This window comes from Echiichthys vipera (assembly GCF_963691815.1).
Source record: "Echiichthys vipera genome assembly, chromosome: X".
NCBI classification, from domain to species: Eukaryota; Metazoa; Chordata; class Actinopteri; order Perciformes; family Trachinidae; genus Echiichthys; species Echiichthys vipera.
This window is the reverse complement of record NC_139825.1, coordinates 38232606-38293762: the sequence shown is the minus strand read 5'-3', so window position 1 is coordinate 38293762 and position 61157 is coordinate 38232606. Positions and strand designations below refer to the sequence as shown.

General features: G+C 41.8%; 3 protein-coding genes across 3 annotated transcripts; all 3 read right to left on the bottom strand.

Annotated features, from left to right (window-relative positions):
• Positions 1-3538: 3538 nt before the first annotated feature.
• Positions 3539-5071, bottom strand: LOC310965716 (G-protein coupled receptor 22-like; the record flags this gene model as incomplete). Its single annotated transcript, XM_083939458.1, has 1 exon — positions 3539-5071. The coding sequence occupies one exon, from the start codon at positions 5069-5071 to the stop codon at positions 3539-3541; it is 1533 nt and encodes a 510-aa protein (XP_083795584.1).
• A 21877-nt stretch (positions 5072-26948) lies between these two features.
• On the bottom strand, positions 26949-37870 carry cidec (cell death inducing DFFA like effector c; the record flags this gene model as incomplete). The annotated part of the gene is made up of 6 exons (XM_083939625.1): positions 37828-37870; positions 35218-35286; positions 34986-35139; positions 33074-33223; positions 32155-32339; positions 26949-27129 (listed from the first exon to the last, which is right to left on the bottom strand). The coding sequence occupies exons 2-6, from the start codon at positions 35268-35270 to the stop codon at positions 26949-26951; spliced, it is 723 nt and encodes a 240-aa protein (XP_083795751.1). The 5' UTR covers positions 35271-35286; positions 37828-37870.
• A 12107-nt stretch (positions 37871-49977) lies between these two features.
• uqcrc1 (ubiquinol-cytochrome c reductase core protein 1) lies at positions 49978-60394 on the bottom strand. The gene is made up of 13 exons (XM_083939752.1): positions 60264-60394; positions 58610-58750; positions 57923-58009; positions 54805-54934; positions 53377-53575; positions 52971-53050; positions 52763-52878; positions 52350-52493; positions 51213-51373; positions 50997-51082; positions 50828-50916; positions 50602-50677; positions 49978-50510 (listed from the first exon to the last, which is right to left on the bottom strand). Exons 1-13 carry the CDS (start codon positions 60324-60326, stop codon positions 50446-50448), a joined length of 1437 nt encoding a protein of 478 aa, XP_083795878.1. The 5' UTR covers positions 60327-60394; the 3' UTR covers positions 49978-50445.
• Positions 60395-61157: the final 763 nt, after the last annotated feature.

The window sequence follows — 61157 nt, the reverse complement described above, 5'->3', positions numbered from 1 at the left end:
ATAGATAAATATTGTGTATTTATGGCAACAATGTGTGCTTGTGTCCAGATGGACTTGTTGCTCTTTAGCTCAGATATATATCACTGTGTCCCTCCTTGTACCGAGGCAGTAATCATGTGAGTTATATGTACAGTGGTGTATATTGTCATCACGCTGTTCCCCCCACAGCAGGTTACCTTGTGCTGTAATTCAAGGTCTTCATTAGGGAAAATGCGGTTATTATTGCTGCTACAATCGCGACCAGATAGATAGATAGATAGATAGATAGCTAGATAGATAGATAGATAGATAGATAGATAGATAGTTAGATAGATAGATAGATAGATAGATAGATAGATAGACAGATAGACAGATAGATAGATAGATAGATAGATAGATAGATAGATAGATAGATAGATAGATAGATAGATAGATAGCTAGATAGATAGATAGATAGATAGATAGATAGATAGATAGATAGATAGATAGTTAGATAGATAGATAGATAGATAGATAGATAGATAGGTAGATAGATAGATAGATAGATAGATAGATAGATAGATAGATAGATAGATAGATAGATAGATAGATAGGGGCTTTCTGGATAGAAATATTGTTTGTATAAATTACATTTTTTATGTTGAAATTTAAAAAGCACAGAGCAGACAGCATACAATAATTCAAAGTCAAGAGCACAGGACAAAGAAAACAAATCCAGATCTCAGTATTTCATATTTATTGATATAATTCAACAGGTCATACATTCACATAGAAACAACACCGTGGGGGAAATCTATACAGATAGCATATTTTTGGTATATATATATATATATATACACACATCTATATATATAGATCTCTCTCTATATATATAGATTTATCTTTTTAATGTGTTTACATTCAAAAATGTATCAGGTGTGTGTGTGTGTGTGTGTGTGTGTGTGTGTGTGTGTGTGTGTGTGTGTGTGTGTGTGTGTGTGTGTGTGTGTGTGTGTGTGTGTGTGTGTGTGTGTGTGTGTGTGTGTGTGTGAGAGAGTGTATGAGCCCCAGTGTGAGTACAGCATCAGAGCAGGAAACACAAGTCTTATTTATAAGCTCACAGTCCGTCAGCAGTGGGCTGTAGTGACAGTTACTCTTGTGATGGCCTGACATTAAAGGTTCAGTCGACCCATGGGATCGCATGTTTGGACGAGCCAGCTGCAACTGAAACACTCCTCTAAATCTAGAAAAAAGTCAGTCTATAATCACTGTAGACCAAGTGCCTTGTACGGTAGAATTCACAAGAAATACATTTACAGCTGGTCAGTATTTACAACGTGGATGGATGCTTTTTCAAAATAGAGCTGCATGCCTTTAGTGTGCCAGTACCCCAAAATGAACCACAGGGACACCTTAAAGTGGAACCACTGCCATTTTCAAAATTCACACAAGTTATTCCTATGATGTGAGACAGTCCAAAAATATTAGTAAACATGAATGACTCTCCCAAATACAAAAACTAGAGAGTTAAAACCCAAATGTTTGACGTCATCAAGTACAAAGTGAGGAGCTGCTTCTTAGACAATCATGAAAGATATTACAGATGACAGAGAGCACCCCAGGGAAATGTTCCCAAACACCCTGAACACACCGTGTTTGGGAACATTTTCTTTTTCAGAATTGACTGCAGAATAAATCTTTTCTGTTTCCTGCTGCTTTTCGGTAAACATAATAATTATTATTAAACTTCCTGCACTGCACTGTAACTTCCATTAAATGTCTTTGAAAATGATACTTAATTGACAATTAGTGCTTTAAATTATATTTTCCTTTTATTACTCAAATATCATTGTATATGTTTTCAAACACTTTTCCTAAAATTTTAATAATTCTACTTGAATGTCTTTTTCAAATGTTTTTAAATGTCATTTTATATGTGTCTTTCCAATGCTTTTAATGTTTTATGTAAATCACTTGAATTACCTTGTTGTTTAATTGTGCTATGCAAATACATTTGCCTTGTCTTTAGGATGCATGTAGCTTTATTAGCACATCACATCCTGAGCCAACCCCAGCTCTACCGGCATCGCCAGATAACGCTTCAATTACAGGGAAAGGTAAGAAAGTAGTCGATCACAGGTGACCACATAACTGATTTTTCACATGAAGAGTAAACTGAAGTGTTACTGACGTTAAAGAGATGCCTCAGTCACTGTCCGCTCGTCCTGAATGTTGTCTGCACTACATTGTGACATATGCAGGTGCAGTGTCCAGTGAATAATATACAATTCTCATGCTATGTTTTTCATAATAAGGTTTCCGACATAAAAGAACAAATCTTACATACTGTTTTAGCCAACTAAACAGCATGTTAGTATGACACTTTGGAGGCAGCTGTTTTCCGTGGAGAAGCTCCAGTCTTTATCCTTGATGACGTCAGAAGTTTGAGATTTACTTCACTGGTTTCTGACTTTGACAGAGAGGAGCTCATGTTCACAAATATCAATTGACAAGGCAAGTTAGACATTTTGGGAAAGAAGCTTGTTCACTTTCTTGCTGAGAGTTAGATGAGAAGTTTGAATGCTTTCTCAGGTCTGTACCCCAAATATGAACTTACAGTAAGCAGCTTAGGTTAGCATAAAGAGTTGAAACGAGGGGGGGGGGGGGGGGGGGTAACTAGTGAGGCTCTGTCCGTGGGTAACATGTCGTATAACATTTTCCACATTTTTTAACCAACCCTTGGTTGTAGCTTCATATTTCTTCATATTTCCCAAAAATGTTAAACTGTATCTTTAATCAATTTGCTAACCTTCTCCAAGCAGTAGGATATGTGCAAAACATCAACTAGACTTTACACAATTTGATACACATTTTGGGAGCAAAAGAGTGCTTTAAGATTTTGAATCTACACTGTAACATTGATTAATGTTTAATTACACTTATACTAAATCAAAACCCTGACAAATTTACACCTCATCATATCATCATTGTGTCTTTGCTTGTGAATAACCATCATGTGCCCCTTTTAATTCAGAATACACATTGTACCATCAGAGCAGGACTAAGACAGAAAGCAATATTAAAGACATTCAATGATTTTTTTTAAGTATTCATTTCTTCCAAATGTATCAACATTTGTTTAAAGCTGCCTTAGAGCATTTGAGTGGGTGGCAGATCAGATCATCTGCAGGCTAAACACATTCTTTGGAGCAGTTAGATAAGCACCACTAAGAGAACGCTCTATCATTCAACTACATATGTAAACAGACTTCACTATTTGACCGAGTGCAAATTATATATACTAGTGAGTTGTTGTGGTTGTATGACTTTCTTCAGCTGCAGAGGCTGTGTGCACCACAGTGATGCCAGCACCCTGCTCTCACTGCTGACTGAATTGACTGTTAGCTGTGTTTAGCATGAGTTTGCTGCTGGTGGTTACATTATGTCAACTCCCAGAGGTGGAAATGTGTTTTGCACATCTCTTAGACTGGCTTCACACACCAATGAGTTTCATTATGGAGCACACCTGTGACTTTATTCTGGTTTTTAATTATAGTAGCCCGGCCCATCAGTGTCAGTCTCACAGGACCTCTGCCAGGCAGCGGTCAGTACCATCGCTTGCTTCCAGCCGTACCTTCCGGCTGGTTTTTCTGTTCTCCACCCAGGAGTTGTGTATGACAGTGCCCCCAGGTGAAGGGTCTACCTGGAGCAGGGACACCACCCTCTTCTTTACCTTAGCACGGAAGGCACGGCGCAGTTTCTGTCGTGTGAAGGCATAGAGCAGAGGGTGGGAGACGGTTGTGCCGTAGGCCAGGGCTAAGAACCAGAGACGTAGGCTGACCAGGGCGTCACTGGGACCTATGCCCAGGATTAGCAGGTTGGTCACAGAGAGGGGAGCCCAACAACCCAGGAAGGTGGTGATAATAATTAGGGACATCTTGAACACCCGCCTCTGTCGCTCACGCCGATCCCGGTGTCGCCGTACTGCCCGTCTCAGGGCAATGATGGCCGACACTGAGGCCTGGACGCCCATGGTGGTGGGCATGGCAGTCGCAGCGCCTGTATCAGAGGTGATGAGTGGGGCGGAAGAGGACAGGGCGGGGGGGGAGGTAGCTGTTGGGGTGGGGGAGGGTGAAGGGATGAGGGGAGGGTGGCTGAGCTGTTTGGTGCCATCTGTGGTGCACTGCTCCCCTCCTACCCCTCCACTGTTATTTATTCTCAGCGCCGCATTCTTTTTTTTCTGCCTCTTGTGGGGCCCTCTGAACCTCTGGCCCTTTTTCATGTGGGAGCCAATGCGGATGTTTAAAGCCCTCAGTATTCTGGAGTAGGTGAACAGCATGACTGCTACTGTCGTGAAGAAGATGGGTACCTGCAGGATAAGATGGTAATACATAGGCAGGCCTGTGTGGAAGCCCTGCCCCCCAACACACAACAGTGTCTGGTTACGCCACGCTGGCACAACAGTGGCGCTAATACCATGTGAGGACAACGACAAGGGTGTCACCTGCCCTATCTCCTCTGCTCCTTCGTCACTGGCCCACTGCACCTCCAAGAATGGGATAAAAAACACAGCTACTGAGGTGACCCAAACAGCAGCCAGGAGCAGAGTTGCTCTATGTGTGGTCAGCAGCCTGTTGGCCGGCCGCACTGAGATGTCATATCGGTCCAAGCTGATAACCAGGATGTTGATGGCTGTAGCTATGCTGGCAAAGGTTACACAGGCCTCGTGGAAGCAGCAGAGCAGGGCCAAGTTCGGTCCTGGGGGCAGCAGCACAACCACCAAAGTGAGGGGCAGACACAGCACACACACTGCCACATCCAGTACATGCAGATTCACAGTCACCATATTGCTCACTGAGTCCACTAAATTAGATTGAGAGCAGTAGAGCACCAGCACTGTTAGGTTGCTGCTGAAACCCAGCACAAGCTCAAGCATGAGGAAGGCAGTGAGAGACACTTGGAAGCCCAGCGAGTATGGCGTGTACCAGGATGCCGGGCTGCTGGGCAAGCCCTCTCCTCCCTGCTCCTGAAGGACTCCCATTCTTTCCAGGCTGGCAACTGACCCCGCCCAGTCAGTGGTGGCGATGCCTGAAGTGTAGCTGTCAGTCTCCATGACGACCTCTCAGCCCTCATACATCGTATCTGTCAAACCGTTGATGAGCTCCCATGATGCACCAGGCTGAGCATCCATAATGCAGGGATGAATAACAGCTGGGCGACAGCCCTGGGGGGACAAGAACACAATCCAAACAGATCAGAAGTGAACTGCAGAGGAAAAAAATCAAAACACATCTTTTCTCTCATAGCATGTCGGACATCTCAACATTTCTTTGGACAGAAAAGTCATAATACAGAGGTCATCTATCTACCTATCTATCCACCTATCTATCCTTCTATCTATCTATCTATCTATCTATCTATCTATCTATCTATCTATCTACCTATCTATCTATAGATTGATGTTATAAATATCATCCTGCACCAGTGTACGGTCTGACAATCGCAGTATTCATCGCGGTACAACTGTCTGTGGCCACCACATGCAAAAACCATTCCCTTTTTGGGAGTTGTTTTGATTTTGCCTGTCCATTGCACCTCTTGTCAGTTTCATACCACCAGAGCAGGTGAAACTGATTCACAATCACTTGTGCTTCCTAAATGGACAAATTCATATCCCAGAGGTTTAACTGACCTGGCGTTAGACAGCGACCATTAAGTGTTCACTTGTTTTTTTTGACCAGTGTACACAAAACAAATGATTCCTTTAAATTAACTTTTTTGTTTAGACATTTAGAAATTGCATGTTCATTCCCATAAATTCATGAGGAACATTTTTTAGTGTTTCTTAGCTTTAAAACTAAGTTCTGCTGTGATTAGAACCAGTACTGATGTAAACAGGCTTTTAACAGCATCCAGTGTTTTGAACTCTGTTTGGGATCAAGGACGATGCCTTTTACACTTTCTTTAGTAACATTATAAATATCATTACATAGAGGATTACTGCCCATATTTCAACATCTGGATCCAAACAGTCAGTCAAGACTAGTGATAGATGATGTTGTTCAGTGCTGCAGCTTGCAGGCCATTAAAGATTTTTGTTTAGATTTTTTGCTATAGCTGCCAGACACAGCCTGAACAACGGCAGTATCTCACTGTTGTATTGACAACCACAAGATTAAGGGCAGTGTGTAACACACCGTAGATTAGAGTGGGTTTCCACTGATTGCACCTGCGGGAAATCAATCGAATGAATAAAACCACAGCTTTATTTCCCCTAAAATCACCCAGAGGTGAAAATCTCAGCATCAAGAGTGTAAAGCATCTGTTGACGATGCTACAAGTCAAAAGTGCAGAAACATCAACCGCTGGACATTTGGTTGAGCGATGGGACTCATTTGCTCCCGGTTTCTGTTGCCATGGCAACCACTCTACAAGGGTCTAGATTAATGAGCTGCCACAGTATTGGAGTGTGTGAAACAGAGCTCTTTGGTGACTCCATGCTAGTGACAGAGATACAGTAGAGTAGTAGAGTTAAAACATCGTTCAACTACAAAACAGAGAGCTTGAAACATGTTATATTCCCATGGAAAAGATAAACGAGACAAACAGATTTACATACTGGTGCCCTGTCTGTTTGTCTGTTGACTCCCATGTGTTGCAGGTCTCCCTGGGCATTTTAAACAAAATGGGGGAGGAAAAGGAAGTCCCCTAAGACCAACAGCCTGTCTATAAAGACTTTATGGAAACAAGCAGAGAGTTTTTAAAACTAATGATGGAGCAATAGGCAGATACAGATTCATGGTTTAGTGTCAAACTGTAACTGATATTTCATGGGGCTGTAAGGAGAAATTCATCCATCATCTTCCCTGTTAGGGGCCGCTCATGGGGAGCTGGAGCCATGAGGGTAGACAGGACGCCAGTCTATTGCAGGGCACATAGGGCAGACAACCACTTACACTCACATTCACACCTATGGACAATTTAAGAGTAATCAATTAACCTAATACGTGTGTCTATGGACTATGGGAGGAAGGCAGAGAACCTGGAGAGAACCAACACAGACACGGGGAGAACATGCAAACTCACACAGAAGGGCCCCAGCACTAACCGGGAACCCTCTTGCAGTGAGGCATCAGTACTAACCACCATACCACCGTGCCCTGTCTGTTTGTCTTTTGACTTCCATATACTACAGGTCTCCTTTCATTTTTCTATGTAAGGAAAAATGAAAGGGGGAATAGTGGGAAAAGTAAAGTGAAAAAACAGCCATTAAAAAATGTAAGGTACTGTATGCATGAGAGCAGCCCAGCAGCAACTATGCTTGACTTGTGTTGAAGTTTACTAGCTGGTCCATTCGTGAGCAGACTGTCTGATTGCCTCGTGGCTAGAATTGGGAGAGAGTGAAGATAAGAGGGCAAGGGGGTGTTTGGAAATTTAGAGGATTCGTAGATTCTCATTTAAAAGCTTGGACATGCATCACCTTGAAATAGGGCATCTGAAATGCCTGCTGGAGAGCTGAGACAGATTACAGAAAATGTGATGGAGGTAAGTAGAAAATTAGGACTGCTGGCAGCACTGGTAAACAAGATGTCCCAGGGTGCAGAGGTGACAGCTCTTTTTTCCACTCTAAACTCTTACATCACTGTAACTGCTGCTGGTTTCCTGGTTGCCTCCCGAACACACTGCTTCTGTCCCAGAAGACTCTACTCATGATTGCCTGAGTGAAAAGCATGATGACTGCAGGGGTTAGATGCTCAGCAAAGGAAAAGTGGACAGTTATGACCTTAAAATTGCAGCGGGAAAGCAATCTGGGCATACAATGGCAGGGCAGCTGATGGAGACTGGAGCTCTGATATGATACACATGAAGTCTTCCTGTGATATAGGAAATAATTTTTCGGCTGTGCTGAATTTGTAAGCTCTATTTTTAAAGGAATTTTTATACAGAACGTTTTGTATAGGTCAATTTTCTTCTTGAAACATGTACATTGGTTGGGAACCATCACCTTATCGTGGTGGAGAGGTTTGTGTTTCCCTGTGAACCTGAGGGCTGAGTTGTCTGGACCCTGGTGCTCCTGTTAGGGTCTCCCACTCTCTGAGTGGTCTCAGATGAGGGGCCAGATTAAGAATGGTTCACAAAGACTATGGAAAAACAAGGTAGAGGAAGAGAGACCCTGCCCAGAGGAAGCCCTGGGCCCACATCTGGAGCCAAGCCCAGATGGAGGACCCGTCTGTGAGCATCTGGTGGCCGGGTTTGCCACGGAGCCCGGCCGGGCACAGCCCAAAAAAGCTATGGGGCTCTTCCCCCACTCCATCCTGGGGGCCCACCACTGGCCGGAGGAAACGCTGGGGTTGCAGTTGCGCTGCTGCATGGGTGGCGGTGAAGGTCAGGGGCCTAGATGGACCAGAGCCAGGCAGCAGAGGCTGGCTCTGGGGATGTGGAATATCACCTCTCTGTGGGGAAAGAAGCCCGAGCTTGTGCGGGAGGTGGAGCGCTACCAGTTAGTTCTGGTAGGGCTTATCTACATACACAGTCTCAGTTCTGGAAACGTACTCCTGAATAGGGGTTGGACCCTATTCTTCTCTGGAGTTGCTCAGGGTGTGACACAAACACCTGCCGGTAGTGTTGGAGTTTACCCCGGTGGACAAGAGGGTCCTCCTTACACCTGCGGGTGGTAGGGGGGAAAACTCTGACTGTTGTTAGTACATACAGCAGTTTGGAGTATTCGGCATTCTTGGAGACCCTGAATGGAGTCCTGCATGGGGCTCCAGTAGGGGACTCCATAGTTCTGCTGGTAGACTTCAACGCCCACATGGGCAATGATGGAAACACCTGGAGAGGCGTGATTGGGAGGAACGGCCTCCCTGATCTAAATCCGAGTGGTTGTCTGTTATTAGACTTCTATGCTAGTCATGGATTGTCAATAACAAACACCATGTTCGAGCACACTAAATTGAAGGTCAATGATCAATTTTGTGATCGTATCATCTGATCTGACGTCACATGTTTTGGACACTCGGGTAAAGAGAGAAGCTGAGCTGTCAACGTATCACCATGTGCTGATGAGTTGGGTCAGAGGATGGGGGAAGTTTCTGGACAGGCCTGGTAAGCCCCTGGAAATGTCTGAAGGTGGCACCCATCTGAGAGACTGCAACTTACACCTCCGGCTGAGTTTTTCTGGCATCCCTGTGGAGGTTGGGGGCATTGAACCGGAGTGGAGGATGGCAAAAGCTTCCATTGCTGAAGCTGCAGCGGTGTGAGGTATGGCCTTAAAGTCTTAGGTGAGACCAGAAATGCTGAAAACTTTGGGTGGGGAGGGGCTGTCTTGGTTGACACGTCCTGGAAAGTGCCAAGGGAGTGGCAGACCAGGGTGGTGGTTCCCCTGTTAAAAAGGGGGGCCAAAGAGTGTGTAATTACAGGGATATCCCAGTCCTCAGCCGCCCTGGTAAAGTCTACTCCTAGGTTCTGGAAAGGAGATTTCATCCTATAGTTGAACCTCAAATTGAAGAGGAACAATGCAGATTCTGTCCTGGAAGGATCCTGGAGGGCGCCTGGGAGTATACTCATCCGGTCTACATGTGCTTTGTGGATCTTGAAATGGCATATGAGCAGGTCCCCCAGAAGATACTGTGGGAGGTTCTGCAGGTGTATGGGGTGAGGGGGTCACTTCTCAGGGCCATCCAATAGATGTACACTTAAAGCGAGAGATGTGTCTGGATCCTCGGCAGTAAGTTGGATTCATTCCTGGTGGTTGTTCGCTTCCACCAGGGCTGCGCTTTGTCACCAATCCTGTTTGTGATTTTCATAGAGGGGATATTGAGGCTTAGTCGTGGTGGGGAGGGGTTGGAGTTTGGTGGACTGGGGATCTCCTCTCTGCTTTTTGCAGACGATGTGGTCCTGATGGCTTCATCAGTCAGTGTCCTGCAGCACTCACTGGGTCGGTTCGCAGCCGAGTGTGAAATGGTTGGGATGAGGATCAGCACCTCAAAATCTGAGGCCATGGCTCTCAGCAGGAAACCGGTGGATTGCTTACTTAGGGAAGTTTGGGGTCCCCTGCTAGAGCTGCTGCCCTGCGTCCCGACCTCAGATAAGCGTTTGAAAATGAGTGAGTATGAGGAAGTGACATTGGTTGTTTGATCTCTGAACATGAAAAGGTTAAGTTGCCCAGGGCATTCATGTGAAGTAGATGTGTGATCCTATACATCCACAAGTTGGCTATTCAGAAAAATCCTGAGTGATCTCATGGTGGGTTAGGTCTTTTAAAGTGCTTATTATTTTCAAATCCAGATAAAACCTTGCCAGAAAGCACCTCTACCACTCCTGGTGACTAGCTTTGAGCAAGAGGTAGGCGAGAGTGAACCCAAGTGCACTTAAGATGGCTTTCTAATTATGTTGCCTAGGAGTGGAAGACACTCACCAGGGAATGCTCAAGCTGACTGTGTGTGGTGTGTGTACATGACTATTTTCTATCTTTGCAGGAGGTGGGTCTTGTTACCTGCGGACAGAGCCAGACTAGCTGCCTCCCCCTCTTTCCAGTGATTATGCTAAGCTAAGTTAACAGGCTGCTGGATCCAGCTTCAAACGAGAGCAATATATTGGGCCTCATTCACCAACCACATCAACTTTTCACAAAGATTCTGACATTCACCAATGTTTTCTTATTTGTTATCAGGTAAGAACAGAATCGATGCACACAATGTCGATGTTATGTTTTTGCAAAATAACTGGTTATTGCCTTGACTTTAATCCTACAGTTGTATAATATTATAAGACTTAAATTACACACAATAACATTTCAATAATTTATAACAAAATAATATTTATTTCCAGTTCTTTTTTTAAATTTCAAATAAAAAACAAATTAACTCTATAGTTCACATCATTTATTTTAAATGGGAACCATGCCATTCATTAATCAGTGATTAGCTTTCTTTACACTACCATGCCAAAAGCAGCTTTTCCGTTGACACTTCGGTCTAAAATGACATTGCGGTGAGGCCCTATCGGGCAGGTTTCCGCTGTTTACTCATGGGCCAAGAGCCAGTGACCCGAGGGGGAGTTGAGATTCTCTGGTCAGGGAGACAGGTGCAGCAGCTCATTTCTCATTATCACTGAAGAGCCTGGAAAAACTCAAGATGGCCACTGGTCAAACAAGGACATTAGGGTCCTGCTCACTCAGGGCCCGTCCAGACGAAGCGAGTTTTCCTGTAACTGCACAACTTTAGTATCATTTTGGCCGACTATCCACATGCAGCCAGCGTTATCGGAGCTTGAAAGCCGTCTTTTTTGTAACCTGGTCCAAGAGTGGGAATATTTGAGAACGCCCCTTCATGGCGTTGTCGTCTGGACGGCGAAAACGCATACTTTGTTAACAATGCCGTCATCACCCCAACTCTGACGACTAAACCTTGCAGCATCACATTACAACAACAGTGCTGCTGTGTGGAGAGAGACACGGACACACAGACTGAACTGTACTCTGAGAGCATATATTTCTCACTTTTCCCTGATGCTCTGAATAAGTCGCTAAATTGGTCTCTAGTAGCTTTTTATAAATAAATTGCCAAGAAGGTTATAAAAAGTAGCGAGACAGTGCCCGTCTGTGAGTGCTTTGGGGCAGGGAAGGGGCTCACAGCAGCACCCGCTACTTAAGGACAGTAATTACAGATTGATTTGTCTCCAAAACACCACAAAAGTCTCCAATAACACCAGAAACAGTCGCTAGACTTCTCTATAGGATGGATGAGGATTTGGGAAGTCGCCAGATTCAGCAGGAAAGTCTCCGGTGTTTGTATTATGATTTTATACAACAGCGACTCTCCCTCTCTTCTTCTCCTTGTTGGTGTATTTCTATGGCAGTTGCAGCGCCACACCCAGGCCTGGCATGTGTATTACAGAGTTTTTAGCCGGATTCATTGGTTTTGTGTGGATGCAGATATTTCTTGAGCCGAGTCCATGTGGACAAAGAACTTTTTAAGAACGACGGAGAAAAAAAAAGGTTGTTTTTGATCGTGTGGACGTACCCTCAATCTCTGGGCTGAGGAATAACAAATCAGCTGTGATAAAAAGGTGTAAACTGCGTTGATAAGGTAGACAAGCATTGAAACATCACATTTATACACATGGTCATGGAGATGAAATTAATACTGAATCGTGTTAAATATCAGCCAAAGTCTTAAAAAAGTAATAAAATATAAAAAGTGTAATATGTTAACATAGTCTGTAAAGTAACGTTAAGGCTCTTAGTCATTCTAACACAACTTCAGTGTGAATTTTCAGAGTTGGTCTCAGCTCTTGTTCTCAGCCCGTCAAACTGCTGGGCTTTCTGCCCAATGGGCCATGTTCCTGACCATCTGCGGTTTGGGTTAATGGAAAAATGTACATATTACCATGTCCAATGTGTAAACACATCCATTTTATTCTGCACAGCACTTGACATTCACTTCACTTCACATCTGGGTCCTAATCCCTAATCCTCCGTTTTTGATTCAGTTGGGAGCAGTGTCTCTGTCTTTTGTTTGATCTCATTTCAGCTCTATTTATATGTAAAGAATCCTTGTGTTTATAATGTTATTTTTTATTTCACATGTACGTGGATGCTTGTTTTGAGGCTTTGGGATTTGGTTTAACATCAATGTTCTTCGGGATAATCAAATTTAACATTAAAGCTTTTCAGCGATTTGGAAGAACTTTTCTGTGTCTAATTGTTTTTCACCACAACATGTGCAACAACCACACATGGAGAAATAATTTATAAGGGGGAATACTAATGTCTAAATTGGTTTCTCCACCTCAATAGTCAGACTTGAATGCAACAACTTAGAACTGGTCCCTGCGGATTGTGGAAAGTATTCTGGGAAATGTAAGAAATCAAGGCAAGTTGAGGAAAAGTGCAATAAAAATTTAAACGACAACACTTGACAGGACATCTAAGCCTCAGCAGGGGGATAATTCACAAACTGGTGTCTACAAGATCTAAGTGATGCGCTACAACCATCTCCCCTTCGGTGTAGAAAGCCAGAAAATATGTGACATGAGACTATATAACATGTATAATTGAACAGCTATCACATCAGGATTCCCCAGGAGCAGCAGAAAGATTAAAAGGCAGTGAAGATAGTCTTGCTATTCCTGTGAGACAAGCTGATGTAACAGGTTGTCAAAATGATATATAGTAAAAAGATGAGAATGCAGAGGAAAGGTGCATGAATAGTAATGGAGCATATTTAATGGAGGAATACTATGGAAAAGTATATTTCTATGAAAGACACTAAAAGTTAGTAAATCAAATCAAGCAACAAGTGTTTTATATTTTACTCTTTTGCTCTTAGCGGCAACCAAAGGCTGCTAACACTGTCCTGTGGGTACTGTAATTATATATATATATATATATATTTTAAAGTCTTTATTTATTGGTTAGCAGATCGACGTATCTCTCTCCCCCTAACACATGGCTGTAAGCATCAAAGGTTTACAGCAGTTTGAAGTAAAGAGAAAAAATTCTTCATTAAAATGCAAAGCTGTGCAGCAAGGTGCCTGAAAATCTAATCGCCCGTCACGTCAACTGTGCCCCGCTGTGGGGAAGCTATGAAGTTTCTGTCATATACTGTTGTTGTGAGTCAGGCATCACCGCAGTGTCAGGACCGAAAAAAGCAAATTATTACATTGGGCCGTTAATAATCATATTTCATTTTCATGTATTTATAATGGCATTGTATTATAGGAAGATTTCACAAACACTACAATAAGAGAGTTATAAAAAATGTGACATCTGTCTGGCATCAAAGAGTCTGATCATTCCTTTAGTGCCAAAAAGACATCTTCGATAACTGGCCATAACATGTGTAGCAGAATTTGTTTTTTATATAAATCTGACCACCACTGTTAGATAATAATTTAATTTCCCTAGACAGTTTGTGTAAGTTAATAATGATCAATCCCTCTGTATTATAGTAGAGAGATATTCTTACAGGACTTTCTTTAGATTACTGCTGTGGTCAGTTTCTCTTCTCTAGTCTCTCTGAGGATTTGTCTTGGCGTCTTCTATCTCTCTCTCTGGCAGGTTGCAGACACAGCTGTAGAGTTAGAGGATAACGCTTACCGTCACTGGGTAACACTTTGCATTTCCTAGCTGGTTTGAATCCTTAATCTGCATGTTTTGGATGTAAGCACATCTCCTCTTGCTGTCTCGGTCCACCTTTCTAGTATAAGAATATGATGTTGCTGTTTGAGCCTTAGAGCGTGATCACACTGTCCTTTTGGCCGCGGCCAAAACCGGTTTTTCAGCTAAAGCCTAGTACCTTTAAGCCATGTGAGTGCACCCGCTCCGCGCTCAACTGCGGCCAGCGGACCGTCCACGGCCCGCTTGAAAGAGGTGGGCTTTAGCGGAGCCGTTTGCACATGTGCGAGCACGAGCATGAGCCCTACGGCAGTAGCGTTATGTCCGCCTGTTCGGACATGTAAATAGAAGGACGGACCATGCGCGGACATTTAACAACAACAACAATGGTGGTGAAAGGTTCACGTTGGTGTGATGCGGAGGTGGAGTGTTTACTGCAGATTTGGTCCGATGAAAATATTCAAAAACAGTCGACAAGACGCACAAAAACTCCGACGTCTGTGGAAAGATTTGTAAACAAAGCCACACACACGCGATCAATGCGTGTGACGTGTTACGGCGTGATGGCGTATGGACAGCAAGAAGTATTGGCCGGCCCTGGCAGTGTGAGTACAAACGGGGCTGGGGCGCGGGGGGGAGAGGGAGGGGGGACAAGTACCCTAAAGTCCGGGTCGTGGTCCGGGAGGACAGTGTGATCACGCTCTTAGAGATGAGGGGGCCTCATGCACTACTTAGTGTGGACGACTCTTCTGTTCTCCTTGATCAAGTTGAAATAAACTCCTTCAGCATAAGACATACAGGACTCTGGTACTTTGTCTTCTTCATTGGCATCACAACAAATTCCTCTCTACCAACCACAAAGCTTGGCACAACGTTGATTTTAACAAGACATTAGGACAAAGCAGAGTACCGATAGAACGGACAGCATTCAAACTAGCAGCCAGCTGGGGGGGCTAACATGAGGACACAGAATCTATACACACCCGTTTTGCAGTAAACACCCATGCTGCATGTGCTCACAATAGTAAAAAGACTCCCTAGTGAGACATCAAGCTGTTATTTGAGCACTCTCTCCAGTCACCCTGCTATAATGGAGACAAATTGTCATGTAAGAGCAAAACACTTGCAGGCCACTGCTCATCCTCAGCACAGTTGGCCAGGGAGAGCCACACACACACACACACACACACACACACACACATACACACACACACACACACACACACACACACACACACACACACACACACACACACACACACACACACACACACACACACACACACACACACACACACACACACACACACACACACACACACACACAATGTACTACAGGACACCTGCTGAGTCTAAGTGGTTGTGGCTGTAGATGAATACAGAAAGTCTCATTTGGAGCAGCGCTGAAGTGAATTACAGGGTTGTAAATGTACAGGAATATTTTCTCTGCCAGCAGATGAAATGTAAAACAAGCATGAATTGAACAGAATTTCCCATTAAATCTAACTTCTAGCTGTTTAACACACCAACTCTTTGAGGCATGACTCTGACCTTCAAATGTGAGGACGAATACTACCACTACCAGATTGGTATCATCATGTAAAGTGTAATCTAACAGAGGTGTAGTCAACACCAATTCCAGTGCTAATATAATTGTAGTGGCAAAATTTCAGTTCTCAGCTCGTCCTTGTGTGTAAGCAGAAGGAAGGTGTCTGACTTTTTCTCAGGTAAGATAACGTTATATGGTTATATAGATTACTGACAGGAAATAACAGTGATAGTGTTTTATTCATCGTTCATCCAGTAGATTCCACTGTGCAGTCGTTTGTCATTTCACAGTTTTATTTTCCCCACTAAGTGAGCAGGACGAGGATGTGTGCTTCCAAAACTACGTACATTGTCTTTTTCTACGTTCTACACCAGCAAGTTAGCAAGTTTACGATAACCAATTAACTATCACTTAAACAAATTAACCTTGATACATGCCAAAATACTTGAACTGTATTTATTAAGCAGAATTAACATTTGTATTTCACAATATGGGGCAAATGTTTTAAAATATCTTCAATTCTTTTGGCTCTTACAATAGTGATTTAGGAGTTAGGATGGATCTATCTTCTAACATCAAACTAATCAATGCATAGTGTAAATGACCCCGACGACGGTTTACGAGTTATATTTGCATATATATGTTGGATATGTTGCTCTATTTTTTATTATTTCCCATTAAAACAGAAGTAAAAAGAAAAGGATGAAAATTGACAGAAAAGGTAACAACAGGGAGATAAAACAGAACAAAGTTTAGCTCCAGTTGAGAGGGCAACAAGGTATTAACTGCATTATTAACTGTCTCTAATTATTTGGAGTTAATTTGTGTATTTGCTGTTGCTAACAGAGCAACCTCTGCTGTTGTAGGAGACGGTTGCCTCTCCAGTAGCTCTCTGATTTTTAGCTCTTTTTAGCTCTTTTACCCTATTTTAACCTCTTTCTTTCTACTTTTTTACTCTTCATGTGAAGAGATTGTGTGTTTTATATATATCCTAGGGATATTTCTAACTTTAAAATGCAACCAAGAGCCAGTTTTCTCAATTACTCAAGAGAGGAACTACTGGCTCTACGCAAAAAGGGACGAGGGGGGATACAACACCCCGTCCCGGTGGAGCTGAGGAGAAGACCCAACGGAGAGTTTGAGGTTCTACAAGCCAGCGATTCTCTCCTTAATCATGGGGAATGTGAACTTGCTGCCGAACAAGATCGATGGGCTGTCTGTGCTGAACAACCAGCTGATCTACCATGAGAGCAGCTTGTTCATCTTTACAGAGACATGGCTAAACCAGCTCGTATGGTGAAGACATAGAGGGGATGACACGTTGTCTGACGGAGTACCTGAACTTCTGTGCAGACGTGCTCTCCCCTGTCAAGACTGTCCGCTGTTACCCTAAATAACAAGCCAGGCGTAACGTGGGAAGTTAAGGCTGTCCTCAACAAGAAGAAGGCTGCCTGTGGTCAGCAGCACTGGAGCCCCTCAGGACATATCCATGAAGGACACTTCCAGACTGGATAAACTGATCAGGCGGGCCGGCGCTGTAGTCGACATGAAACTGGACTCGCTGGTGACGGTGGCAGAGAGGAGGACACTGGACAAACTGCTGGAAATTATGGACAATGCCAGCCATCCCCTGCACACCGTCATCAGCAGCCAGAGGAGCTGCTCCTGGCCAAGTGTAGGACCAACAGGCTCAAGAACACCTTTGTCCATTAGGCCATCACACTCTACAACTCCTCACTCGAGGGAAGGAGGAAATAAAGATGACAGAAAGGAAGGAGTGGGAGCCACTCACTGTGCAATTAATAATCTACTCATACATACCTGGACATTTATCCTCTTTTCTTTGTTCAATAACTTTATCAACCACTTAAGTGCAATAATTTAATCTTACTGCTCATTTCTGTCATATACATTATATTGTATATACGATATTTATCTTATACATTTCCTCTACATGTAACCAATCTGATTTAACTTTCTGTGAATTTTATTTTACCTTTATTCTTACATCTACCTCATATTAATTTGACTAAGAGTTTATTGCTTACTGTTTATCGCTTTTTTATACTTTCTGTATTTATTTAGCTAAGAGTTTATTGGTTATCCTATACTGTATTTTTTATACCATTCTCATGTTTTTTTAAACTGCTGGAAATTCAATTTACTTGTGGGAGTCATCCCAAAGGATCAATAAAGAGAAGTCTAAGTCTCTTAGTCACTAAGTCTATTTCTGAGTCTAAGTCTTACTAACTAATGTATTGTTTTTCTCTCCTGCTTTGCTTCTTTTCTGTTTAGCTGATCCATGTCGTTGGGTCGATTAAGTTACCAGAGAACTCCAGTCCAGGCTTTTATCATATTGACTGGGACGCTACACATAGAATTAAGGCAAAAGTCTTTAACTGGTGCGGCCGGTGGCTGAGTGGTAAGAGCAGTTGCCATTGAAGGCTGAAGGTCCTTGAAGCAGCGGCAGCGGTGCGGCTCCGACCTGCGGCCCTTTGGTGCATGTCTCCGTCTCTCTCACACCCAATCGCCTTTCTGTCCTATTTAATAAAAGGCTTGAAAACTGCCGAAAAAATAATGTTTTAAAAAAAATTGTTTGTACAACTGACCTTGAATCAGCAGCCGGTTACAGCTTGACTAGTTCTCAACAGCAAAAGCCCCTCACAATTCAGAATCTGACAAGGCTTGACAAGCCGAAGACTTCAAAAAAGTGGACTCGAGACCAGGCTCATGTACTACAGCCCCGCCCTTCTAAATGCAAACAAATAGCTCTATACTTATAACAACATGTCCATTTCTGCATGGTTATGGACACATAACGGGAAACTGGATTGCACACACGTCTAATTGGGAAGCCCTAGTGGTACTGCAACAATGCATTTGTAAATGATCCCATTTATTTTAACATTCTTTTTTTCTTTGTTTGAATGAAGATTGACAAGAAAGAGGCGAGAGAGAGAGAGGGGATGGCACGCTGCAAAGGGCCACAGGTCAGAGTCAAACCAAGACCACTGACTGATCCTAAATGGGGCACACTCTCTACCGACTGCTGCTCTGGTATAGCAGTTTTACGTTTAATTTTTTGTTAGACAGGAAGTGCAGCTCAGAAAGTGAGAATGTCATGGTGTGAAGACTGGTGTGAGTTTTTAATCCGCTCACATCCTTCCTCACAGTTTGTTCGACGCAATGTCTGCAAGAAATTGTGTTTATTGGCATCATCTTCATATATGATGAATGTTATTGGGCGTATCATGTATCATGTACCCAAACCATATCAGCTAGTTTCATCCCTATTTAGTGGTAGCATCCGAGTTTATGTTCCTATACAAAATGTAAGATGTAATGTTGTGGACTTTTTTGATGTTTGTAATTTATAATCAGAATCTTTATTAGGTCAGACGTGAATCCTGCATCTCCTGTGTAAACCTTATTCAATGACAAGACTGATGCCCTGTTTGTATATAGTCTGCCACATGACATGAGATAATCCCAGAGAACCCATTTTTGACCTGTGCATCCTGTTCCTGTAAAATCTTGTTGTGACGAGTCTGAGAGAAAGCTTTGTCTGAAGATGTCACCCAGCTGAGTCTTTGCCCTTGTGACCTTATCTGTAAGTTGGATTCCTCCTCAAAAGGAAGATGCTACTGAACTCAGGGTCACTTCTTCTGACTCAGAGCTTTGTGCATGAGACGGCAGGAGTTGACTTATTTCTGCCTGCAGAAAAAAATACTTTGTCAAATAAACCATGGAGAAAAAGCTGATCCTGTTGATCTTTATTGCACAGATGCATTTCCACAACAGTAACAAATCCCTATGTTCTTGCGTTTTATGCTTATATATGTTACAGTTTCACATTTGGATACAGGAAAGCATCAAACGTCAGCTTGTCTCTACTGGTCTTTATTGGATCGAGTGTTTATCGCGCAGTGTCAGTGGATAGGACGGCCAGTGCGTATTTTTTATCCAAAATTGTTCCACATTTGAAAATAAATACGACATCAAGTTATGTCAATCTATTACACACCAGCTCACAAATCTTCGCTCATCATTTAAGTTTTGGAACAGGTTTGATTTTCTGTGTATTTTTCCACATCATCATCCTAAATGACATCTGAAAAGATGATTCACTTCGTCTCCCAGCATCAATCCACTTTGCAACAAAGTAAATACTACAGAGATGTAGAGTATAAAATAGATTGTGGTTGGTCATTGCAGGACAGTTTGTAATTGGGGATGGTGTTGGTGTATATCTTTAAAGCCTAACATAGTTGAAACATTGTTGCTGGCAAAGTAACAAGTTAGTGACTGTCATGCATCTCTGTGCAACGCACCCAGCTCCAGCGTGAGGAGAGGATAGAAGAGAAAAGTGTAAATGGCTATTACACTGAGAATGCATACACTGTGCTGCAACACGTGTCGTTGTTGGTTTGACTTAAAGACATTACTTTTAAAAAACAATAACATTGAATATATGAAAGCCCAAATTAAAATCCGAATGCCTACCCAAAGAACTAATATCCAAATGGTTAGGTTAATGAAAAGATTGCGGTTTGCAGTATACAAAAAAATACACAATACAGCGTCGGGACACTCTTAACTGTCACTGCTGCGTTGACAAAGCAAGTCTTCTTCATTTTGATTGGTTTATTGAGCCTCTTTCCAGGGTTTTTACAGCCCTTAATTATGGCTGTTGTTAAAGTTACAACCATACTTTCTATGCAGAAATCCAATTATCATGTCGTCATAAATATTTTTTGGCTCATTTCATAAAGAAGCAGCTGGAAAAGGGAAGCAGGATGGCATGAAATATGGAGAAATGCATGAAGTGCTTTGAGGGAAAATATAAGGGAGAGTAAAATCAAGAAAAAACTTAGCTTCTTCGGGAGACTCATCTTTAATGTATGCATCGCTTTAAATGACCAACAAGGAGAAACCTGAGTGCTAACTTGCACACACAGTGAATGCACACAAATTGCCAATTCAGTCATTGGCCAGAAGACACTTAATGGTATAGGGAAAGAAATCCATTATTCAGACGGCTCTCTCAATTAATGTGCGATGCAGGTTTGAGAAAAGCATCAAGGCTCTCACTGAGGACCTTTGTGTTGTCTTGTTACCTGAATTATTTATTGCTGAGCTGAAATATGTACCTGAAATAGCCAGACACTGAAAAAATAAGCTTGGGGAAGAAGCAGAAAAAAACAGTGGGTGGGGATGAATAGAAACAAGAGAAACGGTTTGTTGCAACTGACAGGTGTCACGTTGAAAAGAAAGCCACTTGATGAAAAATTATGAGTTTACCGCAGAAGGAGGCAATCAGAGAACAATTTATCCAATTGTGTGTGAGCTGGCGACAGCATGATGAAGCTGATGTACTGACACACACAGACAGACACACTTCCTGTCGTCAGCAGGATTTGGTTTCCCTCCTTCATGCTCACAGTCAAAGCAGTCCACAGCTGAACACAGGGACGGCGTGGCGTAGACACAGTTCAGACCCAAATCCTTTCATCAAGACTTCTCCCTTTTTTCTCTTTGCTTTCTTCCACCTCCACACTGTTGAAACCAACCCCTCCCTTCTCCCTTACTTCTTATCTCGCCTGCTGTGTCCTACTGCATTTAGTTTCATTTGAACAGTCTTTATTTGTCCCTGTGTGCATATCTCTTTTTAGTTGTTTTGTTCTTTGACATTAAACTCGGTTGCTTGTGACGAACAGCTGAGAGAGAAAACTGCATTATACAGCATGTGGATTGAGATTTATCTGAGTTATTTGATTCTGTGAGGGCAGATTGCAGTTCTGAAATGCTGAGCAGCATATTGTCCCATCTGTCAAAACTCTATGATACTGTTTGCTTTCCTGGCCTGTCTTTACCACACACACTGAAACAATGCATATGCAATGATAACTTTATGTTTATCATTTTGATTATTTTCAATTGGTCATAAAATGTGTCAGAAAATAGTTTTGTTTTGTGTGTTTTTTTTAAAAGCCAGTCACCATTTCTCAGAATAACCCAATGTCATGATTAGCGATAGACCGATACATCGGCTGGCCAATAGTATCGGCCGATATTTGCTTTTGCGAGCTGCTGCGTTCGCTGATTTTTCCGGCATTATTTACAGACAGGTGTCCACAGACAGGTGTCCACAGGCAGCTGCGGACGGCTAAAGAAAATCGGCAGCCCTTAACGGTCATCAGCTAAGGCTGATTAAAAAAAAAACGGTATCGGCATCTGTCCTAACAAATCCATATCAGTCTATCCCTAGTTATGATTATAAATTGCTTGTTTTGCCAACCAAAGGTACAAAAACAAAAAAAGTTAAAGTTAAAATTCAAATAACAGAACAAACAAGTAAATAAGAATCTGCAACCATTTTGGCATTTTGGATAAAATAAGTAGCTAAAGAAAGACCTGGGAACAAACTCCTTTAAGTGCACTGTATACATTAAAATATTTCATATCAAGGTGTACTTTGCATAATTGTAGTTGCTTTAAACAACTGATTAGATGTTTCACAGACCAAGTCCTAAGTGTTCGTCATTCTGCCCTAAAATGGATTAAAGTTGTTTATTAAACTGTTCAATCAAAGCTGTGTTTAGGAGATTCTTCCATAAAATTGCTGAGAAGGGGAGAAAGAACTATAGTTCTGACAGGCACTGAGAATATATTACAAAAGTTTGATGCAGTTTAAAGATATTTTAAGGCATGTTTGGCCCCTAAGCTGTTGGCACACACAACAAAACACTCATGCAAAACATCGCAAACACAACATCCAAACCAAGTCAACCACGCTTTGATGTAAACTACAGTCATGCATGGTGAGATGTTTCCAGCGGAGCGCGGTGAAGACTCCCCCAGGAGCGTGGGAGAAACAGCCTCAGAGCCCGTAACTGTGTCAAGCACCTACTCCCACACACAGCCCGTGGTTTCTAATAAAACCCTGATTCCTCTGCTAAATCGATATTTCGCGGAGCTTGGTGCCGAACAGCATACGGAGCGCTGTATGCAGGAGGAATGGACGTAACCATCCTCGCATCAAGTAGTCTAAACACAGAAAGTTTGATACAATATGCATTAAAGAAGGTTTATGAAGATTGTGTTAAATATCTATAACTGGATTAAAATCGTTTAGGTTACGCTGCGTAAAAGTTCAACCAATGTAAATTAAGGCTTTTAATTAGTAATAATTAGTTGCACGCCCCTCTCTTAAAACTATTTGTCAATTTAAAGTTATTGTTGGACTCGACAGATGATCTCTGCCTGCGTGCAAACTACTTGTAGAGCCGCTGTGCAAGCTTACACTAAAATGCCTTTCTCTAACGGCTGTACCAAATACTGAGACATTGCAGAATGAGAAACACATGGATTCTTTTAGCAAAGTGCACTCTTACCTCTTGTGTCGGAGCCGTGCGCTCAGCGATCCATGCCCGCAACGTGTGTGTGTGTCTGTGTTGATGGGATGCGTCGCTTCAGTCCTTTGGAGCAGCCGAGCACATGCTCAGCTGCAGCAACAGCTCCACCGGGGGCCACTGGCAACAACACGGCTCAGCTCAGGCTCCTGCTGGATGCACAGAGGACCCTGCTGTCAGCACGACTTCTACTGACTGACTGGAGGAGGAGGAGGGATGTATTATTGTGCTCATTCAGATCAAAGGTTAAAAAAGGTTTTCTTTGAGGTAGAAATTTAATCCCAGTCCCGTTTTTTTTCTGGGCAAAATTAATATTCACAATAGCCTAAATATATATCATATAGCATCAGTTTGGTGTGAAGGCCACAAGTCTGAAACAAATGTGTTGGTGTGGAGTTAGAAAGAAGTGAGCTGTGTAGATGTGTGGCCCACCCCTCATCTCTGATTGAGGCTGCTGGAAGCAACATTAGCCGGTAAAGACTGTAGACTATGTGGCTGCTGTTGCGTTATGGGTAATGTAGGCCCAGGTTTTGCCAAGGAAGAAGAATATTTGATTTTTTGGGGGGGTCTGCTGCATCAATTTGGATCCTTTTTTTTCAGTTTTCAAGCCTTTTATAAGATATGACATACATGAAAAGGGGTGAGAGAGGGGGGGGGGGGAGACATGCAGCAGAGTCCACTTTGATGAAGTCTTAACTTGTCAAGCCTTGTCCGACTTTAAATTGTGAGGGACTTTGGCTGTTGTTTGGTTTTGGATAAAAAAACCTTCTCCTACCACATCTGCAAGACTCTTAAAAAACACAATTTTTTAAGTTTCCATAATTTTAAAACATTTAGATTTGCGTGTTGTGTATATAAAAGTCTCCCTAGTCTCACTCCACCACCACTGACTGAATTTATAAAGAAAAGGACTCTGGAAGGTCTGAGCACCAGGGCTTGTGTTAGAGGACACTGTGAGATCCCCCACAGGCGCACTGCATTTGGGAAGAATGTGTTGTCTGTTGTAGGGGGGGAATAGTCTTCCCTCCACAATAAGGGAACGCCCCACATATTCATCTTTTAAAGGTCAACTCAAAAAGTGGTTTAAATCAAATCAAAAGTGCGACCACTGACTCGACTGTGTCATATTGCACATTACGTTTTATTTCATTGTTTTATCCTATGTGGGTCTGGTGTCCTCCTGAGTATGTCATGTATTGTGCGGTGTGTCTTGTCTCTTCTATTTGTATTTTATTTATTTATTTATTTAGTAGTATTTGTATTTTTTCAATTTTTTTTAGCAGGGACTACGGATGCAAATTAGCATCTTTGCTATAATCCGGCACTTTTACAGTGATGTGTTGTTATCGTTGTTCATTAATGTGCACTGTCCCTAACAAATAAAGGATTGATTGATTGATTGAGAACTGGTCAAGTTCTTCCTGGCTGCTGATTCAAGGTCAGTTGTACAGACTTTGTTATTTTTGGCATTTTTTCTAGCCTTTTATTATATAGGACAGACAGGAAATGGGGTGAGAGAGAGAGAGAGAGAGAGAGAGAGGGAGACATGCAGCAAAGGGCCGCAGGTGGGAGTCAAACCCACGGCCGCTGCCCTGAGGACCTTCAGCCTCTTTACATGAGGCAACTGCTCTAACCACTGTGCCACCAGCTGCCCACAATTTGGATCCTTTATTAAAAGAAAAAAAAATTCCATTGTGAGTCTGGCTATTGAGGGCCAAGACCATATCAAAATGAAAATGTAAACTTGAAAATGTAATTCAACAATAGCACGGTTGTTGTTTTTTTAGTTGGAGCATCTCAATTCAATTCAATTCAATTTCATTTACAGTGCCAAATCATAACAAAAGTTATCTCAGGACACTTTACAGAGTAGGTATAGACCACACTCTATGACTTATTTATGATTAACATAGACCCATCAATTCCTCCATAGAGTATGGAGGACAGCCATCTGTCTTGACAAAATCATCTTAAAAATAACAACATAGCGAGGGGCTCGTAAGCCCTAGCTGTAAGCTTTATCAAAGAGGAACGTTTTTTTACGTACTCTTAAATATGGGGACAGTGTCTGCCTCCCGAATAACACTTAGGAGTTGGTTCCACAGGAGAGGAGCTTGGTAGCTGAAGGCTTTGCATTCTCAGAGCGCAGAGATCTAGTCGGGTAATACGGTACTATGAGCTCTCTAAGATACGACGGAGCCTGACCAATAAGAGCTTTGTAGGTAAGGAGAAGGATTTTCAATTCTATTCTAGATTTTACAGGTAGCCAGTGAAAAGAAGCTAATACAGGAGAAATATGTTCTCTTCAATTTGTTTTAGTTAGTACACAAGCTGCAGCATTTTTTCCATAAGACATCCGCACACAGAAGCACAACAAATGTAGATTAAAGCATGAGACAAGCGGCATGCAACACATGACTCATTTCTGTGCAAACAAAGGAATGGAGCATGACTATTGTTCACTTTTATGTTGTGTTTGAAGAAGAAGAAGAATTCCTTTATCAGTCCCACGAATGGGGAGATTTAATTTTCACTCTGGTATTTTTTTCATATTACACACACACACACATGCCCGAAATACACACACATGCTCAGACAGGACCTATATACATGCAACCAATGGAGAGATGTTAGAGCGAGGGGGCTGCCAGTGACCAGCGCCCCGAGCAGTTGGGGGTTCAGTGCCTTGCTCAACTGCATCTCAGCAGTGCCCAGGAGATGAACTGGCACCTCTCCAGCCACCAGTCCACACTCTATTCATGGTCCTCACAGGAACTCGAACCAGCGAACCTCCGGTTCCCAGCCCAGTCACCTATGGACTGAGCTACTACCACCTGCATTGTTGCAACTACCGTCCATGCATCCATAAGACATACAAATAGAAAATAGTAAAATGTGTTGATTATTTATGTTAATAAACTTCACATTTTAATATCCATATACTTCAATACATTAGCAAACAATAAACCAACTGATATTATGTGGGGTATATATCATAATATCGTAAGCATGGTCTGAATCAGAAATGACAGATTCTGGAGCGGTTTCTATTCTTTCTGGTTATAATATTTTTTATGGACAGAAAAGAAACCAATAGATAAGGCAGGGGAGACTCAAACTCTTGACCTACTGAATATATACCTCAGACACAGATCTTCTTCAGAGTATATCGGACAGCCAATTTTGTTCAAAATCTGTCCTCAGCTTTTTGCTGCCACCTTCCATGACAAGATGGCAAAAATTGCTCTTCTCTCTTTTCTCTCAGTTTAATGATTTGCTTCCGTCCCCTCGCCCCCTGCAGCTGCTTGCTCTTCCTCTGATTTTCTAAGGCAGAAAAAGGCTGCAGCTGACAGGACAGTGCAGGCCAGGGGACAATTAGTGAAGCGTGGGAGAGACAGCTGGACCTGTTACCAATTACACTGACTTTGACACACACACACACACACACACACACACACACACACACACACACACACACACACACACACACACACACACAGACACACACACACACACACACACACACACACACACACATAGCCAGCTTAATGAGCTCACTGTGCACATTTAAGATCACTTGTAGACCTACTGTATGCAGACTTAAACTGACTTTCAGGAGCAGGGAAATTAAATGTGTTTTATTAATTCATCTCCATAGGACAAAAAGTTACAGCAGGGAGTAAAAGTGCTTTCTGATGAATAACTTGTGGTATCTGTTTCTACATATATATGAGGCAAAAAAATGTAACAGAACAAGAAAGTGACTGTGAGACTGTTGCAATGTCTGAAATGTCCACAAACTGCACAGGAGAATGTGACACGAGCACGTAGAGATAACCAGTTTCATCTGTGTCCTAAATCTAAGAGTGGACAATGTGTGTTCTCAACCATCGTCAGCTCTAGTCACTCATCACTGGGATATCTTTCCCAGCAGCATGTTCTGCAGCTGACTGATCCTGCTTTCCTGTGGCAGCATTAGGTTTTTCTCTGCTCGCTCCTCATCCTCCAGCAGCTGCTCGATGTAGCAGGAGGAGCCCAGCAGTATGTGGCCTGTGGCCTGCATGGAGAAGATGGTCCATCGCAGAGCCTCCCTGGAAACAGAGACAAGAAAGAGTGGTCATACATAGGAAATTCCCATCTGTGGAGACAGCTAAACAAACAACTTGGGATATACATATGTACTGTATGAGAATATTAGGAAGACAAGGCCAGGAATCTTTATTTATAAAGCGCATTTCATTCCAAGGCAACTCAATGTGCTTTACATAAAGACAAAACATTTTTTTAAAACAGAATAAAAACAAAAAACGTAAAATAAACACAGTTAAACACAGGGGCAAATAAGAATAAAAAACGTAAAATAAGAGAAAATAGATAAAGTTCAAAGTTATTAGAAAGATTTCAGCTATAAGCGCATGAAAAGAGAAATGTTTTTAACCTTGGTTTAAAAGTGCTCACAGTTGGGGCTGATTTCAGATCTGCTGGTAGTTTGTTCCAGTTGTGTGCAGCCTAATGTTGCGTTCACACAAATATAATCGCTTCAGAAGCTTGTATCGCGTAGCTTATTCACATTTGTTTACATTTTTGATCATCGCTTCATTCGCCACTATCGCATGTAGCAGCCAAGGCGGCTAACTAACTGAAGCTAACTCTCGGTTCAGCCTACTTTGCCGTTATGCTAAATGAATGGTGCTAACCAGGGATGCAGAATTTGCAGAATATTTCAGTATATATAAGTTGAACAAAAGGGGTCCAAGAACTGACCCCTGATGAACTCCAAATATCATAGCCACTCGATCAGATCAATCCGATCGAGTGACACCTTGCCTGATTCAATTTTCAACCTTATGTCATTTAACACTCTAATATGAGCTGTTTCTGTACTATGGTGAGGTCGGAAGCCTGATTGAAATTTGTCAAAAAGTCTACTGGAAAAATCTGCCCATTACTACGTAACGTGTCATGGCCTTCACCATGCTGCTCGCCATAGTAACATTCTCCTTAAATGGAAACATGTTTCTCCACCGACTCCTAATTGTTGGATACGGGAAATTTTACAATGTCTGAGGTCATAAAAGTTCTTGACTCCGCCTAGCTCCACTCAACCATCTGGATTTGCTACATAGGAAAATGATTTCAGGGTCGGCAATTATTCCTGGGAGATTTTAGGGATAGCATGATTGTATTATTTTGCTGATTTGTGTGGATATTTAGCCTTATAGGTTTGATTTTTTTTCACTGAAAAAGTAAGTAAATTCGTCGCATTTTTCTGTGGATCTCTTGTGGGGGGGTTGTAAACTTATCAACCATAACACAGCGCAAGTGTTGTTGATGTTCTTATTAATCATTTCAGAAAAGTGTTGCTGTCTAGCCTTGAATAACCCGTGGTTAAAATGACATTTTTTTCACCATTTATGCTCTGATTTCCTGCATTCTGTGTTCAGAGCCTTTACTGTCATAGTGTTCCTCCATGTCTGGTCAAGGTCATCTTAGTTTTAATCGGTGCAATGGTATCAATGACATTTGAGATTTTGCAATTGAAATTATCCAAGAGTTCATCAACTGTCTCTGCACTAACACTTGGTGACATTGCTATAGCTTGCCTAAACTTAACACTGGTATTCTCATTTATGTACCTTTTCTTACACAGAGGTTAACTGAATGCTTGGAGTTATCTGTAAGTCAAAGAACACACAGAAATGATCAGAAAGAGCCATGTCCTTGATATCAACAGAAGTAATGTCAACACCTCTAGAGATAACCAGATCCAGAGTGTGGCCTTGAGTGTGTGTGGGCCCTTTCACATGTTGGAAGAGACCAAAAGTGACTCTGACTTTTGGTGGGGGGGATGAGATCCTAGCGTGGTGTTAGTTGGATTCCAGTATTGACGAGGCTCTTCATCCTATCAGGGAATAACAAAAACGGGGAGTCAAGACTAAATGGAGAGAGTTGGGGGCTAGGTGGGGTCTGGGGGGGGGGGGGTCTGGGTGGGTGAACGCTGGGAGTCTCCTGTTGGAGGTGGGGGAGACTTCCGTTTTTGGTGATAATCCACTTGTTGGGGTGAAGATGGTGAAGTTGCAGGTTCTATCTGAGTCCGCTGTCCTTCATGGTCAATCCTTCATCCTACCTGATGGGCAGACCACAGTATGTACGCCTACAGGACTGTGTGTCTCACAGTTGCAACACTGGGGCCCCACAGGGGAATGTCCTCTCTCCCTTTCTCTTCACCCTCCTTTAGAAGTGTTCTGATGACTCAGCAATAGTTGGCTGTCCCTGTGGACACTGTAGAGGAGTATAAGTGCCTGGGGGTGTACTTCAATAATAAGTTGAACTGGGCTAGAAAAGCCGAGTCTGTCTACAAGAAGGGTCAAAGTCTACTGAGGTCCTTTAACATCTGCCGGACGGTGCTGAGGATGTTTTATGAGTCTGTTGTGGCCAGTGTGATCTTCTTCACTGTCACATGCTGGGGCAGTGGGCTGAAGGTCGCAGACACCAACAGACTGAATAAACTGATCAGGAGGGCCGGTGATGTTGTGGGGAGGAGCTGGACACCCTGGCGACTGTTGCAGAGAGGAGGATGCTGTCCAGGTCTATCCTGGAAAATGTCTCCCACCCTCTCTACGACACACTGGCCCAGCAGGGGAGCACCTTCAGCAGAAGACTCCTCGCACCCAGATGCACCACAGAGCGCCACAGGAAATCTTTCCTGCCTGTGGTCAATAAACTATACATCGCATCCCTTGGAGAGTCTTTTACCCCCTCTCTGTAATACGGACTCAATCCTAAACAATCTGTTCTTTGCACATTTTACGGTACTTTGTACATTATAACAGTACTTTTGTATATATTACTATTGTAAATTGATATTATATATATATATCTATACTGTTATATTTAAGTTTTTACAAACATATGTTATCTGTATAATATTGTTGTTGTTAAATATGTTGTTTGTATAGCTGGAGTTTGCAACAAAAATAATTTCCCCCTGGGATTATTAAAGTATTTCTGATTCTGATTGATTGAGCAGTACACGTGTCTTTGAGCTATCTGTTTAGCATCATCAGCCTGCTGAATCTCTCATTTCCTCGCTGTTGTTAGCGGTCCAGTGAAAAACACTTTAGTATTTAAACACAGAACTTTGTTTATCAGATCAATGAAGTCTTGTTTTAATACCTCCGATTGTTGCTTCACAACATCAAGGGCTCCTGTGTGGATGATGAGAGTCTTCAGTGTCAGATGTTCAGCAGCAATCTTAAGGATCTTCTTTGAGACATCAGACACCATGTCATTGGGAAACTTTTGGAGAGTACCTTCAGTGTTTTTCTTGCTGCAAAAGTATCAGAGTTTGAGGCCCAGTGGTTAACTCTTCCTGTAGCCCTTTAGCATTTGGTTTAGCCTCATACCTTTCTCTGGTCCTGGGAGATGAGCCTTCTTTGGGCAGTTTGAGTCTTGTGAAAGTGGAGTAAGTCTGTTCTCTAGTAGAATCCCTGTGTCTTGGGGCAGTTTGCTCTTAGTTCTTTAAGTAGCCTCTGTCTGTGGTTGCTTTCTCTGTGGTATTGGGGTTTAAGAGACTTTCCTGTGAGAGCAGGCCACTCGGTGTCATGATGAGTCTCCGGGTGCTGGGTTCTGCCTAATAACCGTCTCCCATAATTGAAGGAAACCATCTGTAGTGCTTTGGCTTTGCACCAAGAGAGTTCCAGGGAGGACTGTTTGGTTTACTGCCATTTACACCTGGCTCCTGCCGCATCTTGGTGGTGCTAGTTAGCTTTCTGCTAGCCTGCTCCCTTTCAGCAAAGACATTTTAAGCAATTGTCATAGAAAATTAAACAAGCACAACAGACAACTAGCTGACAAGAAAATTATTGACATATGTAAACAAGTCATCTCTCACATCAACTGAATCTCTTAAAACAGACATTTAAGAAAGAAACCTCTCAGAATACAATGTAAGCACAAAGGCCCCATATTTGTCCAGTTTGCAAAACTGTAATCCTCTCTCACGCAAGCTCTATGCCAAAGCTGAAAACCAGCAGATCTCAGCAGCGATGACATAACTCCTCCCAAAATTAATCCCTGTGAAATCTAGCCCTTGTTCTGCTGCAATCTGTCATTTCAACTCTGCCACCCACACAGGTATACACAGTTAAATATTAATCTAGACTTTACACGTTAGGGGTTGTGCACAATACTGTAGCTGGTGTAAATATGTTAGAAAAGCATCTGAACCAGACAACATTGAGTTGTTAGTGGGTGGTTGCTTTGCAGAGGCGATGATCCATATGGTATTTTTATGGATTAAGACTGATAAATTGATAAATTTTTATCCCTCGCTAGTTCAACTATTACTAGCAATCCAAATAATGCTTCAGTAAAGTCACCAGAGAAATGCTTTGACAGACATCAATTACAATGTGGTTCCCATGCTGGGGTCCAGGGCACCAAAGATCACAGGGGATGCACAAGGCTTTGTCTGCTCTAAAGTTGTCAAAATTAGATTTGCACACGAACTAAAATATAATAACACACTTACTGGATCATTTATAAGATACATGTTTGTCCTCACTCAAAAGCAGCAGACTACAGTAGGCCACCGCTCTGTTGTGACCTCTCAGAGCATCACTATTGCATGAATGAAACAACATGTCTTAGATAGTTAAAGATCCCATCCAGACATATATTAAAACAAATAGTCTACTTGGAACAAAAATGTGTGTCTGACATGTTTTTCCCACAACTAAATCCTTAAAAAATGTGCCTACTCCTTCTGCCTCATTAAACTTTCTGGATTTCTAAAGTTTCCTGCTAGTCTGAAGGTGTCTCCTGCTTGACTGCAGCCCACTCTCTGTGTATATGCACTGGCAACTTCACGTTTGTACATTGCATTTGTATAAGTTGAATATTGGACCAGGATTAACTTCCAAACTAGTTGTGATGTTACAAATCACGCTCGTAGGCTCAGCACTTTTAAAACAGATTTTCAATGAGCACAGAGAAACTACCTCTGATCAATGTAAAAACTTCTCGTCGTAGAAACAAGTACAGGGGGCTACGGGGGAAACATCAACATGACAATTAAATACAAATACATAACAGTGACAGGCCATTTCACTCACTTCAGCATCTTTTTGGCAGCATAACAGCGCAGGTCATAGGACACAGTATAAGCACCATACAGGGTCGCTTTCACATTCAGGCAGCCAATGAAATCTTTGGGGTTGTTTTTGTAGAGGTCGAAAGTCAGCTTGGCCACATCTGTCCGGTGCCTGTACTCACTGAGCTGATCTCTGGAGGGGCTGCTCTGTGAGGCGACAGGAACAGAAACATAAGTCAAGGTCAAAAGGTTACCAACATATTTTGTTAGTGGGATTTTCTGGGCCAAATGACAGTACACAGCTCCGACCGAAGCAGCTCCTGTCAATGATGAAGGGAAAAGCAAACGACAATGGAACAAGGCCAATGTGAGGTCACCAGAGGGTGCAAATCACTGTGTGCATCAATTTCTATGGAAATAATTGCTTTTGGGGGAACCTCATTCAAATTTAATGATACATCTGGGTCTGTTTAATATTCAACCCAGCCTTTGATTCTTCTCTAAAAAATTATGGAGGGAAACTAATCTCTGGGGATATCACTGTCTAAAGAGAAAAACACAAATCACAGCAGTAACACTGTATCATCATGTGCAGATTGTTGAATAAAATTTGGTTATTAAAGAAACTAATCTCCGGTGTTTGCCCTGCATTTTGCCGTTACACAATAACATATCATCCCCCAATTCATTATAGGGGATACAATATTTGCTGATTAAATGTCACTGAATAGTCATGTACTATTCTTCAGTCTACACACCCGTGTGTCATCCATATTCATGACTGTTGCATTAAAGAAACAAATATTCCCCTGTCTGTTCAGTCACTACGTGAAAGAACCCCATAACAAACACTGAATAAAAGCAGTCAATGAATATGTTGAGCATCCCCTGCAGCTGATCAACAGTGTCACCTAGTGGTTGATAGGAAAACATTATCATACTGGATGTGGGATCCACTTGTCGCCCTTCTCCAGGACCATGAGGACAGCGTTTTCAGGCAGCGTCTGGAAGAACTCCTCTGTGTCTACCCCTGTGCCATCTTCATCCAGCACCAGGCTGCTGACACACAGTACAGTCAACGAGTCGCTGACCTGACGGAGCAGACACACAGAGGAACAGACGTGGTAAATTAATGTGGGCACATACTCATTAGAGTAGTTTTCACAAAGCATTATTAATGTCAGAAACTAAGTTTACCCCTCAGTCTTGTGAACTTTGATTTATATTTTTTAATTAACTTTTGGTGCAGCGATAAGTGAGTCATTTTAGTCCTCCTCACACACCAGGATGCTTCCTCACTAGGTCTTTACTCACCATGTCTGTGGACTAAAGGTCGACCGATAGTGGATTTTTAAAGGCCAATATAATAACGATAGTGTGGAGCAGGAAGAAGCCGATAACCGAGCTGCTGGAGCTGCTGGGCCAGGCTACTGTGAAGTGTGAGCGCCTGTGAGTGATTGTGACGGGGAGAAGCTCCGCCGCTGCTGCTGCTCGTTGGGGAAAGTAACCGCAGAGTGACAGAACTGGGATTAAGTGGTCCTTTACATTTTGTGAATGATGGCAATAAAATAACACTGGTTAAAAAAGCCGCGTAGTGAATGGATTTAAACTGTGATTTTCTCATCCTCTCAGGCTTGGACCACTAACCAGCTTGGGATGGTATGTTGGGATTTTATCTTTATCTGATCCGTACTCTTAAAAGTTCTGTTCTTTATCACTATTAAAGAATGTTTTTTTTTTAATTATCTTTTTTTGACGAATAAATTTAGAAGAGGAATTCATTTATATTTCAAATATAACTACATATTGTTTCCACTGCAGCAACAGTAAAGTTTCCAACAGCAAAGCCACTTTATAAACGCCAAATTTTAAGATTCATGGCAAACAAAGAACAGAGACTACACAGAGACAGCTTTCGTTTAAGCTGTTCTTAACAAGCAGTTGATTGTTTTAAAGAGCACTGTCGTCGTGTAAAACGTGCTGGTGGAAATGTCACTGTTTATGCTGAAATGCACCTTTATGCTTGTTGAACAAATGGTACTAATGTTTGTTGACTTTCAACTCGTGAAGGTTTTATTGCTCTTACAATAACACGTGTTGCCGTCTTCACTTGGGTCACTTCTCTCTCTCTCTCTAATGTGGTCTGTGTGTGTGTGTGTGTGTGTGTGTGTGTGTGTGTGTGTGTGTGTGTGTGTGCGTGTGTGTGTGTGTGTGTGTGTGTGTGTGTGTGTGTGTGTGTGTGTGTGTGTGTGTGTGAAGAGCACCTCAGTGATCAGAGAGACAGAGAGCAGGGAAGAAGCTGTTTGTGCAGCCATCGGCCACTATCGAGCCAAAATCCTTCAATCTCGATCGTTTGTAAAACGTCCTATCGGGCCAAAATGATTAATCGGTCGACCACTACTATGAACCCAATGATTTCCACTGTTTCAGCCACTGTTTGATCATCATCCACTCTCAACTACGTCACAATAGCTCCTCAGCCCTTTAAATACTCTTTCTTAATTATTTCAAGTCCAACCAAATTATTAATAACAAGAAATGTACTTATAACACTGATAAGTTACATTATTTTTTTAAAGAAATGTAAAAATGTAGCCCACTTTTTAATTCAATTTCTTTGTTTGTATTTATTTATGTATATCGTTATTTTATTGTGTATCTAGTACTCTTATGTTACATCATTATAATTTAAATTGTATTGTTTATTTAAAGGATAATTGACTGCCTTTATATATATATATATCTTCTCTTTATCAAGTACGATGCAAATTGTTCTATCTTTGTATATTTGTGATAAAATGCAAGTTTTAAAAAAATAAATAATTAAAAAAACACTCCACACCCCTTTCATACCTTGTTCATGAGATCTTCTAGCGTGTCCGCCATGATGCCCTTTTTCACGCTGCGGTCAGCATTTGTGACCCTGAAGGGTTTTGGCCGAGGAGCTAGACCCGACAGCAGCTGCTGGGTCATGGAGGCACTGGCTGAGACGCTGGCTGTCACACACCTGACAAAAGATAGAAGTCATAAGGAAGCTGAAAGGAAATCGATTATCCTATCCAAACCCATGGTGCGGTGCTCTTACTTGGTGAGGGCAGATGGAGTCAAAAGGTTGAGGGACTTCATAGCATAATCCATCGGAGAGCACCTCGACCTGAAATTAAAATTAGCCTCAGTTTAGCCATTAGACTGTAACTGTGGCAGGATTTTACCTTCACAGGAGTTTCTGGTTGACTTTTCGGACTAACTACACCAGCAAACGAACAAACTGATTGAGGCAGCAGTAACTCCCTGGGAGTGTTCTGGGAGATAAAATTACTGTTTTATGTCAGTGGAGTCTGGTGGCTTTGAGGAGAGCGTGGATAACCGCATACATTTAAATGGGGCTGTCTGATGGCAAGGGGGTGAAAATAGTATAGTAATAATATAGTGTACATTTAAACTGATTTAAATAAATAATAATATATATATATACCATATTGTCCCAAATATAAGACAGTGTTTTTTTCCTGGAAATACACCTGAAAAAGCGGGGTCGTCTTATTTTTGGAACCTAGATTTTAAAGGCCAAGTAAGTGCTTCGCTGAGTCAGAGTGGGTGTTATATGTCAACATACAGTGACATCAACAGATAGCGCCAAAAATCTCTAAAACAAGTTCCTTTCATGACCAACCATCAATCACAACACAGTTAAAGTCCCAGTCGACAACATTTGCTTGATTATATTCACTGAAGCCGACACTATGCTCCAATAGAGCAACATTAATCATCCAGTTTTATTAAAACAAAACCGCGCCTCTAAGTGCATGTAGAGCCTGTTGTTTGTACGTGCACGTATCAACCTGTCCACTCAGTGCAGAGCTGACTCACAGGCCCAATTCGTACAAACGCCACATATCCCCCCTCCACGCTCGCGCATGTTACAATACCACAGGCACACGCCTCAAGCTAGGCATATGCTAAATGACGTTAGCAGTTGCTATCTATGAGTAAGTTAGCCAGCCTGCCTCCATGTAGTGTCTACTCCATGCTGTTTATTGGTGAGAGAAAACCCAGGCGCGTTCACAGGAATACGGTGCACGTGCACTGACGAGCACTCAATTGTAGAAAGCGGAGGAGCTTGGTGGTAGAGGGGGAGGGGCGTGAGAGTTGTAAAAATTTGAAATTTGACTGAGCCAACTCGACTTGCCGACTGCAGCTTTGACAGCGACATTGTTTACAGAGACAACTAGTTTACCGTGACAGGGGCCTGACACACGGAGAGACAGTGATCACGCGGGATTTCATCAGCCTTACCCGATGACCGATACTGCAGGTTTTCTTCAGCCAATATTTGGAGCTGACTTACGACTTTTGCTCCCTCAATTTACCTCATAAAAATTACACAATGATGATAACAAATGTTCCTAGTCTCAATTTTTAAAAAGGAACATTTATTTAACTTTAAAAAAGGCGTCTCCAGCAACATGGAGTGGCCTGTGGACGCCTGTCTGTAAATAATGCCGGCAAAAAAACGCAGCAACACAGCAACCCGCATCGGCCGATACGATAGCCCTAAAAAACACAAATATCGCCCAATAATATTGGCCAGCCGATGTATCTGTCTATCACTAGTGATCGCCCCCAAAAAGTGTCTCAAAAGTCGACCATGTTAGCCGACAACTGGGAAGGAGTTCTGATGACATTTCAATATAATGGTGATAGATGCAGCGGAGTCCAACAGCCAAGAAACATCTGGAGGCTCATTGTCGGAGATTTACGTAGCTGGTCTATTAGACACAGTATTACATTTTCAATTAAATTGTATTTACAGTGCCAATTCATAACAATAGTTATCTCAGGAAACTTTACATATGGAGTACGTAAAGACCACACTCTCTGACTTATTTATGATTTACAGAGACCCAACAATTCCCCCTTGAGTAGCAATATTTTGCACACAGTGGCAACGAAAACCTTCCCTTTAACAAGCAGGAATAAAAGGAGAGAGAAAGAGAGAAGAGACAGACAGATGGACCGAGAGACACATCCAGAGATGCAAATAACCACAAAAGTAACAGTAACTATTATGATATCTACAGCAATGTGAATATGACTTGTATGTTATGGCAGTAAATATAGTAGAACACACAGTATGTATCTCTTGGTTTTGTTTTTGTTGATCGGTTATTTTGAAACTGACTGATCACGCTGTGAGTTCAATGGGTTCCTGAAGAGGAATATTTCTGGTTTGAGAAGAAAGACTCTTTTTTTTTTAGGTCATTGCAACATTGGGTTTGAAATTGGACACTGGATTGAAAACACTCATTTTTTGTTAAACAAGATTTCCGAAATAAAGTTCTTAAAAAAGGAGGGTCGTCTTATAATCTCTCATATTCAGGACAATAAAGTATTGAGCTGCTGCCCACAGCAATGTTCATTTCTTAGCGTCCGTGCCTGTCCTCCTCTCTACTGTTTGTAATTCAATGACTGTACCTCATACAACCACAATTAAAAAAAATCTGAACTATCCCCTTAATAGCCTACATTTTACATTTCAATAATAAATTGTCGACATCTGCCATAATTAACTAGAATCTGTACAATTTTCCTTCAATAAACAACGGATTTCACAATAATGTTCTAATAAAAACACAAACATCTACAGCATATATAAACGTATGTTATAGAAAGGTGGCAAGGCTGTTGTCCTGACCGTGTTTGAATATAATCCAGTGGTCGTCGTGATCCTGAAATGCTGCTCCTAACTTCACTAAACCTCTCTGATAATGTACTCTCTCCTTTTGTCACTGTTTCTTGTGCCACTTGGTCGGTGAACTTTGTGCCGATGACTGTTGAGCTTGTTTCAAGCTTTATTGAGTAATTCTCCATGAACACTCCCAATGAACCTCCCCTGTGACAGCCCTGGATTTCAGTTTGTAATAGGCGGAGACATAGTTGGGGTAAGTGAGAATATATGACTTGTGTAATATGGGTGAATAAACCTGAAAAATAAAGTTTTCAAGTAAATATAATTTCAAATACTTTCTATAATTTTAAACCACACAGACAACAAACGGTTGATAGCTTCAATAATCCAGTTGGTTTTCCTTCATATCCCTCATGGAGAGGCAGCGTTTTTATGCTGGATCAAACTTCAGTGTGTGAGAAAACTGCAGGTCTGCTGCAACTCTTAGTTCTTTTAAATCAAGACTGGAGACTTTTCTGTTTGCAGTTGCTTTTCAGTAAACTGCACTGTAACTTCTGTAAGTGTAACCATCTTTTATCTGATTTCAATCTTTTATATGTTTTATGTGTTTTTTCCAATTCAATTCAATTCAATTCAATTTGATTTATAGTGCCAAATCTTTAATGTTTTATGTAAAGCACTTTGAATTACCTTGTTGAATTGTGCTATACAAAAATACAGTAAAGGAGGAGTTGGAGAAGATAAGAAGTAGAGGGTACTGTACTTGTCTCTGTTAGAGGTCAAGGAGAATATGAGACAGTGGGCTGATGTAACTCCTGAGAAGAACAAATCTTGTACATTTTCTAAATGAGTACCTCGTTCAATGTTCACCCATAGACTGCATCACCACGTTATCTTACACATTGGTGTGTCAGCTCATAGTGACGTGTCCACACCTGCCAGCGTTATCACATCATGTTACACAATGTAAGCTATGAGGTCACCTGTGTACTCCACAGTGGATAACCTTATGTGACAGAAATCAATTCTAAATCTGCTTTTTTAGAAGAAGCAGAGCCACAGCTGCTATAATAGTGTGTTTATGCTTCCCTGTTCATCTGATAATGTTGATAAAATGTGATAAAAACAAGAAAAGAAATGGGGATCACACCTGCTGTGTTATTAGACACACAGCAGAGATACTTGATGTACTACCCGACTTTAATAAACGTCCAGATGAAAGGCCACAGAATACAGACTCCTGTCACAGCTGTTCTCACACATAAGCTACACATGCCACTGCCAGGACGAAATGTTTCATTGTTTGATGACTGGACCGACAGTAGGTCTAACTTAATCCTCTATCCACGTGTATTGTCACACTCAAAGGCGGATTAATGCACAGGCCGAGGTGCGCAGGGGCCCCTGTTTGGCCAGACTATTTTAAATTATTTTTAATTTACTACACTCGAAAAAATAAATGCCACCTATTGGGGCCCTAAGAAACATGAAAAAAAATAAGTCAGTGATTGGACAGATATGGGACACATTTACTCAATCAGCTGCCATCATGTGGCCAGGTTCATAAGGTCAGTTTTGTTGTCAAATGATCACATTACCCACTGTTTCTAGACAGTAAAGTGGCAAAATGTCAGAAAATAAATGTGATAACAGAGAACAGCAAAGAAAAGAACCAAGATCTACTAAAGAAAATTGCTAAATTGACAGGATTTTTCAAGGTTGCGGACTCTTCTCCTGATAAAGCAAGATTAATAATGTGGGGGGCCCAAACAAACAGTAGCTTAGGGGCCCCTGACCACCTTTATCTGCCACTGGTCACACTGCTTAAATAGAAAGTGAAGACTTTCTGTAGTGTGAACATAGACTGTATAAAAAAGTGTGAATTAAAATGTGGGATTTTCAGAGGAGGTTTGGGGTTCTGTTAGAGTAACACGATACAAGGAACTGGAGAAAATCAGCGTCTTGTTTGCTAAGATAACACACAGGCTAGGCTTCAGCATAGAGATAAAAACTAATCCCTCACTTACAACACTTACTTAGAAATATACAACCACTAAAAGAGAGGCCTTCTACAGAAAATAGGTCACCTCAAATAAAGACTGCTGCCACTGTCATAATGCCAAACTTATTTAATATTTCATAGAACAAAATATGAAACACACCAAATGAAAGACAACGTGACATGAGGTGTAACAGTAAACCATTCAAACTTACTTTCCACGGACTGTTCCTGCTGTCAAGTGCAGCCACACGAGCCCGTCACTGCCTATGTACACCTGTGGTAACCATTGTGTTAACCCTGCTGAAGGTCTACACTTTGCATCATTTCGACTTATTTCTCTTCCTCTGATCGTCTCAATAGTCATAGTGAAATACTTGTAAATTGTAGTGTGTTTGGGAGAGAAACACTTTGAGGACACCATGTGGACAAAAGACGAACTGCTTCAGTTTAGACTCTGCAGGTAGGAAAAACTTTCTGTTACACATTGAATTGCCCCCACCACTGCTGGGTAGCTATAATCACTTTTTATAAAATAATAAATAAAAGTTGATGTACATCTAAGTAGCCTAACTACGCAAAAAATGTAAGGTAAAAACATGTCTTGAAAGTTTGTTTATTGTCCCAACAAATTAATATTTGACACACTGATGATGGATTATGGTTTACTAGTTTGCCATTTAATAATTGTTATCAATTAAATCCTAACCTTCTTACTTTCAGACCAAAGGTTGTGCAGAAATCATGTTATTAGTGGTTTCGTAGTTAGTGCATTTAGGCTTTGTAGGGCAGAATAGCTAAAGTAGAATCAAATACTGAAGTGGTAACCTACCTAAAATGTTGCACAGTTGGCGTTTTTAACAGCTTTTGTTCCAGTTCATTTCCCGTAATATTAAAAACTGTGGCAGAAATACACTTGTCTGTTAAACCCAAACTGAAAAGGCTAAATTAAGATGGTGGTTAGCCTGGAGGAGGAGTGCAGTCATGACATAAACAAACAGTTCAATCCAGTTAAATGTTTAATGCGATAACTGCCTTGTGATGATGAATGGAGGTTTTTGTTTCTGGTTTTTTTTGTGCACATTTCTGCACTTCGCCGGCCTACGAGGCTGTAGACAAAGCTGTACTACTCTATTTTTACAACAGCATTTTCCGTGTGGTGTATTGCCTGTGATAATTTCTATAGAAGAAGCCTAAGAAAATCATTTAGGCTTCCTTAAATAGATTATTGTACAATATTATAACAGCAACATAAAAAGAAACCTGTGCTTCCTGATGCCAGCTTGGGCAACATTCAAATGCTTATGTCTGAATAACTGCTGGATAAACATACAGTGGAGATCAAAATTAGAGAACAAAGTGTTAATTATTAATTTATTCTGAAATACTGTTATTTTTCTATTGTTCAGAATTTGATATAATATCAGTTATACCACTGCTGCACTAGCAAGTTGTTTTAAATAACCAAGACACTTCAACAAAAACCTTTATTTTGTGAACAAAAATGTTGCGGGGCCTTCTCAGTAATGCGATGTTAATCTGGCACCTGGTGACAATTTACTTAATTGTTGGACACATCCTATTTATCTGCAGCTCTCCTGGTTACTTTGCAAGATGATGAGCCGCTCTAAGGTGAAACCCTGAGACAGCAGGTTGTCCAAATGAAGGCCAAAGGGACGACCCTCTCAACCATCAGACAGAGGTTGGGCGTTCACAGTCTGTGATTTCCATAATATTGAAATTTTACAGGGCCACAGATTCATTTAAGTCCCTCAAAAAGGCCGGGAGTCAGACCTAAAACTTGCTGTATAATTTGCAGTAGTGACTTCTTAGTGGCCGTTACAGTATAGCTGCATCATATTCTAGTAATATTTGCATTTGTGTATTGTGGACTTTTTTGATGTTTGTAATTTATAATCAGAATCTTTATTAGATCAGATGTGAATCCTGCATCTCCTGTGTAAACCTTATTCAATGACAAGACTGATGCCCTGTTTGTATATAGTCTGCCACATGACATGAGATAATCCCAGAGAACCCATTTTTGACCTGTGCATCCTGTTCCTGTAAAATCTTGTTGTGACGAGTCTGAGAGAAAGCTTTGTCTGAAGATGTCACCCAGCTGAGTCTTTGCCCTTGTGACCTAATCTGTAAGTTGGATTCCTCCTCAAAAGGAAGATGCTACTGAACTCAGGGTCACTTCTTCTGACTCAGAGCTTTGTGCATGAGACGGCAGGAGTTTAACTTATTTCTGCCTGCAGAGAAAAATACTTTGTCAAATAAACCATGGAGAAAAAGCTGATCCTGTTGATCTTTATTGAACAGATGCATTTCCACAACAGTATAGTTGCCCAACTATTATAGAATCGAAGCTACCACAGCCTGAAGTGATACAAGAAATAATTCAAGGTCATGACCAGCGTAAAACAGAACAAACTCAAATGTGAATCAGATGAGCAGTTTATTTCACTCTGTTGCTTCACATTTCATGCTCGATGCAGGAGCGCAGATGATTCATGCCACAGATATTGTGTAATGTAGAGCAGATAATGCATCAGACTTAAAATAGCTGCGACATGTTTTCCAATTTTATCAAGTTTCAGTGAACAAAGGTCTATAGAAAGGGCCTGTTCTTCTTTCAGAGGTCAATATCCTGCCAATGTCTTTGTCCTGTTATCACATATCAGATATGACTGTTGTGGGTGACGCAAGCTCATTTGGCTCAGACACATTTATTAGTGCTTTATGGGTTGCTGATGCTTGTAATTATAAGCCAGATATCAATGCAGAATGAAATGAATTAGACTTGAGAAAGAAATATAATCATATTGGATTTAATTGAACAACCTTTTCTTTGAGTTCAAGATTACACATACAAACACAAGAAACAGATTTCAGAGCCTGATCACAGTTTCTGACCCATGGGTGAATAATCTCTGAGACAAAAGACCAGCTTCATCTTTCTTTGTTTGCAGTGTCCTTTTGTTTTACCTCGTTCTTTCTATTTACTTCTGTTCCAAGAGTCAGTCCATGGAGTGGTTTGGATGTAGAATGAGGTAATATAAAAGTAAAGCAGATCTAAGCTCTAAAGGACAGATAGTGACCATAATGACTGAACTAACATTGTTTTAAACCAGGTGTCGGTGCCACAATGCAAGAAGTTAACCCCTCCATGAGGTGATAGAGCCCCTGACAACTCCCAGGAGCCCCACGGTTTATTTCCTCTTGCCTATTCGTGCCATCAGTTCTGCATTTGCTGCTGCCTTGGTTCTCATGTCCTGGTTCTTGGCCAGGTCTATGAGGACACTGAGGATGCTGGTGGGAACATCAAGGGACAGGGCGAAGCGGGACCCCTGCTGGGCTCTCTTTGGAACCTGGGAGGCTGGGCGCGGGGCTCGTTCTCGTCTGAGCAAAGTGCGATGCTCTGATCGGAGCAATGAGTTCAACACGCCGCTGCGGTTTAGGATGTCGACAGCCAGCACATCCCTCTGTGTGTCTTCATCAAGTTTAGCAAGAGCGGTACTGCTGCTCTGGCTCTGGACACACCAGGGCAGCAGCAGAGCCAGGCAGAAACACACACGCACACTTCTCATGGTCAGGACTGCAGGGAGAGAAAAACAGATCAGCCAGTAGCACAAAATTGTGACACTGCAAGCCTTCTCTTGATCATGCAATAATTTTAACAAAAAAACAAACATGTGAAAACAACCATTCTTTACTATATGCAAATCCCTCTAGTCGTAAAACAAGGCTAGTGATGAAAAACAGGGATATTCTGATGGGAATATAATTATAATGCAACTCAACAGTAGCATAAAGTTCCTAATATTTTGTTTGTCATTTTCTGGAACTACCACTTACTCAGTAGTCCCCTGCCAATGCACAGTGCAGTAATTGGATAATTATTGGAAATATAGCTCAGAAAAAGACATGTTGAAACACACTATATATATATATATATGTGTTTGTGGGTTAGTTTTCTGCATTTTCAATTATAGAATCTCTAATACTTTGTCCAACTTTCTAATACATTATGCAGTATATTCTGACATATGTTCAGATAAACCTAGTCAGCATTATAAAGTGTCATAATCCTAATGAATACTTACTCAGTGTCACCGCAGTTAGAAGTTGGTAACTTGACAAAAAGGCACTTCTCCTTCCTCTGGTCTAAAGCAGGGCTTTGTTAATGATCTCTTGTCTTTGACCCTCAGATCTCCTATGATACTGTATGTGATGTCTCCAAGTTTCTTCTTCAGCTACTGGAGGATCGACCTGTGTGGCACGCAGTCGGATCTTCAACTGGACTTCTGCCTTCTCGTCCACGTTCTTTGTCTTCATCCGTCGGTCTTCGCAGTGACACTGCCCCTTCCTCTCTGTTTATCTTTTACATCTCAACCCATCACCCTCCCCTCATTTCATCTAATTTCCTCTACACTCATTGCTGTCTTTCTTTCTAAAAATAACATGATGGTAATCACAATAGTTTGTATAGAATGAATTGGATAGTTGCCCCAGTCGGCAGTCAAATCACAACTGAGACCCACCATCTCCGTTTACAGGTTAAGTACCAGCACGCTGCAAAAAACATCCCTTTCTGATCCTGGTGCAATGACTTCCTGTGTTGTCAATCATCCATGCAGACCATGGATCACCATAGTGTACTCATTACAATGTGTTTAAGATTGTGGTAAGACCAATAGCATTGCCAGTTTCAATGTGTTTACAGATTGTTGTGATCATATTTGTAGTTAGGTTGTGTTAGTACTCTGAGTGAATGTCTACAATAATTTTCCTAAACATTCAGGTTGATTTCATAGCTCTTGCTGTGATGTGGTGTAGGCATGGAGAGTGGATGGCAGTAAACAAGATCATGGATCACAATGTATCCCACAGTGACTGCCAGGCATCTCTGCTATTCCAGGATCAGGTGTTAAGAAAGACATTATTCTTTAAAGAGTAAAAATCTCACTGAGAGAAACATGGTTTCTCATCTTTAGCCCAGTAGATCACCAGGGTCTCAGAAAGTATGCTCATGCATGCACTCTATACTTGTTTGTTTTAATAATTTTACTAAATACATTTCCCCATCAATGGGTCAGACTGCAGGCAAATCTCCAGGACCAAAAACAAGCAGCTTACATCACAAACTGCAACAAAAAAAAGTATTCCCAATTCTTCCACATTACTGTGACAGTGATTCAATTCTACAGGGAGCATTTAGTTGAGTAGAGTAACAGCTGCTTAATGTGGTGTCATCAATTAGAGTTAAGGGAGGCATTTCTTGTGTTTCATTGAAGTAGAATGAAAAGTGCAAATTTGCTCCTGGGGTTTCAATTCTGAAACAATAAAGCTTGATGAGAGATCCAAAAATCAGTGTCTGCTATTTAGAGATGTCAACTTCTCAGATGTGATTTTGTGTAATGGCAGTCACCCCAGCTTTGTGCATGTGTGTTCTTGTGTGGCACCCTGATGTGTGCCAGGTATGACATGGAAAAACAAAATCAAAATTCTGGACACTGCATGCTGTTACTTAAAGGAACATAATGTCTGAGAACACAAATCTATTTACAGAACATAGGAGAGCTGGGGGTGTTCGGAGGTTAGACGGGAGCAATCGTAGAGAAAGCCCTCTGGAGAAGAAAGAGGAGGAAGGGGCATGTCAGGCCCAGGGGGAGACCGAGACAAAGCCTACCTCGTTTCCTGAGTCACCTCTAGTCCAGCCCATCAAGGGCCTTACCCTCATCTGAATAATGATATGAATATTACAAGTGCAGCCTGATTCCGATAGTTGGGCCCTCGGGGGCCTTCAGGATTACAAGCCGTCTCAATTAACCTCAGATAAACAAACATGGGTCACACAGATGTCATAATGCAGCAAACATTAATGTCCTGTGTTGTATACCCAAAGCATTATGGTCACAGATACTGGATGATACACAGGACTGCACGAGTCTAAGATGATGTCATCTCTATGATTCAAGGCCCAACATATGTCACAGCAGGTCCTTATTTATCATGCAAGTTGCCTAATGACGTAGGTTTTGTACCAGAGAGCATCTCCTCACAATTAATTTGATCAGTAACGGCAATCTGATTATTCTGTTCATGATCGCAATTGGTAATAAGCAGACGACAAAAGATGAAAAGTAGACTAATTTGCATTTAGGAGAAAAAATAAGACAGCCGTGCTCAATGTTTTTTATTGTCTGCCTTCTGACTGCTGGACAGTGGCACTGGAATTCTTTGATGTATGGATTCCTGTCCTGGCAATAAACATAGACTTAAATGTGGAAGCAGCAAAGACAAAGTGCATTTTCCTTATGGCCTTACTTCTTATATCAACACATTCTGTGTAATGTGAGTGGTTATGCAGCACAATATAAAACACTTGCCTGCTGGTACCAATGATTTAAAGAACCACCAGTCTGAGGTCCTCAAGCAGAACTTCAGGTCCATGGTGAACCGCCTGCTGGATACGGGGAAGCGACTGATTATTTCCGGCCTGCTTCCCCCGCCGCACCAGCTGCACCTGTGGGTTAAAGGATACTGCCTGGGTAAAAGTATTCCACTTGTGGACAACTTTATGGCTTTTTTAAACAGACACCGCCTTTTTAAACACGACGGCCTGCACCCTAATCAGGAGGGGTCAAAATTTTTATCCGTCAACATTGACCTGACTATCCGGTCCTGCACCACCAGCACCTCCTAACTCACTGCACCCACACAGGCCCTGTTCACCTCACTCACACTCACCTTCACCGCGCCTACCTCCACCATACACGCCCCTCCCTCAGTGACCCCAGTGGCAAAGGACAAAATATCCACAAGATCAAAATTATTATTACACAGACAAATAAAACCCAGGACTGCTTTTAGATCCAATTGTGTTTTTAACATTCCACTCCTAAAACATGAAGAGCGCACATTCAGCACAGACATTAAAATGTCTTTGCTGAATGTGCGCTCTCTTTTAAACAAGTATTTTATTATAGATTATATAATTTTAGATAATAACCTGGACAGCATTCTCCTTACAGATACACAGCTTGGCACTGATGCACCTGCTGTCTTCACTGAGGCTTCCCCACCAAATTTTAACTTTTTATTTTCAACAAGGGGGTGCAGAGGGTGCAGACGAGGGGGTGGCACTGCTTCAATTATAAAGAACACCATGAACATAAACAAAGTCTTTTTTTCAACAGCTACTCAGCATTTGAGTACCATGCCTTCATTTTTAGCAGTGCACCTATTGTCTACAGACCACCTTAGTATCCTACTTATTTTATAAATTAATTATCAGAATTTTTATCAATTATTCAAACCACTTTTAACAGAATTTTGGTGATTTTAACCCACACATGGACATCGCCTCAGACTCAATGTCCAGAGACTTTTTAAACCTTTTAAACTGCCTTGATTTTAAGCAACATGTCATGCAGCCGACCCACAGCAGAGGGCGCACCTTGGACCTGGTTATTTCTTTTGGCCTGTCCAATGGAGCGCCCTCTGCTGTGGACCTGGCTGTATCTCACCACTTTTGTGTGTTTTTTCCAATCACCAGTTTTTTTTTATCAGTGGGAGGCCCCTGCTGTGAGAACAGTGAGGAAACGCTACCTAACTTCTGAAGTGGCAGCAAGTTTGATCCAGATCTGACTGAGAACTCCTGCCCAAATTTTACCAGCACCCTGCGATCTTATCACTGAAAACCTGAACAATAAAATAAAGACAACACTGGACTCAGTAGCTCCACTTTTTATTAAAACAATTAAAACGACACCTTACACCCCCATGGAGAACCGAGGAAGCTAAAAAAATAAAACTCAAAAGGGAATGCAGGAGTGCTGAAAGAAGATGGAGGAAATCAAAGTTAACAGTTTACTATGAAAGTTTATGTTAAAACCTCAAAATTTACAATAACACAGTCAAACGAGCAATAATCTCCCACTTCAAAAAACAAATCATTGACCTTAAAAATAACCCCAGATTCCTATTTTACACAATTGATCTTTTAACTAACTCAAGTTTTTAAAAATCCTCCAAAGCACCAGAAATGCCCTTTGTGAGGACTTTGCAGACCACAATAGAAGAAAAACAGATTTTAACGACTGCATAATTGCTTTTACCGGAGGAAACACTGGAGAGAGGACACTTGGTCGGGCTTTCTCCCAGGTAAAGCCCACAACCTGCCTTTTAGATCCAATTCCCCCATCATTTTTTAACACTCTCTGGAGTCTTTGAGGCACAGCTGTTGCATCTGGTGAATTGCTCTCTTCAGACGAGTGTGTCTTCCCCACCTCCTTTAAAACAGCGGTGGTGGAGCCCCTTCTGAAGAAGAGTGATTTTGACCAAAATGTTTTAAATAACTACCGGCCTGTATCCAGGTTACCATTTTTATGTAAAATTTTAGTAAAACTTGTTTTTAATCAAGTAAACATGTTTTATACTAAAATCATATTTTAGAGACCCATCAGTCTGGTTTAAGGAGGAACCGATATACAGAGAAAGCACTTTTAAAAAATTTAAATGACATCAGGTGTAATTTAGATAATCATAAACTCACAGTCTTGGTACTACTGGATACAACTACGCCTTGGATACAGTAGACCTTCACATTTTTGTTAAATAGACCTGGAGGAACCTGGTCGGCCGCTCTGGTACTGTTTTTTACTGGTTCACGCTCTACCTTACTGATCGAAGTTTCTTTCTAAGTATGGATACTTGTTCTTCAGGGACCCATAAGATAAAGTGTGGGGTTCCCCAAGGGTCAATTTTAGGTCCAACTCTTTTTAATCTTCAAATGCTTCCCCTTGGGGGCGTCATCAGGAGGAACGGCATCAGTTTTAATAGTTATGCTGATGATACGCAACTGAACATTGCTGTATCTCCTGATGACACAGGGCCTATTGATGTCCTTTTTAACATTTCATTGTAGACGTCAAGTCATGGATGGCAGCAAACTTCCTGCAGCTTAACCAGGACAAAACAGAGGTTTTAGTCATTGGTCCTGAAGGCCAGAGAGAGAAACTTTTACCAATGTAACAGGATTTCAAACCCTCAAATTCTGTAAGAAATCTGGGTGTGACCTTGGACTGAGCTCTCTTTTATTCCATACATCAAAAATATAACAAAAATAGGTTTTTACCATCTTGAGAATATGGCCAGAGTCCACCCGTTTCTCTCTCAGGCCAGCACGGAGGTGCTGATGCATGCTTTGTCGTTTAGATTATTGTAATGTCCTGCTCTCTGGTCTTCCCAAAATGAAGATGTACAACTTATAATTATTACAGAACAACACGTGCTTACGAGGACCAGAGGGCGAGAGCACATTACACCAGTTTTAATATCGCTGCATTCGCACACCCGTGCACTTCAGGATCGATTTTAAGGTTCTTTTACTAGTTTTTAAATGTTTAAATAGTCTCGGGCCTTCTTATTTATCTGCAATACTTTTACTCTATCGACCCTTGTTGCTGGCCTTTTAACCATACCACGAGTAAGAACTATAACACACGGGAGGCGGCATTCAGTTATTATGGCCCCCGATTGTGGAACAGTCTGCCGGAGAACTTGAGGGCAGAGAATGTTTTTTAGCTTCTATTACTTTTATCTTACTTTACTTTTTTTTTAAATCTTATATTCTTTTTTATCTTATTTTACTGTTTTGTAAAAAAAAAACCCACTGTACTCCTGTCTGCTTGGGCTGGAGTGATCCCTGTGGTGCCCCGTGGTCATGGAGAGTGATTCCACTCGCTATGTGCGGCCCCCAAAGGTGGCTTCTTCCTCACCACCAACAGCTAGTGTATGTGCGTTGGTGTGTATGTCTTTGTGTATCTGTGTGTAGGTTTGGGTTTTCATGGTGTTTCTTTGTTGTTCAGGTTGTATGAAAAGTGCCATATAAATAAAGATTGATTTGACCTACAGAATGAGGTCAGTGAGAGGGACCTGAACCTAAACTAAAATCAAAACAGGATTATCATTAGGCCTACATACAGCATGTTACTGCTTGAAAAGATTTCCTTTAGTTGTGCTGCTCTCAACCAAATCAACAAAGCCGTAAGAAGATCTAAAGATTTAATTTAAAATGTGTTTCGTACTTGAAACTTTGAAATGCAATATGTCACATATTAAAGTACATGTGACAAACCACACAGGCAGTGTTTTAAAGTATTTTTTATTTTCGGAATGAGAGCTTCTGTTATGTACAATAGAGGACAGAAACAAATGTTACAGAAATTATAAATATACTCTTGCTCCAAACTGGTTGTATTCAGTACCGGCTGTGTCCAGTAGATGATTATTTAATATTTAAGTCTGCCCTCTCTCCCCTCTGCAAGTCTCTACCAGGTAATGAGGACCTGCACAGTACAATCAAGAGGTAACCAATGTGTAATTTCAGAACTCACAATGTGCAGACTGGCTGCCCCCCCCCTGGCTAACTAAGAGTGATCAGTGGGCGGGATAAGAGAGGGGGGCAGGGAGAAGAGAGAGGATGAATGTGCTGTCAAGACAAAGATCGGACAATCCTCAGGCTCTCGCAGTGATAGTGGGCGGAAAGCGGGCTAAGGTTGAGGAGGAAGATGAGAAGCAAACCCGGGACACACGGAGCAACACAACAACGTGTTTTAAAACCTCAGCCAGTACATGCCACTGCGTGTTCTGTTGTAGTCGGGAAGCTGCTCGACAGGGCCTGGTGGAGAAGCAGGAAGGACAGATTAGAGAACATATTACAGCATGATTCCTAACTGCTGTAAATAATACTAAAACCACAAAGAACTCACCAACAGCTGCCACAGCAGGACACTTATCGTAGAGATATTTGGAGCAGACGTCGCGCACCATCTTGGGGGTCACGGCCTAAAAGGAGAGATTTAGAGGCAAGTCAGAGCACTGACAGACTAGATGACTTAGCCAGTTTTAAAACAGCACTGCTTCACAAACCACATTTTCTCCCCTCGACCATATAAACCGCCCAGGTTAGAACTCTGATTCAGAGCTTCAACTCACATCAATCCTGGCATCCCACTCTGCCAAAGGAATACGCCGCCCGTAGTTCAGGATGTGTCTGCCGATGTCGTCACAAATTGGTGTTGTTCCTAAAAGACAAACAGGTGTGTTTACTTGTGATTCAGAGAAGTCTGCACATGCGTTTGTCTAAATGCGGGATGTTACGTACCATTGAGCTGTCCAACTAGGCTGGCCTTTAGCGCGTACTTGGCTCTGGCTACATCACTCTCCGTTGTTGCGGTACACAGGTTCATCCTGCGGTAAGAAGAAAGTGGAGGAAATAAGTCAAAATATGCACACTGTCCTATAACTAAATGTCACAGAACATTACAGTTATGGTGGAATGTGAGCATGTGTGTGTCTTTGTCCTGGAGGCATTACTGACCAGGCATTCTGGGCCAGGAGCATCATATCATCTATTTGGTGCTTAGTAGTCACAAAGTAAATGCCCAGCAGGCCGGTGTCACTGTAGGAGGAGTGGAAGGCCTGGAAGCTGTGACAGAGGTCCTCCTCTGCTACCAGGCGAGCCAAGCGGCTGCTCAAATGCTGCAGGTAAGAGTAAGGAAGGGGCGCTGATATTCAACTGTTCACAATCAAAGTGAATTAATAATCACACCAGCATCAGGTAGTAAGATGAGATATTTATGCTGTTAGGTTGACCTTGCTTACTAGAAAGAAATGTCAACAAGTTACACAATCACAATTCAATCATGCAACTCTAGACTTTTCAAACTGTTATAGGACCAAATTGACCCGCTTCCTATAGTAAACACAGCCAAAAATGTACCGACCATAGACTTTATTGTAGCGATGGAGTAGCCTATGACGTGAGCACACGTTTAACCAACGTGATTGTGATCCATCAGCAACACCACTTTCACATCAAAATGCCAGATAAATAAGTGGCCTCATTAAGAGTTTGTGGATTCAAAAGGCATGGACCCAGGCAAAGCACTCTGAGAACTGTGACAATATGATAATTACAGCAATACACTGTTAAAGTAGTACAGAAAGTGTTAACAGAAAAATATGATGGAAAATATAAACAGACCGTAAAAACGTTCATAGCGAACAGAACATTCCACACATTGTCAACCTGACAATGAACACCCCACTAATGTGCTTATAATAGTGTTTTATCGTTATCCAAAAAACAAATGAGATATATGCATGTTATAATATATTTTTTAAATAATATATTTTACCTTTCAGTAAACAAAACAATACTATATCTAAAATCCCTTTTCCAGTCAGATAGGAGCACTCCATGACTCTTTTAGCAGCTGTTGCGTATTTCTGGTCTGTTTCTCCCGAGTGGTCAAGAGACAGGGGGAGACCCCTGACCGAAGACTTCAGAGAGGATCATAGTCTACCCCTTCAAGGGGGCAAAGCTTAAAGGGGACACTGCTGAATGAGACAATTTCACTTTAGGAGGTATTAGTTGCAGCTTCCAATTTCATCATTGTTTTCTTTTCTTAATTGCATAAACAAACAAGCCTGTACAAAAACCTATTTCACCAACCTTTCCACCACCATAGGTGATGTCATAGCTGCCGATGATGGCATTGGCCACCATGAGTGGCACGACGTCTGGGCTAGCGGCACTGGCTGCCTCCACAGCCAAGGCAATGTGTGCCAGAGGCAAACCATCATCACGCATACGGATCTGAGGAGAGGCAGGAAAGGAACAGATGCAAACAATTAACAACTGTGAAAAGAATATCCCTACCCATGCTCTCTGTTCTGTCACAGGCCAGACTCATATCTAATGCATCAACCATCCATCTCAAATAGACATTAACTCACTTGAAATTAGTCTCTAATTGTGCAAAACTCTGTTGTTTTTTTTAACTAATGGCCATGGGAAACAGCAGTGGAATAAGAGATCATGAAATAAACCTCACAAAACACTCAAGAAAAAAAATAACATCTCACCTCACTGCCTGTATACCGACATGGGGACAACACAGGGACGGCATCTCCCTCATACTCGAAGGACACTCCGCTAAAGTGAGATTTTGCCAAACTGACCAGCTCCTCGTGGTTCACACCTGTAGAGGAAGCACATCAGATAAACGCCATGTCAATCCAGAAAGGAAAGGTGTGTTGTGTCACACCGTGTGTTAGGACAAAGAGGATTTACCTCCAGCAGCAGACAGCACCATGCGAGGGGCTTTGTAGTGGCTGTTGATGTAGTCCACAAGGTCCTGGCGGGTCAGATTCCTGGGAGAATTGAATAGTTTATTGAGAACTGCTGGTAACGTACACAGTAGTGCAGAACTGAGTACTATATGGAATAAAAATACTGAAAGGAAATGCAAAAACTTAAAGTGTTTAAAGTTACATTATGAGGAATAGTTGTTTTGAAGCCCTAATTAGCATCATCACAACATTGTACTGTTTCAACAGCAGTGTGACTTTGATGATAGCAATTCTGTGATTGTGACTAATATTTAAGTGTGTGCCTGTGTGTGTGTGTGTGTGTGTGTGTGTGTGTGTGTGTGTGTGTGTGTGTGTGTGTATGTGTGTGTATGTGTTGTTCTTCTTGCCTTGCATTGCTGGAGGGTCCCACCACACTTTGTCCTAGATGAGTGCCCTGGAAGGCTGTAGCATGCAGCAGGTCAAGGCAAACTTCCTGCAGGTTACTCTCAATTTCCTCCAGCTCACGCAGCACCACACCCCTCTGCTGCTCAATATCTGCCTCGTTCAGCGAGCAGCTCTGCACCACCTCCGACAGCAGCTCCACAGCTGGGAAAACCCAAAAGAGAAACAGCAAAGATGTTAGTCACAAATCCATACAAAATAGTGCAGAGGGGGGAGGGATTTTATTGTACCTGGGTGGTGCGCACGTACTGCCAGTGGTCAGAGGTAATATATATTAAAAAAAAGGAAATAAAATGACACATGGCAAACAAATTTAAGAATCTATTCATTCAAAGGGGAGATGGGCAATGGTTATAACAGCACCACCGTCACCAAGAAGAGAGTCATGAGATCAGTTTCATGTATGACCACTTTCTTCCTGATCTTGCAAGTGAAATTTCTTAGCTGTGTGAAGAAGTGTGCAGATTTTACAGCAGAACACTGATTTTCAGGAATGAAAATATTCTTTTGGACTGGGTCTATATTTTTGATGAGTACTGATACCGTTGAAATTAGAATTATGTAACTTGAATAAGATTAGAGAGAAGTCTCATGTGAGGTATTTTATCTGTGATCATAGATATTTTGCTATACTAATAAATTTATGAATTGTGCGATTTAGATGGTAAAGTTGGAAACATTGCCATATGTAGTGGACACAAAAGGATAGGGCTCTTTTTGTCAAACTTTGATAACTCAAACACAAAAATTCAGGCCGTTATAGATGTTTAAAACCCCCCCAGGTCTCCCCTTAATAATGCCTCTTTGATCCACACCACACGCTGAAGTAGGTCTATATAGCAGAGGGACTGATGAACAGTATATGCATCACATTCAGTGCCCATATTTCTATTTTCCAAGCTACTGCTGTCATAATTTGTGCAAGCGCGTGAGTGCAGTTTCATGGGAACACAGCCGTCGAGACATTAATTTCCATCTGTCACTCTGCCTGAGGAGAAAAGGCTGTATTTGCGCTGTAATTGTTTTGATATGAATGAATGAACCTTAATTTAAGTTCCCTATGCTCTGAATGCGCAAACGATCCACTTTGTGTCAAAATGCACAGGTGAATGTGAGTGACTATTCTTGGTTGTCGTAACACTGCGAGTGACTGACGTCCTGTCACTGTTCAGGTTGCTCATCCTCAAAGTGGAGCGAGCAGAGAGTATGACAGTTCATTTAAGTTCAGCAGACAGCAGACAGTTCTGCAGTCGTGTAATTGGGATTTAATGAAGCAGAGGAGGCAATAATTTGGCAGTGGTGGTTCTCCAACAGAAATGAAGACATGTTACTTATGATGCATTGTTTCACTGCTTGTAAGCGGGTCATCTCACCTTTGGGCAGGTCTTTGGCAAGGGTCTTCATGTAGTATGCAGTGTGCTCCCGGGAGGTGTAGGCGTTCAGGTGAGCACCCATAGACTCCACCTGCTGCTCCAGGGCTGTCTGAGGGTACTTCTTGGTTCCCTGGGATAGAGAACAAAAGGTGGAAGGAACTGTATAATAGCATAGTTTGACTAACAGGTAGATATATCTCGACTGCATTCAGCTGAAACAGATACAAGGTTCTGTGGGACCTCTAGTAGCACTACGGAGCATTTTTTTTTTTTTTTTTAAATGAGTGGTCCTCTGTTCTGTTTGTCTCACCAGGATGCATATGCATACACCTTTTCCAGAGTCAAATTCAAGCACTTTCTAAGCATTTCCAGTTGCATTTCAAAGTTTTTAAAGCAACTTACAGCCATGGTAAATTACATATTTTATGCAGTACATATAGTATGTACAGTACACTGATTATTGCACTTCTTCAGCAAATTAAATTAGATGTTATTGTGCTTTAAGCAACCAAAATTATGTTGACAGCATTCTACAGTAGGGTGACAAGTAAGGAAAAGGTTTCATGTTTGTAAGTAGACTTGGCATCCTTTTTAACCTAAATTTCAAGTAGTTTCAAGCACTTCACTCAAAATCGAAGCGTTTTTCAAAACTTGAAAACACAACATTAAAATTCAAGTGTTTTCCAGCACCTGTATTTCATGTTAATTATGACAAAAGAGCAGAAAAACATGCTGGCGTGCAAATTAATCACTTGTTTATTTTATCAATCTTTATTTAATCAGACAGTCTTGTGGTTGCTTCAATGCTCGTCTTTAAATATATCTGTAAATATGGATAGAATCTACCTAGCATTGTCTTGATGTGAACTGGCCTGTTAAGCAGGTGTGTGTGTGTGTGTGTGTGTGTGTGTGTGTGTGTGTGTGTGTGTGTGTGTGTGTGTGTGTGTGTGTGTGTGTGTGTGTGTGTGTGTGTGTGCGTGTGCGTATGAGCAAATCAAACCTAAAACTCTAAAATATTAGACAACCATTGGATTCCTTCTCACAGTAAGATGACAGACAATCCCACCCACTGTATTCATATACTAATTAAGCAGTTTGAATTGAGGCTACTGGATTTACATTACCGCCTTGCTACAGTGCATCCGGAAAGTATTCACAGCGTTTCACTTTTTCCACATTTTATTACGTTACAACCTTATTCCAAAATGTATTAAATTAATCTCTGTCCTCAAAATTCTACACATAATGCCCCATTATGACCACGTGAAAAAAGTTTTCTTTAGAGTTTTGAAAATGTATTAAAATTAAAAAACAAAGAAATTAAGTTTACGGAAGTATTCACAGCCTTTACCATGAAGCTCAAAATTGCGCTCAGGTGCATCGTGTTTCCACTGATCATCTTGAGATGTTTCTACAGCTTAAATGGAGTCCACCTGTGGTAAATCCAGTTGATTGGACATGATTTGGAAAGGCACACACACCTGGTCCCACAGTTGACTGCATGTCAGAGCGCAAACACTAAGCATGAAGTCAAAGGAATTGTCTGTAGACCTCAGAGACAACATTGTCTCGAGGTACAAATCTTGGGAAGGATACAGAAAAATATCTGCTGCTTTGAATGTCTCAATGAGCACAGTGGCCTCCATCATTCGTAAATGGAAGAAGTTTGGAACCACCAGGACTCTTCCTAGAGCTGGCCAGCCGTCTAAATTGAGCAATCGGGGGAGAAGGGCGTTGGTCAGGGAAGTGACCAAGAACCCGATGGTCACTCTGTCAGAGCTCCAGCGTTCCTCCGTGGAGAGAGGAGAACCTTGCAGAAGGACAACCATCTCTGCAGCAATCCACCAATTAGGCCTGTATGGCAGAGTGGCCAGGCAAAAGCCACTCCTTAGTCAAAGGCACAAGGCAGCCCGTCTGGAATTTGCCAAAAGGCACCTGAAGGACTCTCAGACCATGAGAAACAAAATGATCTGGTCTGATGAGACAAAAATTGAACTCTTTGGTGTGAATGCCAGGCATCATGTTTGGAGGAAACCAGGCACTGCTCATCACGAGGCCAATACCATCCCTACAGTCAAGCATGGTGGTGGCAGCATCATGCTATGGGGATGTTTTTCAGCAGCAGGAACTGGCAGACTAGTAAGGATAGAGGGAAAGATGAATGCAGCAATGTACAGAGACATCCTGGATGAAAACCTGCTCCAGAGTGCTCTTGACCTCAGACTAGGGCGACGGTTCATTTTTCAGCAGGACAACGACCCCAAGCACACAGCCAAGATCTCAAAGGAGTGGCTTCAGGACCACTCTGTGAATGTCCTGGAGTGGCCCAGACAGAGCCCAGACTTGAATCCCATTGAACATCTCTGGAGAGATCTGAAAATGGCTGTGCACAGACGTCTCCCATCCAACCTGATAGAGCTTGAGAGGTACTGCAAAGAAGAATGGGCAAAACTGCCTAAAGAGAGGTGTGCCAAGCTTGTGGCATCATATTCAAAAAGACTTGAGGCTGTAGAGGCTGCCAAAGGTAGTTCTACAAAGTATTAAGCAAAGGCTGTGAATACTTACGTAAATGTGATTTCTTTGTTTTTTAATTTTAATAAATTTTCAAAACTCTTAAGAAAACCTTTTTTCACGTGGTCATAATGAGGCATTATGTGTAGAATTTTGAGGACAGAGATTAATTTAATACAATTTTAAATAAGGCTGTAACGTAATAAAACGTAGAAAAAGTGAAACGCTGTGAATACTTTCCCGATGCACTGTAGGTTGCAGTTATAAAACTATGGGTGTAAAATTCAAAACAGTTATTAAAAGATACCCATAACTGAATTACTTTTAATAAAACCAGCTGTAGGCCTATTTGTTGTCTCGGTTTCGTGATTCAGAAGGATTTCCTTCTAAATATAAGTAATGTTGAGCTGTAAAATAATTAATAAATGAGCTAGAATGGTCTTTCATTGTTACCTTTTAATTGTTTCCATCTTGATTTGAATTATTTTTAATAGGCTGACATTTTCCATATCTGGCAAGTAATACATCTTAGGCACTCGCCCGACTAAAAAAAAAAAGATTGATGTCAAGCCCTGCCTTTAAGGTCATGAAGTCTACTAATGTCTACCTTGAAAGCCATGTGCTCCAAGAAGAAGCCTGCTCCATTGTTCTTCTCGCTCTCATAGCGACTGCCAGCATTGATCCACAGTCCGACCTACGATAGGGAAAACATATGAGTTGATCTACAACAACACATGCTGTACCAAGACAATAAAGTGCTAAAGCCACCTTGGACATGAATTGAGTGTTTCTTAAAATCAGACAAATGATTATTGATTATTGATTGATTATTCTAGGTAAAGATGTTCTCTTACTTTAGCTGACAGTTTCCTCTGTACTGCAGTTTTCCTCAGAGCTTCTGTTTTCTTTCGCGTGTGACATGTTTTTAAAAAAACAGCCGACTGGGCCGGGAAACTTTAAAGTAAAGCTCCCACACACCTGGGACACCATTCTCTGCCGGCAGCACCAGGGCGAGGAACGACACAACCGGATCAGAGAACTTTACTTTGAATTTTCCCGGCTTGGTCAGCTGTTTTTCAAAAACACGTCATACCCAGAAAAACAGAAGCTCTGAGGAACATTGTAGTACAGCCGAAACTGACAGCTTAGCTAAGGTAAGAGAACATCATTACCAAAACGAATAAATTTGTCTGATTATAAGAAACACTCAATTCAGTATGGATAAAGAAGACATTAGGAACACAATCAAACATCTGACATGGCTGTCAAATAGACCCTATTACTGTGTTCTTACAGTGCATGTGGCATGTCCAGTCTCCTCAGATGCAACCCTCAAACCATTGTCCAGGGTAGTGAGGCGAGTTTCAGGGGCTCCGACAAGGCTCTGGGCATAGCTGACGGAGGCCTGTCCACGCCTCAGAGACAGCAGGATGGGCTGGAGAATCAGAAACACCAAGAAGCAACACATTTTACATGACAGCACACAAAGGTTATGAGGCATGTGCTCTCTGATTTCTCACTGAGACCAGGGTGAAGGAGCAAAAACAAAATGAATGAAGTGATCATACAACAAGAAGCTGATGAGGTCCACTTTCTAGGTTTTGGTCAAATTGTACTGAATGTCTTTAACTGACTCTTGTTGATTCATTCACATTTAAGCAAGAGTTTAAATGTGTTGCATAGGACAACATCTAACCTTAAGGCTGGCAGTTGACATTGACACCACTGCCACCTTCTGCTATCTGCCAATGACTAAAATAGATGCATATAGATATATATAATAGCAGTAAAATTCAGTACATTTAAATTATCTGATTTAACTTTCTGTGAATTTCATTTGACCTGTGTTCTTACATCCACCTCATAGATATTTGACTAAGTGTTTATTACTTACTGTTTTTTTTTTTACTTTCTGTATTTATTTATCTAGAGTTTATTGGTAATCTTATACTGTATTTTTTTATACTTCCCTTGTGTTTTTAAAGGCTCTTGGAAACTCATTTTCCTTGCGGGAGTCATCCCAAAGGATCAAAAAAGAGAAGTCTAAGCCTAAGATGTGATATAGCACTACACTGTAAGGTAATGTCATGTAACTATGTAACCATTCAGAAGGTATTTTCAATATTAAGGGTGATTATGTCAGAGAACAATCTTGGGCGATAATGATTCTTTAATACACATTTATCCAAGAACAGGTTGAGCAATGACACTGCAAATCAATCCTATAGTTGAAGTCAGGTTATGGTTTGCATCTATTTTAAGATATTTTTTGCATCTTTTTAGACATTTTTGCATCCTTTGTGGTGGTTGCAAATCTGTATCTTTATACGTCAAGTGGACTATTGCTGGGGCGAGCTCATAGTCTTATAGCACTGAAACTAAAGTCGTTTTTGTTCCTTTTTCAGAAAAAAACCCCCAATATTGATACAAAATCTGGCAACCCAGCTAGAGCTAAAATTACTGTTAACTTAGTTACGCAACCCGGTTTCACATACAGTCTAAAACCATCGTCAGTACGCAATCTTCGCCGCAGTATAATAGTACTTTTCCAACATTCAAACATTAAGACGATCTCAAAGGTACATGACTGTCACTGTCATCAGCCATATTTCCAAAGTCACCATGCTAACAGCGATGTTAGCCGGGGAGCTAATCTGCGGTGTGAGGACAGATGAGGACAAATGACAAACGTTACAGCTGCTGACCGTGTGAAAGACCGAAACGACCGTCAGCTGATCTGAATAAAGCGTATACAAAGTGGGAAGTGGTCGCTACAAGACGTGCTGCTTCATTTGAGAGTTGACCTTGCATTCACTGTTAGCTAACTAATGCTAACCGTTGAGCTAACCCGTTAAATGAGCAGCCCACTGTCAGCTTCACAGCACCGCAGGAAATGTACCGATACTCCGCTTAGACACTTCAATACAAGACTGTTAAGTTATACTTACACTGCGGGCTTTGGCGAGGGCTCGACCCACGGTGCTCCCGATTCTGCACACGGACGCCGCCATTTCTCAGACTACGAGGGAAGGGGTGTCTGCTGGTCTGCTGTTGTCGTGTATCCTCCTCCTCCTCCGCCTCTTCTTCTTGTTCTATAGCTAGGCAGAGTTGACGCAGCTATGGCGTATTGCTGCCCCTGCTGTTTGTTATTAAGAACTACATCACATTTATTTGTTTTATTTTAACCCAAGAATCCAGGTTTAGAAGTGTGTGCATATTAGAAAGTTTCCCCATTGGCGCCAATGAGAGTGTGTTGAATTCATGGGATAGCGCAGCAGAAGCGCTGAGGAAACGCACCTTTAGGGTCTTCTCCCTCTTGTACACCCCCCCGCCCCCCCTGTTGCGTATGTGTTGGGAGGTCATTCAGAGAGCAAATAAATACAGCTATTAATACATGTGTCTAACTGGATAATTTGGACGCAACCTAATTTCAAATTTGTGTCACAGACGGGCACTCCCAAAACACATGAACATGAAGAAAAGTGCCAAGGGTCTTCAATGAGCAAAGTGATCATTAATAATTTTCATGTGATTAAGTTTAACAGGGGTAAGGTATATTCTGTGCAGGAAATGATTGAATTGAAATGAATTCGAACAGCCAACGACTTTCACTCCAACGACTGTCGTTGGCACTTGGAGAACAAAGGGTTCCAGTGACATCATCGGCTTGTGCACACCCTCACTAGAGGTTAAATACCTTGAACTCCACACCGAACCTTTGGACCAGTCCCAGCCTGGTCAGATGTATAAGAGCGTAATCACACTGTCCTCCCGGACCGAGACCCGGACTTTAGGGTACTTGTCCCCCCTCCCTCTCACCCCCCCGCGCCCCAGCGCCGTTT

Excerpts from the sequence above, each read along its gene's own strand:
- uqcrc1 (XM_083939752.1), bottom strand. The coding sequence starts at position 60,326 with ATGGCGGCGTCCGTGTGCAGAATCGGGAGCACCGTGGGTCGAGCCCTC. Across the intron at positions 58,751-60,263 it reads CCCTCGCCAAAGCCCGCAGT|CCCATCCTGCTGTCTCTGAG; the intron begins GTAAGTATAACT and ends CTGATTCTCCAG. Across the intron at positions 53,051-53,376 it reads GGACCCTCCAGCAATGCAAG|GAATCTGACCCGCCAGGACC; the intron begins GCAAGAAGAACA and ends CAATTCTCCCAG.